This window comes from Physcomitrium patens, chromosome 2, assembly GCF_059467195.1.
Source record: "Physcomitrium patens ecotype Gransden chromosome 2, ASM5946719v1, whole genome shotgun sequence".
Classification (NCBI taxonomy): domain Eukaryota; kingdom Viridiplantae; phylum Streptophyta; class Bryopsida; order Funariales; family Funariaceae; genus Physcomitrium; species Physcomitrium patens.
The window spans coordinates 18,260,909-18,332,997 of NC_143411.1; the positions used below are offsets into that span (position 1 = coordinate 18,260,909).

Consider the following 72,089-nt stretch of genomic DNA (forward strand, 5'->3'; position numbering starts at 1 on the left):
AAGGTATGAAGAAAAAATCAACTTTATGATATGAATATTTACTTGGTAGTATACTAATAAGTTGGAGATTGATGATATAAGCAATGACAATTCAGTCTATAATAGAACCAAAGTATATGGTTGCTATAGAAGCTGCAAAGAAGGCTATGTAGTTTAAGAATCATGTTTGTGAGCTTGAATTAGTTTAGGAGAACACTCAATTTTTTTATGAGAGCCAAACTACAATTTATCTTACAAAGAATTAGAAGTTCTATGCTAGGACAAAAAATATTGATGTGACATATCATTATATTTAAGAGCTTATTACTAATGGTAAAATTTTATTATAGAAGATTGGTACCTAGAAGAATCTTAAAAGTCAATGTACATGATAAATTTTTGTTATGCATGAGTGAGCTCAAAGGAAGTATATTATATCTTAGGCATAGCATTAGTGAAGCTATGAATTAAAGATTTTTTCCATAGACATAGTTTCAAAAAAAATGAACTATGTACATATTATCTTTATATACATTTGATTTTTTTCCTCTCTTTGTAAATGTGTAATTTTCTTTTGAAAACAGAATAATAAAGTCTCCAATTGAGACAAGAAAAAAACAAATGTAAGAAAATAGGAGCCATTTAAATAAATCAAAGAAACTAAATTATATAAAATCTATTATAATATATAAAAAATATGATAATTCTACAATTAATAATAAATCATGCCAATCTGAAGTAATAATAAATTTATCCAATTTACAAAAAATAAGAATTAATTCAATCTATAGAGAATTAAAAACCAAATTAATCAATAGTAAGTAATAATACAATTAATAAAAGACATAGTACTATCTAAAAAACTATTGTATAGAATATAAGAAATAACAAAAAAAATATCAAATACCAAATAATAATCTAATAAAACTTAATATAGATATATTTATAAGATCTTTTATTAAAGCAATTAAAATTATTTACAAAGAAAAAATACATTATATATGAATATTTTAAATATATATATATATATATATATATATATATATATATATATATATATAGCTATGAGACTTAAAATTAAAAGAAAAATAAATTATAAAAAAATTGGAACTATTTCTTATTTATAATATAATTTAATAGGAAAAAAAATATAATGTCAAGGTAGAAAAAGGGTTCAACAAATAACATTCTCAAGCTTAGACTAAAAACCTTATTTTTTTTTCTAAAGACAACAAGTAGAGAAATATTTCCATAAAAGTAAAAATAAAAATAAAAAATAATAATAAATGGTAGTATATAAAGAAGCAATAAGAAACTAATATAACAAGTTGTGGTATTGTATTATGTGAAAAGAATTCTAGAAATACATTGGAAATTTGGGTGTAGAAGGAAGTGAACTTACCTTGAAGTTGGATTTATTATTAAAAAAAATAATACATAAGCTATTTAGAAACACCTTGGGAATTTTAAAAAAACATGAAAAATCTTATTAAAATACATTTAATTATAAATAAAAATTTAAAAATCGTTAAAAATTTCTAATTAAAAATTTTAGAATAAAAAAAAATAAAATTACAGAAATTACAATAAATCTTAAAGAAATACTTAAGAGATTTTAAAGAAATTATAGAAAAATTCTAAATAAATCCTTTTTGAATCTAAACCAAATTTTAATAGAATATTATTCAAATATTAACTAAATCCTAATAGAATATTAAGATAATCCTAAAAATCTTAATCAAACCTCAAATAAATCCTATTAAATCTTAATCAAATCTTATATAAATACTATATCAAATTTCAAATCCCAATAATTATTACATTAATTATTGATATTTATTTAAATATTTTACATAATTTAATTTATTAATTAAAAATATGCACATAATTTTTTTAAGATGATCTAAATTAAAATTAAAAGATAGTGCTTCCAATTTGCTTAGATGTTGGCTGTCTTTCTTCTCCAAACTTGAAGAAAACCTTCTAGATTTAATATCTTATTATTAAAGTATTAACTTTGACTCAAAACTTGTAAGAATTTAAAATAAATAATCAACTATGAGCACATAAAGATATTATTCTAATCTAACTTAGAAATTACTTCAAATCTAAAAGCCCTTATTGACCTTCAAAATCTAATTTTCAAGTCCTTGGATTATTCGAACATCACTTATATTTGATTTGACCATCTAATCAAGCTCAAATCAACAAAAAAAATAACACAAGTATATTTAAAAATCCACCAAATTTCATAAATAGATCTACTACAAAATCTTTAAAATTTACCAAAATTATTTGTTTTTATTTATTCAATACAAAAAATAGTCACCAAAAACAATCCTAGCCTTGCAAAGCTCTTAAAAAATCAATATGCACTCAAATCTCTCAAAACTAATTTTTACATGAACATAATCAAGTTTTCCTTCAAAATTTATACTCTAATTAACAAAAGAAAGCCCCATCTACCATAAGTGCATAGTTTTGTGCCTCAAGGTCTAGTTTTGAGCCTAAATCATAATCAACCTTCTATGGATATTAATCTAAATTTATTTAAGTATTTTTTTTATTTCTACTCTTTGCTTTTATTTAAAGATACTTATAATATTATTTTTGCTAATCTACCTTATTTTTTCTTATTTATGAATCTTTATAATAAATAAAATATTTTTTTATAAAAATATTAATACTTATTAATTTTATTAACTCCTTAATTATTATCTATGATTCTAAGAAGATTTTCTACTACATTTTAAAATAATTTCTTCTCTAATACTTATTTATTTATTGACCTAATACTATATAATAATACAAAAATAATAGGTTAAAAGGGAGAATAGACTCATGTTAAAATAACTTCAATATTGTAGTTCTGTTACTCAACAACTTGTTATAACAACTTAATTCAGCTTCAACAAAAATCTAAGAAAGTAATATTTCTAATTACATAATAAAGAAAAAAAATAATATGGGATAGGCCAAAAGTATGGTTTAGTATAGCTAAATTAAAACAACAAGTGATCTTGTTGAATAGCTTGCTTAAGCCATACAATGAAGCCAAGTCAAATTTATTGTAGAAATATTCAATTAGCTTATTACTAAAGAAGATTCAATAGAAATAAATCTATAAGAATAAGTTGAGCAATTCTAAGAAAATAAAATAAAAAATAAAAAAATAAAATAAATCTAACATACATAATTTAGTTATAAAAAAATCTATCATACATAATTTAGTTATAAAAAAAAGATACAATACATGAATTTAAAGTTGGGTCATAAGTTAGAATTAAATATATATACATAAATATATATATATATATATATATATGAAGATGCATAAAAAAAAGATGATCAAGTATGATCCACTCACATAATCTAACTAAAATAGATGAGATGATTAAATAACTTTAAAACATAAATCAATAAGGTTAGTTGACCTTATTTCTTTTTTAACAATTAATTTGAATTTCACTCATTAACAAACTCAAAGAAGAAGATGCATATATAGCAATACAGAGAAAGATATGCGATTTCTAAAAAAATCAGTCTTATATATTTTTGAAAAAATAAATAAGACTATGGAGATTAACAGTCAATTCTTGAAACCATAAAGAAGAACAAACAAACTGGCACAGGGATTCTCAAACATCTAAATCTTTTCTATAAACTCAAATCTCATCTCATGTAATATAAAATGATTAAAAAATTCGACTAAGATTTTAAAGCTTGGAGGCTATATTTATAGCTTATAATTTAAATATAATATTATGTTTATCTAACAACAGAACAATTCTAATAAATAAATATAAGACTTAAAAAGTTTTTTATAATCCAAATTAAAATTTTATATTCTTTAGGCTACACCAAAATATTGTATGAATCATGATAAAATAAGAATAAGTTTGATTTTCACTCTTATTATTCTTTATAAAATACATAATATAAAATAAAATTTCTTTCTTTTTATAATTATATTTTGCAATCATGTTCAAAGTGGTATATGAAAAAATCCAAGGAACTTCTAATATCTTTATCTTAAATAATTACATAGGACATAATTAATTATAATTCAACATGATTGATCACTTCTAAGGTGATATTTTATTAATTATTAAAGATAACCAAAATATGACAAAAAAATATATAAAATTAAATTACAAATAAATACTAGAAAAAAAAGAAATTATTATTTAAATTTTAATAAAAGAAAATATATAATTAGAAGATTAATCTATAGTAAGACAACACCTCAAATGTATATGGGACAACAAAAGAAATGAGATGAGAGACTTCGCAAGATCAATTAGATTCTACATTAGAAAAGAAATTACTTTGATTTTCATAAAATTATTTCATGCAATATTAGAAGAGATATGATTTTTTTAAACCACATTCAAATAGAAACCACAATACATTAAAAAAAAACAAATATACCAAGAAAATTGGCCTATTAGATAAATTCAAGATATTTTAATAATTATAAAGTTAAATCCCATATCCACAAGATATAGGTCTATGCTCTAAAAGATTAAGAAAATCCAACAAAATAAGATAATTTTTTAGATTATACATTATACATAATCGGATATTAAGTCAAAAAGTACAAATAAACTTTTTTCCTATCTAAAATATATTATATTAAAGCATATAACAAAGTATTATAGAACTTTTTATTTTAAACTATAAAAAATATTTTTTCAATACTATTATATTTCAATAATAAAAAATATATTTTAAAAAACAAGAATATTAATTTATGTCAATAGAATCCAAATTAAAAACTTTCATACATAAAAAAAGACACAACAAGGATGTTTGTTGAGAATATCTCTCTTTTTTAGTAGGAGATGTACTACATCTAGAAATCTATAAAAATATCAAAACCAAAAGATTAAAGAGGTCATCTTACAAAAGAAAAAAGATTTGCAAATATTAATTTAATACACAGATGAATTTTCTTTAATATACATAAAAAAATATAAATTCAGTAATTAACTAAGAAGGAATTTTATACAAGTTTTTATAAACATCCAGCTTAAAATCAACTAGTCTAAATCCACTCCTTATTGGCAATATAAGAAAGATCTAAGATCCTACCAAGCTATTTAATTTGGTTGCACCTAAGCAAACAATCAATGATTAAATATATAGCTTGCCATGTCTTTTATCCTTTTTTTTTCTTCTAAAATTAAGTTAAGTAAAAATAAAAAGACCTTAGTAAATAGATCACTAAATTTTCCAAAGTATTAAAAAATTTCAAACATATCAAAATCAAAATAAGAAAAGAAAAGAAAAAAGACAAAATAGTAAATATAGTCAAGTAGCCAAACTATTCTTTGACATGTTATCATATTGTTAGGACATAAGCTCATAATTAATGATATTTTTAGCCAAATTTGACAAATAACTATTAAAGAAGGTTCAACCTCAAATAAATTCCTTTCCATACAAGTATCAAAATTAGAAGTCAATTGCATGGCAATAAGTAAATGTAGATTCTAAGATTATTCCTAAATTCAAAAGGTTTAGAGCCAAGTGAAATATTTTGCAAAGAATTTGAATAAGGATAATCCAAATCTAAAGAAACATCTTAATATGTGAAAGACATATGAAGTGACAACAAGGTAAGACAAATTATTTGGTCCAACTTTTAAGAATATAGATGTATTGTGTAGAAAATTACACATAAAATCATTTTTAAGCTATCTATTGAGACACAAATGCTATGAAAAAAGATAGAATAGGACTTGACTAGCAAAACGAGTATGAAGATTTAGAGAAGAAATACAATTTTTTTGGAGCATGAGATATCTACCCAATGAATCCATCAACCATACAATTGATGAAAACTATATACACAGTATTAGGTATCATAACACCATTTATTTTATTCATATACTTGCCACCAAAAGTATTATGGCCTATATAATTTTGTTTTAGTTTCATCTCTCAATTGATGCAACAGGTGTATCCAAGTTGGGTAAAACAAAGAAAAACAAAACAAAACAAAACAATAAAACTATTATATAGCTATTCCAACACCATTGGTTGCAAATCTCAAAGATTTATGTTTCAATAAGAAAAATGAAATCAATGAACGCACTAAAAATACCTTGTAAGCACAAGTACCTTACACTGTTGTTCAACACTGGTTTAGTAACCCACATCTATATAAATCCTCACAACCCAAGAGCACAATCACCTCATTAAAAAATAATTGTGGAGCAACAAATCCAATTTAGGTTGAACTAGATGTCACCCTAATAATAGATAAAATGACTAAACAAGCAAACAGTCCTCTATAACTTAAAACAGATTCTTATCATTTATTGTAAGAATGTTTTCAATTATTATTACTATCAGCAAAATTAACGCTGTATTTGTTTTTCTCCTTGTTTTCCTTACATCTAAATTTGCATTGTCTTTTTCTTTGTCCCCTCAATCCTCAATCCAAATCATGCTGAATTTTTGTTTGTAAGTGGGACTTAGATTGAGGGACCTCTCATAACTGGAACAGACTTGGAACAACATGAAATTTCTTCAACCCATATTAAAATTGTGTGTGGGGGGGGGGGGGGGGGGTATTTATTTATAGTTTTAATAGTTTACCACACATCCAAGTTAGATTGTGAATTGATCCCCCATTATTTTATTCCAACAATACTTTGTGCATATGTGGACTGTAGACTTTTACCTTCGTAGAAATCAAAGCAAAAAGGAAACAAGTTTTCATGATTCTGTGGTCAACATTTTTTATATGATTTAAAAAATATACCAATGCAAATGGTAGAATTATCATGCTACAACTAATACCTACTAACAACAAGAGTGCAAAAAAAAGAAAAAAGAAAAACAGAAAAGCTCATGGTTATGTCTTCAATTTTTGAAAAACATCATTCTGATTATTTTCTTTCTTTTCATTTTCAGGTATGGCAAATGATACCAATTGAAAATTCACAAAAAGTTTGTAAGCATCTAGAATCATTTTTTCTCAACAATGATGGTAATAGCATAGAAATTGAAACTGGGCCCCATGTGGAGTGCAAGTGTGCATCCTACACAGAATCCTCAACCTAAAAAATTCCAGGAACATATCTAAATATATATATATATATATATATGTATATATATATATGGAAAGTATGAGTGTAGAGCTTTCAAGAGGGACCTATTTAGGATGCTTATCCATGAGATATAAAGCAGTGTTGGAAGAGCATTATGGGTCCCATTTGACACTGTCCTACTTCTGAATAAAATGGTACCATTTTTCATACCTGAAATATAAAAATATAACAAAAATTTAAAATCTTTAGTATTGTATGTAAGTTAAGTACGAGAGAAAATTAAAACAAACTGAATGGATGAGAAAAAAACAAAAAAACAAACAAACAATCAATCAATCAACATTTTACATTGATAAAAATTTAACAACAGTTGTAGGGAGGATTCACTGCTCTTGCGGGTTGATTTGGGATAGAGTTGCTACACACTTGAAAAACCAACGCTTTAATTATTTTATATTTTAAAAAATTAAAACCACAAAAATTAAAGAATTGGAAATATATAACAAAATAAGGATGAGAAGTGTGCTTGGTGTGTGGATTGGTCATGGAAGTGCTCACTGACTTATTGTAAATGATTTCATTCTTACATTTTAAAATGCTTCTTTGGAGGAGGTTGTTAATGCCACCACAATATTTTGCTATTGCCACCACGATTTGATCCCATTCAATATTTTTTTTTAGGTTTTTTATTTCAATAAATAAATATATATATATATATATATATATATATATATTTATATATGATTTATTTAAAAGATATTGAACAAAGGTGGCTTATGGTGGATAGAAGAATGTGCTGGCAATAGCAAAAACAATGGTAGTATTAACAATATCCTATTCTTTATAATTTATTTATTTATTATTTTGTGTATATATATATATATATATATATATGCAATTAATTATTTATTTTTTAATAGACTTCTTTAAAAAAAATACTCAAAGTTTATACATTTGAAATTTATTCAATTTATTTAATCTAAGAAGATAATGCATTACTTGGATTTCAAATTACTTACCTATTTTCTACCAATTTTAGCACTATTATTTTAAATTTGTAATATATAATTAAGAATTAAATTATGATTAAAAAATTATTATTTATTTAAATTTAATTAAATATGATATGATTGAAAATTAGATTTTAAAGTAAGTTTAGGAAATATTTTATTGTAAAATTTATTAAATACTTTCAAAACATCTAAAACGTGCAAAACACTTTGATTATTTTATGGTTTTAAACATTATTTTATATTTTCAATTATAAATTTATTAATTTCTTTTTTATGGGTCTTTTTTTTTACATGTTTTCTTAAGACATGGTAGTATTTTTATGCAGATTATATTTTTTTATTACCATTTAATCAAGAAAATTTCAAAAAATATTATTAAACCTACATATGATTATGACTGTAGTTATATTACTGTTTTTTCATAATTTATTAAAATTATTTACCATTTTTACACTTGTTACTAATTAATTTATACACCAATAGTTGGTTATTAAAATCACATGGTTTAGGTATTAAATATTTTAATTATTCTTTACATCTAACATAAATCTAATGATCATAATACCTAAAAATAAATATAAAGAAGTAAAAAAACGTAGTACCGAAATTTTTTGATATAAAAGTAGATCATTTTTTGGTTTTAGACTTTACATATTTTTACATGAACAAATACATATTTTTATTTTTACTTTTTTTGAAGGACCAAAATACTCAAATATTTTCAAAATTGGAGTTGAGGTGTAATATTATTTTTATATACACCTCTATTTATGTATTTATGTATTTAAAATATTTATATACACCTCTATTTATGTATTTAAAATATTTAAAATATTTAATAAATATATCAGTTTCAAAAATATTTAGAAATAATAATAAATTAATTTATAATAAATAAATTATAAAATATAATAAGTTTAATTCTAAATATTTTATGTATTAATATCATTAGATAAAATATTTTGTTTAGTAAAGCCGTACAGCCATAAAATTGGTAGACACCTTTCTTTATTCCAAAGAAAACTTTATGCAATAAATATCTTTTATAATAAAGAAGGTTGTTTCTAAAATAAATAAAAAAATTTATAGTCATTATAAAAATAATTTATAATATCAAGAATAAGAAGGTCTATTAACATTTTTGAACAAGCTTGATTCAAAAAAGTAGTATTAACTAAAAGTGTTGATTTAATGGCTTAAAGTTGCTATTACATTAGTTTCTAAAAATAGTATTTTTATAATCATATGCAAAATTTCCTTCTTTTGGTAAAAAATAAGAACCTCTAAACAAGAACTCTTTCAATACAATTTTTCAAAGAAGACAATTTGCTTTTCAAAAAGAATTGTTACATGCAATTGCTTGCATGATAAATTATTCTAATAAATCTACTTTTTACATTGTCAACAATAGATCTTTAGTGTTATTTTTTAAGACATAGTAAAAGTAATAGATAAGACCTTCTTTTTTTTAATCCACATTACAAGAAAGTTGTTGGAAATATCTAACATTAATAGCAACTAAGTATGATCTTTATTTCAAAGACCAATTTTTTATTAGAGTACTCTTTTGTGGTTATTTTTTTAATTTATTTTTTCTTTTAAAAGTAGCCATAAATACGTCCAAAAATGAGTTAAAATCATACAAAACATGTTTGCTATTATACTCCTTATCCGCTATCATAAACTAATGTATTTATTTTATTTTTGGTTGAAAAGAACTATAATAATCTTCCACATTTGCAGCAAACTTTATGATTCCTAATTTTATTTCTTTAATATCCATGTTTTTGTGATTTGTATCACTATAACCACATCCATATTTAATCTTCTATCTCAGCTTATTTGGCATATTCTTGTAATGATTTACATTCCGCATTGTTTTTCTTATTCAATTTATTTGTATTAATTGACAAAATTCTAAAACTTGCGATTTTTCATTAATTTGTAAAGGTTAAATCACTTCAATAATTTTTATTTTTAAATCTCTTTTATCTTATTTTCTTGTGTTAAAACCTCCTTTTGGTTGAATGGTTGACACAATGGTTTCAAACTTAACTTATGTGGAACTATGAGTGTCCTCTATCTTTGGTGTATTAGTTTTTGTTGGTTCAATCTAATGTTCTTGACTACAAAGTTTTGATAATTGATTTTCAACTATTTTATCTTTCATCAATATTTCTTTTTTATCAAGTTTTACTTATGTCAAAATATTTTTGTTTGATATGGCATTCTATTGTAATCCATGTCCTCAAAAGTGACTTATTAAGGCCTCTTTGTAAGTTAGAAGTTGTCTATGGGAAGAAAAACTATTGCCTAACCTTCTATTTTTTACTTTTCCTAATTTGTCTCTATGTCCATTATTATTTTTCTAACCATTAAATTTTTCTATTGCTATAGTTGCAATAATAGGGATTTATAGAATCAACTCTATTTCACTCCTTCTTTGTATTATTTCCATTGTTATTTTATTTTTTTTGGCCTTCTCTAAAATGTATATATTGTTTATTCTTTTGAATTTGCAAAATCAACAAACTAATATATGTTGTAGCTACAATTTTTATGATGCTACAATGGATCTTTCTTTGCTTTGAATAATTCTTTGTAACTCCAACTTCAAGTTATCCTTCAAAATAGAATGCCAGTCAACTTGTTCTCTATTAAGTATTCTTTGCATTAATCAATCAATAGTATAGGAGCATCCATTTTCTTGCTTTGGAAATTAAGAGTGGTACATAAAAATCTAATAACCTTCCTAGCAACTTATATGTAGAAATATTCAAACTTGTGGTCTTGATTTATTTTTATTTTTATTTTTATTTTTTTTACAAATGGATAAAGGGCTATTTATTGCTTGATATAAAAAATTGTATTTTTAACCTTCTAAAAATGAAAATTGATTTTAGAAAATGGATTATATTGTAAAGGTAAAAGTTATAATATTTTTCTTCTACAAAACTTATGTAGTTATCATCTCTGATATGTAGAAATATTTTTTATATTACATTTATTTGTATTTATTTCAATTCACATCTTGTACAAAGTTGTTTAATTCCAATCTATCAAATAATTCTTCCTCTTCACTATTCCAATTATTTTGTTACATTGTTCCAAACTAAAATTGGGTGTTGTTTGTCCTCATTATTTTTTCTTCTTTTACATTCAATAAATCTTCTTTATTAATCTTTCTATCTATAAGATTATTAATCCAAGATTTTTCCATAATTAATAAAATTAAATTATTTAAAAAACTCCACTCAATTAAAAAGATAATGATATTTGAAGAAAATATTTCTTATTTGATGTATTTATTGATAATTACCAATACTACCAAAGTAAGTGGTTATGGTTGATATGTCCTATTTCTTAATAATCATTTTTGTAACCAAATATTTATTCTTTGTTTAATTTTAAACAAATCAATTTTACTTTCTAATAATTTTATTTAATTTTTTTATTTAATTTTTTTACTTCATAAATTATCAAAATTTACTTTTATTTATTATACAAAATTAATTTATTGATTTCATGTATCTTAATTCATTATTTTTATATTTTTATAATAAAATAAAGTGAATTATATTATAGTTCATATACGTTGTTTATGAAGTAGACTCAAAAACTTTTTTTCATGAACCATAATACATAAATGATTCTTATGTACAATGGCCTAAAAATTACTTCTACTTCTAAACCTTGTTTCTTTGTAAGAAATTTCTTAAATAAATCTTTCTTCTTCTAAATTTTTTTTGGTATTCATTTTTATATTTCTACCTTGTACTAGAAAAATGCTTAAAAAAATAGATGTATTGATAGTTCTTCTTTTATATTCTTGTATGGTTTTAATTTAATAAAATTAGCTCTTATAGTTATGTCATTTAGTAACATAAAATCTATTGGTCCATTTGAATGAAATAAAGCTTTGACTTAAGCTTCTATCTATTTATTATAGAATTTTCTTTTTTTTCTTATAGATGTTGTTCTTAATTATAAATCTAGTTGTTCCTTTATATACTTATTTATTTTCATATTATTATCTTAAATCTTTTATTGTATAATAGTCCACCTTGTTTGATGTTTATATGGCTTATGTTTCAAAATGTGGTTATTCGATTTATCTAAGAATAAAATAAATGTTGATTAATAAAGTTCATAATGTCTATATTGATTTACATTTTCATGTCAAAATTTCCTTTGTAATTGTGCTTTAACTATATTTTCCTTAGCCTCTACTTCTCTTACATTTATTTCACTAACTTGAAAAAACATATATATCATGATAACTTGTATATTTATAAATTAATTTTTTGTCTTTTTTAAGTATTTAATTATAAAAAGAGCTTTAATACTATAAACTAAAAAAATATATTTTTAGATATTACTTTATATGCTATGTAATATATTCATAATACTAAATATAATTTAGTATCTCACTTTGTTTGATTTACATTCATTGTCTTAGTCAATATAGCTTTAAGTACTTTGTTGATTGATACTACTTCACCATTGCCTTGAAGATAATAAATTGTGGATTTTCTATGTTTTATTATAAATTCTATAGTTAATAATTAAATAGCCTCATTAATAAAGTGTAGTCCTTGATTACTAATTAATTCTATCAGACATCCATAACAAGTTATAATTTCTTCATATACTTTTTTTTATTATAGATTTAGCAATATTATCTCTTAATGATCTTGCTTCTACCTACTTTGTAATGTAATCTCTTGTTGCAATGATGTATCTATTTCTTATAAAGGTAGCTAATAAATTAATAGGATCCACAAAATCTATACTCCATTCTTGAAACAGCTCAAATGATAATACTAGATATAAAATATTTTTGTATTTGTTTGGTTTGGAAATAATTTATTGACATACATCAAATTGCCTACAATAATTATGTACATCTTCATCATCATTGGCTACCAAAATAAAGCTATTAAAATTTTATATAAAGTGATATTAGGTAAAAAATGTCCTCTAGTACAACCTTCATGAGCTTCAATTACCATAGCTTTAGTAATGGGACGTGCCAAACAAACACATTTGCTTCCATCACATCAAGTTTAATTCAATTTTTTTCTTTGTTTAAGTAAAAAGATTAGCTTCTAATAATAATCTATCTTTTGATATTAACAAAGATAATAGCTATAAGCTTAATATTTTAAAAAAATTAATGTACACCAATCAATAAAAGATATGGTTTCTTATAAATTCATTGGATTAATTTGCACCATAAATAAGTTTTTGTCTAGAAAGTTACCTACTATATCATTTGGTGCTTCTCATATAGTTATCTTTGATAAGTGATTTGCTATTACATATTATTTTCTAAATTTATATATAATCTTAAAATTATATATTTATAATAATAATATTTATCTAACAACTCTTTTAAAAATTATTGGTCTATTAATTAAGTATAATAATACTTAGTAGTAAATAAATAAATAAATACATAAAACTTCCAATAAATAATGTTAAAACGTTTGAACTAAATAAACAATTGCTATAACTTCTTCTTTTTTTGTAATATTGTAGTTCTTCTCTATTTAATTAAGAAATTGACTTATATAATACATTAAAGAGTCTAAATTTCTTATGATTTTTTGGACTAATATACTTTCTATTGCCTCATTTGAAGCATTACAATGCATATAGAAAGGTTGATCTTAATGTGGTATAATTAATATAGGTGTGGTTATAAACTTTTCTTTTAAAAAATTAAAAGCTTGTTGACAAGCATTGATCTATACATACTTTACACTGAATTTAGTTAAATTTGTTAATGATTGTGAAATGTTTGCAAAATTCTATACAAATCTTTGATGATAATTAATAGGCTCCATAAATTCATGCATCCTTTTAAGGTTCTTTAAAAGTAGTAAAGAAACTATAGCTTGGATTTTTTTGGATTTACTAACAAACCTTCTTTATGGAGAATATGACCTAATAATAAGCTTAAGATAATTACAAAGATGTATTTATTTAGATTAAGACTAATTCTATAATCTCTACAACTTTAGAGACACTTCTTTAAGTATTCTAAGTATTGAACTTGAATTCCAATTATACTAAAATCATGAAAAAAACTTAAATAAATTCATTTAGATATTTTATAAAGGCATACATAATTATTCTTTGAAATATAGAAGGTGCATTTTTTAATCCAAATGGCATTACTCAATATGTAAATGATCTCTATTTAGTAATGAAATAAAGTTTTAGCTAATCCTATATATCCATTGGAATTTGATTCTAGCCATTGAATCCATCTAATATAGAATAAAGTTCATGTATTTCCACCGTTTCAAAGATTGCATCAATGAAGGATAATAAAAAAATATTATTTTTTAAAAAATCCATTTGATTTTTTATAATCAATACAAATACATCATTTTTCATTCTTCTTAGGTATAATTACTATTAGAAACAATTACTTTGTTTAAATGATAAGATAAATAAAACTTATTTTAAATAATTTATCTATTTCTTCTTTTCTTTTAGTAGCAAAAGGTGGTTTCATCTTATATCTTGCTTATTTAATTGGTCATACATTTTAATCAAGTTCTATCTAGTATTCAAAAATAATATACTGGAATACTTTTTAAGTCTTCATAACTCTGTACAAAAGCATTTTTATATTCTTGTAATAATTTTGTCAACTTTTCCTTGAACTCTACATTATTTTGTCTTCATATTTTGACTTTTTTGGATTGATCTTAAGTTCCCAAATTTACTTTTTCTACTTGTTTTCTTTCATTAATATTCCATTTAATAATAGACTCTCTTTTAACTTCCTCTGTAACTAAGATTGTATCTAATTTTCTTATCTCTTTTCTTATTTTATAGAAATGATTTGGACACTTTATCAACTTTTCTTCTGATTTGTTTGTTGTTTTATTTTTATTTTTTTGTTATTATTTTCTTTTGAAGTTTTGTATTTTCTTATTGCATTGGTTCAACCATATTGTAATTATAACTAAATATTTTCTTCAATCCCAATAATTCAATATCAGCTACCGGATACATTGAAGATACTCTTTAATAATCAACTTATTCTTTTGCATTAGTCAAACCTCCTTCTCAATTATAAAATTATAAATGTATAGGTTGTTTTGATAATAGATGACATAGATATTTTTATGCACTGATTTTTTTTTCTATTCTTTGAAAAAAATAGTTAAAATATTATGAATCTAAACATATTTAGATTTGCTTATTTAAGCCATGGTTGACCTAATAGCATAGAGTAACTTTGAGACATTGGCTCTATTTTTGTCTTTGTTTATCTAAGTACACCTCCTACATTTTTTTCAATTCTTCTATTTTTTTGGTATTTCTTTATTTTTAATACTTTTCTTTTCTTTGGTCCTTATTGACCTTTTACTTCCATCATCCATCTCTATTATTCTTGTCCTCAATATTGGAGCTTCTCCTAATTCTTCTTATATTTTTTTACTTCTTGATTTATATTTTTATTTATCCTTTGTTCATTTTCACATTCTTAGAATGTTTTTTCTTTTAACTCTTTTAATTCAATCATTTTAGGTTGCTCTTTACTTCCATCTTCATCTTCTTTATTACTACTCTTATTACTTGATTTGGCTTTTTTTATAACAATCTTCTTTTTTTGAACCTTGTTTATCATACAAATCTCTAGTATTACTACATTTGTTGATATATCAAGTTTTTACTCCAGCTCTAAATTGCTAACCGTATAATCTTTTTTTTAAGTTCTTTTAATCCTTTTCTAGTTTTTTTTTTTTTTTTTTTTTTTTTTGCCTTTGTCATCAGAGTCATTACTTGTGTTTTTGGAGTCTAAGTTATATGATTTTTCTTTCCTTTGTATACTTAGTTTGATCTTTCTTATTGATTGTAAAGTTTTTCTAATGAATTAGTCAATAACAAAGCTATGTATTTACTTACTTCTTTCTTTAATCCATTTAGAAACCATGTCTTTTAAAAAAAATCATGGAATTGAAGAATAAATTTAATAGCTACCCATATTACTCTCTTAAAGAATTCTTCTATATTTTCTTTCTTTTGTTGGAGATGTGAGAGATTGTTGATGACTTTTCCAATACATTATCTTTTTTTAAAACAATTAATGAATGCATCTTGAAGTTCTTTCCAAGTGATAAAATATCTTAGATAATGCCATGCATACGATTCAAGTGCTTGCTTTGTAAGTGTAACTAAAAAAATTACTAACTTGCCTTCATTTGTTGTTTCTCTATTGGTTTCACAAACATTATTGAATTTCGTTATGTAAATGTCCAAATCACCCTTGCCTTCAAACTTAGGTAACTCAGCTTTTGTGTGTTTGATTACAAATACTATATTTATTGATGGTCTCTATTGTAATAGTGTAAGTAAACTAAAAAGTTGTATTAGTTTTTCTTTTCAAATCTTCCACTTGTAATTAGGTGTATTTGAATTGGTGTATATTCATTAATAAACTATTTTATGATGAAAGAAATTTCTATTTTTTTCATTAATATTCTTAATATTTTTGAAATTTTATTCTTCTTTAATACTAAAATCTATATATATTGAAGAATATTTTAGTTGAAAACTTATAGATAAACCTTCTCTTCTATTGTATCTTTTCTTTCTTTCAAAATTCTATTAGTCAATACTTTCTTTCTTTATTTCTTCTTCTTTTTATTTTTATAATCTATATATATGATCTTCCTCAAAAATTTATTTATTAAAAGTTCATGACTTCTAGGATATTCAATTTCTTCGCTCATTATATAATATAGTACTTAATATCAATAGTTATTAATTTTATTTTTGACATTAAATAGTGGTTTTATTTTCAACTTTTGTTGAATGCTTGCCTTATTTTGATTTTTGTATTTACCAAGTCTAGATGGCCTCAAAGGCTCTTACATTAGAAAAGTTTTTTACTTATCAAAATTGACTTTATTCATTATTCATTGAAGAAGATCATTTTTTAAAGTTCATTTTTTTTTTCTTCTTTTAATTAAAATTAGATATTATTCTATTTTCTTCTTTACTATTTTATTCAATCTTCATAGCTTGATAGACTATATAAAATTTTTATATACCATCATTGTTTAAAGTTTTCACCACTCTTTGTAAACTTGGTAAATTCCATTCATGAACATCACCCATCTTTAATGAGTATACCAACCTTTATTCATAATTTTCCATATTAATGACTTGAGATTATAAATCCATGGATTTTGATTACTAAAAATAAAGATGTGTCTTCAACATGGTTACTAAATGAATATTGAAATTTTCACATCTTTAAAATAGTAGGATATTCCTTCTATGCTTCTACATAAAAACTATCTTTGAATACACAATAGCACTTTTTACACTAACTTTTCTTCTTTTTAATCATATTTATATCAGTCTATTTATTTTTTATAATTTTTTTTACAAAAAATATTTTATTTATTTATTTTTATGATAAATATAGATTTTTTGATAAATTTTTCAATTTAGATTTTTAAAATATGATAATTTTAGGTTAAAAATAATTAATTTAAAATTTACCATGATATAGCCAAATATTTGATATCCTTGGATTTTAAAACATTAAAAGCAGAAAATATTAGAATACACCTGAAATAAAAATAAAATAAATAAATATAGTTTGTATTTGAATAGATCATGTTATATATATATATATGTATAGATATATATGAGTTTTAAAATATTTAATAATAAATTTTTAATAAATCAAAATATGATATTTTACTACAAAATTTTTAATTTCATATGAATTGTCTCTATTGATACAAAATTAAGAGTAACATCACAATTATTTGGCTAAAAAAAAAAAAAAAAAAAAAAAAAAAAAATGAAACTTTTAACAATTGCACACTTCATGGTCAATCATCCATCCCTTAATGAACAAACATTCATAGTGACATATTAGAAGGATTTGCACACCATCCATGATATTATTATTTCAAAATACTATCAATAGGGGTTTCAAAAATGGCACTTTTGCAAAACCAAAGGTTTGAATGATATTTTAGGATCATTCAAAATATCACTATTCAAACTTTATTGTGCCTTTGATATGGAGTCAAAGAAGAATGAAATTTGAGGCAAGCAATGCGGTTCTTGATATTTGATCCACTTCTCTTTTGATATTTTGATTTCTAAATAACATACCGACCAAATGAGGTGGGTGATTTGGTAAAGTATCAAGTGATATTTCTAAAACATCATGGGATACTTTGAGCAAATATCATGGGTGAAATATCACCCTAAAAGGCCATGTTTGAAACCCACTAATAGGTAAACCATACCAATAATCGTTTAGAGGAGATCAACCCACATGGTGCTCAACATGTGGGTTCCTCTATGTGACCACCATGGAGCTGATGTCAAAGACAACCAAAGGAGACATCATCCGCTTACTATTATCCAACAGCAAAGCTCAAGAGCAATGCCAAAACATGAAGTCCACAGTGAAGAAAGCTTATTCAGTGGCAGTGCGATGGCGTTTTTTTACGGTCGCAGAAACCAGAAGATGTAGACGCAGGTCGCTGAGCAATGCCTTTCAAATGAGGAACGAGTTGGGCAGGCGGACAAGCACCGAGTGAGGATGCAGCAGTGGATGGACAGGAGGAAAAGCATGAGCATGTCAGTGATGAAGCCTGAGCTCAGGGTCTTCAACCTTTCACTGTCTCTTTTGAGATCATATTGGAGAAGGCGTCGGCTAGTTCAAAACCATCAATCATATATATAGTGTATATAGATATATAGATATACAGTGTATTTTTTTCTCCTTCTGGTACAATGCTGTTTTATTGCAAAACCTGTGAACGTGGTGTTGAACAACCAGTCGCTTGGTTGACTTCGCCGAACTCCCAAGAGAATAGTCCTGGTTAAATTTTCCTATTCGCCTCAATAATGGAGTCATCGGTAAGATTTGAGTGGCTTCCTTGCTGGCATTATAATATAATATTGTGGAATAGTTTTCTCCGGGTGAGGACAACGTTTGCACAAAAAGTCAAATAGCTTCTAAGAATCGAAGCGTGTTAAGGATCTACTCTGTTGTACGAGTCCAGAGTGGTTCCATCGACTATGATGGTCTCTGGCCTCAACTCTCGACAGGCCGGCCTTCTGTAGGGCTCCGGAGCTTAGATGCTAGCTCAGTTTCATGCTTTCTGTAGTTCTTTCCAACAGGATTTGATTCCATGCAATGGAGAAGAAGATGAATCTGAATCTCTTGACACTGGTGGTACTGGTGACTCTTCCAACGTGTTTCGCGTACAATGCTACAATCGGATGGCAGACATTTAACAGTAAGTGATTGCAGTAGAGCTGTGATCTAAGGAGGCGGTGTGGCTTGTAATTTGGGGAATACTAGAACGGTGGCCGTTTGGAGGTTTCTGATGAGGCAATAGAGATGATTGTAATGTGGCTTGAGGTGGGGTGATCGACCTCTAGTGCATGGGAATGGCAAGACCGAGAGTTTGAGTGAGATTCGGATGTTCGACAAGACTAGCTTGCGATGTGCGAGGCAGACTCCGCCAGTGAAGGCAGGAGGAGACGGAGTCCACTAGCGCGCGTCTCCGCGGTGGACTGTGAGGTTGTGATGCTATGGTGTTCGATTGAGTGTAGAGTAACTTTGGGTTAGAATGAAGATGTGTTCGATGCTTAATTGTACCACACCGAGATCTGTCCACTTCCAGTTTCCTCCTGAGTTGGATCCACTCACTGTTCGTATCGGTGTTTTAGATGTAGTTTCCGATACCGTTCTGAGCGTGACCCAGAAGTCTTCAACTGAGTCGTGTTACTTGCTAGTTTGTTCCTTTCAGCTCCTCATGCAGAAGCTGTTGACTAGCATGTGCGTTTGAGGTTTTGGGCTTATCGATTTCGTACCCGAATATGCAGGGCTTAAGAACTGAACGGTCATTTGGCAGTTCGAATGATGAAGAATTCTGTCTAAATCTGCATGTGTCGCTTATCCCACATTTTCTGGGTAGTTTTCTTATGACCTCTTTTTAGGTTGTGGACGTTTACCGGAGATGTAAGCTACGACAAGTGGGTTGATTATTACATTTAAGAGCTGGTATCACAAGGCAGTTCATTTACTTAATAGGTACTCTGCTTTTGCTCTATTAACGGAATCCATCTTGTGTTGTGGTGCAGAGGGTCCTCCCTTGGTTATAGCGAACGGTGGAACTTCAGGCCTGTATCCAGATCAAACGTTAAGAGCCTATAGAGACGCTGCCAACAGCACCAGTTCTCCTTTAGCTTTGCTATGTGACCTGATGATATCTAAGGACAATTTTGGAATTTGTCGCCCCGGTTTCTTTTTGGAAATGTCAACCAATACAACAAGTTACCCAGCTACTGCGAAGAGGAGCACATACTCGGGCTATGGTCAGAATTTGACTGGCTATTTCGCAAATGATTTTACTTTGGCAGAACTCCTCACAGTTACAGGTAAAGCCTTCGCTTTGAAACTTGATTTCCTGGATTCTTTATGTTGGTAATATTTACATTCTGTTACTGTGGCACAATTCGAGCTCTTAATCTTCCAGAGCTGTTTTCTCACAGGTGGTTGGTAAAGGTTTCAGAGGCATCCTGTTTCGTTAGTGATATAGATGTTGAGAACTAATGCTGCAAGATTTTGAGGTGGAGGTTGATCACAGTTTTAAACCTCATGCATTGTGTATGCCACTGCACCGTTGTAATCCTTGGTGCTCATTATTAGTGTAGCAACGAGGCCTTGGCAGAATTGCTGTTTCTAGTTGCGTGGTACGCACATGTTTGAGACTACTTTTTTCATTGTTTCCCCCCTTCCCTGCTTTTTCTCTTCATGTTTCTACTTAATGATTACGTTTAAAGCATCGGTGTGGCTGGTGCCAAGATCCAACTCGTGTTCTCACCTACCATTCGACCGAGCAGGAATGCGGACTAGCAATGCGCGACCTCCGATATTCACTCAAGAAACACTTGCGGCACCCGAAAATGTCTCGCAAATAGCTGCAGAATTTGGAGTTGCGACCTGGATAAATGTAGAGGTATAGCTTTGTCAAAAATACAATCATCTTGTATTTTGCGTCATGAAATTAAACATTTTCCTGTGATTTTGATGCATCAGAGAATGTGGTAGTGATGTATCGTGCAAGTTAGAGACCGATGTTTCACTGTGAGGACTTTAATCACTCGTGCACTGTTTGCAGTTTCCTGAATTCTTCCAGGAATATCCTGCACCGAACAGCCTTCTTAGTTATCTTACCTCGTTTTTGAAGACAAACAAAGTACAATATTTGTCGGTCACTAACAGTTCAATTTTGAAATTGATTGCACCCACGAATGGTACGCGACTTGTCTTGAAATTGTTGGACTACGATGGCTTGGTCGATCCTCTATTTCAAAATCTCACTGACATCGCCACTTATGCTCAAGGTGTTCTAGTTCCTAATAGCTACGTCATTCCGAAGAATTTTACGGGCTATGGTGTCTATGAGGGACAAGCAACCACCGCTGTCCAGGATGCGCACAAGGCCGGCTTGGAAATTTTTGTGTACGGATTTGCTAACGACCGTCAGCCCTATATCTACAACTACAGTAAAGATCCTGTTCTCGAAGTTTTGAGCTACGTGGGGGACTCTTTCACTGCGGATGGGATCGTCACAGATTTCCCGAACACTGCTGCGACGGCAATACGTAAGTGCATGCTCCTGCAGACATAAGTGTCGAAATGTATCGTGTACCGACTTGTCTGCACTTCTGAGTGTTGTCATCACTTGGATGAACCTTCGCAGGAAATTGTGACTGGGATGTGTTGATTTTGAATGTGCACACCGGATTTTTGTGTTCGTTGAAGCATTTTTCCTGCCAGATGAAAACTGTAAATGCTCCTAAGATTGTCTGATTGATGTGGTGTACTCACGCTGTACTATTGGCGCAGATTGCTACCCAGATGGATTTGATAAACCTTCAACTATCCAAGGTATGCATTTTTCTCTGCTGTTTGCCATCTTGACAAGACTATTGATGATAGATACGTTTGAGCATGTGTTTCTCAAGTGCTGGTTCTGTATAGGCGCTTCAATGTAATTGTTTGGCAGTCTAAAGCTGTTTCTTCCCTAGCCTTCGCGTTTTGAACGAATGGTTGAAAGCGGGGCAAGTCACTGCTAACGTTTGAATAATCGTGGGTAGTTCCATGCTGTTGGTAAGAATCGAAACATGCTCATCCTGAATTAGCATGTTTCGATGTCTGGACTAGATTTCTCGCTGAATTGAGAATGGCCGGTCCGTTCTGCAGATTTGTGATGATCTAAGGGTGAAATGTCTTTGGAAATGTTACTTTGTGCAGCTAGTACGCCAAAATTGACGAATCCAATTATCATAGCAGAGGACGGTGCAAGTGGAGACCTCCCCGGTAGTACTATGGCAGCATATTTGAAAGCCATTGACGACGGTGCTGATTACATCGAGTGTAAAGTACAGATTACAAGTGATGGTGTACCTATATGTCGTGATGGAGAGAACCTCTTGAACAATACCAACATTGGCTCCTCTCAAGCTAAGCTTGAAAAGTATTATACAGCTTATCCTGACTTCGGATACGGAGTTTTCTCCTTCGATGTTCCTTCAACAGAAATCCAGAATTTGAGAGGTATTTTGAATTTCAGTCATTTGTGCGTTTCCATCGTGATTCTTAAGCTGATTTTTGGTTGAGTAACATAATTAGTTACTTTAAATATCTATTGTTTCTATTTAGCAGTTTCCAGGATCACATCATTCCTATGAATCCTTTTGCAGCCAATGATCTTGACAAGCTATAGTATGTTATGTTACACTTTCCAAGGAAGTAATACATCCCTATTCAAGTTACTTATATTTTTTGCACTGCAATTTTCTTTAGGTATAATTAGCAGACCAAATAATAGTACTTCTCGCGACCCTGCAAACGATGGGAAGGAAAGCATATTAACATTGAAGGAGTTTCTGAATCTTTCGAAGATCTATACAAACACTGGTCTCTACGTAAATGTTCAGGTAGTATTTTTCTCGATCAAATGCTTGGTTGCAAAAGATCCTCAGTGATTGGGAATTTTCTATGATTTGCTATTGTTCAGCGTTCTCATATATACAGCTGTCCCGAAGGCTCCATCGTCCTAGGTTATTGGTTGTTGGACTAAGTTGAGTTTCTTCTTAACAAATCTCTTTGACAACTGGTTTGTTCTTCAGAATGCCTACAAAGTGTACCGTTTAAAAAATCTGGACATGGTGAGTGCGGTTGCGACTGCCCTAGCTGTCGCAGATCTCACAAATGCGGGCGACAAGGTATTGCTAGCTTCAGAAGACACTTCCGCTTTGAATGCATTCCAAGAGGTGATACCCAACGTGCGGCTCGTGTATGTGATCGCTAATAATGAAATGGATTACTCAGTGCCGAGAGAGGTGCTCAAGGTATGCTACTCTGCTTGACTGTCAAGATCTCCTTGGTTGACGTTGTTTCAATTCAGTAGTCTTTTGAATCTAAAGCAGCTTGTCTTTGGCAGTGATGTTGCACCATACCATTATGAGTTAGTGCACTTTGTATTGCTTTTTCTTTTCTCTTCTCTTCTTTTAAAGTATATATGTATATACATATGTGATCTATTCCCTTTTTCATTTCGGTAACTGTAAATTCCTAGGGAGTGCGAAGAAATTTTGAAATTGTGTAATCTGAAAATGTTCTAGCCTTTCCGGAGAAGTGCCAAGTCTGCACATTATCAACATTGCTTATGAAACATACATACTTAATGTTGGGATTGTCGGTTCGTCCTGCAGGAAATCAAGAAGTATGCAGATACCGTTCATATATATCGCAGTTTTATTGATCGTATCGATCCCTATACATATTTTGTGAATAAAATGACATCCGTGGTTCAGGAGGCGAAGGCCCTCAACATGACAGTGTTCTATGCCAGTATCAGTAATGAATATCTAAATCTCGCATTCGACTATAGAGCCGATCCGCATCTGAAGATGTACTATCTTCTCCAAGAGTTACAATCGAATGGAAAGTCACTGTTGGATGGTTTCCTCACGGTTTATCCTGCGACAGTGTACAACTTCCTGAACAGTGAGTCTTGTGCATGACTTTCTTTGCAGTTCAAGGAGGAACACAAACCTCCATTTTCTCCCCCAGTGAGGGGGATTCAGTACTTTCCAGCTTCTGATAAGTGATGGATTCAATTGGGTTTCTTAGTTCTTACGACTACTGTGGTTGTTTTATGGCAGACAACTACTGCTACAGAACCTTGGGAGGTGCAACGAACCGCAGCATGTCAGGCAGGAATGATCCTATATACCGAGTGTATCCTGACGCCACTGCAATTTGGTACATACCACCGGCATTTCCAGTATTAAATGTAACTCAAGGCCCAGTGTCGTACGGTAACGTGGTGAATGCAACTCCACCTGCTCCGCCGCCGAAGCCATCGTCCAGCCCCAGTTTGGGATCCAATCTCCCCTTCACTCTTCTCGCTTCCGCAGTTCTCATCTTCATTCTAAATTTTACACTGCAGCAGGTAATCATCGATGGTTAGCAACATCGAAGTTTTGGACTGGGTAATGAAATCAAGTTTGGATTGTTTGGCTTGAGTGATCTTTATATTTTTTTTAGCTTTGCAGGAGCCCCCACAAGGTGAAATTGGCCATGTGGGTAGAAATAGTTGTCTCCACGATATCACGCAGTTGTTGCCAGTTTTGGAGATGAATAATTTGGAACCCATTTGTAGAAAATGAAATGTAACGAAGCATACATGCTCTTGGAGTTTGTTCATTGTGCATCTAGAGTGTCCATAGCTGATTTGGTTGTGGATCATAGGGCAAAAAATTCGTTGTGTAGTTCTTTCTTTTCATCACACTTTGTTTAGTATGTTCCAGTCAAATTTTGGATGGAGAGCAGCCAATGGGTATAGTTGCCAATAACAATTTTGTCAGATTTATTCATGAAATATGTTATTGTTGCAAGAGCCGTGTAAATGTTTCTATTTGGCGATTGTAAAAGAATTTATCTATTTTCATGTAATGCATATAGAGATGATATAAATGTATACCATTTTGTTTAATTGTTATTAATGAATATTGGTTTATAATATTACATGCTTTTATAAGTATAAATGTATATGTTAGAGTTTGTGATGAAGATTATTAATTTTTGGTAAGAATTAGATTAGCATCTAAAAAGCTTTGACAATATCTCACAGAATATTTTTATTTCTCTAACCTTTTTTTATAATTCTACTCAATTCTATTTATTTAGACCATATAAGTTTTTATGACAAGAGTTGGATATATCTTTTTACAAGTTACAAAAATATTAAATTAAAATTATGTACTAATCTTACACATTTTTTATGACACAAATATTTAAAAAATATATATACTATAGAACTAGTTGTATGGTTTCTTGAACTATGATCCTAATATACCCCTAAAACTTACGAGTAACAAATAAATCGTAATTATTTATTACTCGTATATCGTTTTGTCACCCAATTGTCGTTCCTGTTGTAAAATTTCTATTTTCTATACTAAAAAGTAAAATTTACATTTCATGTAATTAGTTCCGATGCACTTGCATGTTTTTTGTCAATAATAACATCATGTCCAAAGCTATAACCTTGACATTGGTTAATTTTTTTTTCTCTTTACATTAATAAGTTCATATTTTCAGGTTATACAAACCAAATTTTCTTTTAAAAAATAATAATGAATAAAAACTTATTTACAACATCAAATAAAAATAAGAGAAAAATGTCAAAATTTAGACCGCAGCAATGGGGTCAAGCTTCTGGGAATCGTCAACGAACGAATGGAACGATCGTTCGGGCGTAGAAATGGACTCCTGTCCCGAATGGTGGACGTGAAGTTGTTTCTGCGTCGACGAAGTTTTTCCGTCCTTCGACAGGAGGTGGGTCAAGTGATGCAGTACGATCCGATGAAGAGGTTCATTCTCCAGCGTGAACAGCTCCCCGTCCAGCAGCTGCATGTTTCTAGAGCTTCTCAGCGGAGAGTTTTTCACTCCGCGAGCATTGATTGCAATGACGCTGTCGTTCTGAAACAGAGTCTTCCACACGAATGTATGGAGCAGCGTTGTGATGAACAGGGTGAAGACAGTTGCGGAGGACACCGAGGAGAGGACGATGGCGAGTATTTTTGTAATCCATGAGGAAGCCGCGTGGGAGTATTCGATTGACGCTATTGCTGCCCCTGTCATTGGAAACGTGTACGCCCACCACGATAATGTAAATCTGCCAACGCCACGTTGAGATTGGTGAGAAATGGATGCGACACCCGCACATTGTGTTTTAATAGCAAGAAACATACAGATGGATTGATATTGGATTATGGAGTGGAAGATAGGGTTTAGCCTTACCGAATCCCGCGGAAGAAATTGATGCGGACGACGAGCGAAGTGTACAGGAATAGAGCGATGGAGAAAACGATACGGGAGATGTAATCGAAGTCACCCGTGATGTACAACCACGCCACGCTCGCCGTGCTTGGAGCAGCCACGAAGAGGAAGAACACTGGGTGGAGGTCTTTCGGGAGCTTCTCATTGGTAGGTAATCTTTGGTAGAGTGTGACAAAGAGCACTATGTAATGAGCGAGGCCGACTGACCAGAAAAATATGGCAGGCTCATTCCACTTCACAATGGCAGCGAGAAGAGACCCTACGAAGTTTCCGACAATCGACAAGTGCGTTGATGGATTCGCGACTTTTGAGAGCCTCCTCTTTCCGCCGGATAACCATTGGCCATAGAGCTTAAGCTCGAGAATAAAAATTGGTGTCATAAAACAGCAGAAAACGGCTGGATGAACAGATTGAGCGATAGAAGGGGGTACTCCAATCGCTAAAAACATTCCTGCGATCCAAGGCGCGAAGAAGAAATTGACACGCACAGGGTGAAAGTATTCCCGCCTCACAGCTTCGAAATAGAACAAAACCTTCAAGAGATAAGTCATAGAGATGACTAGCAGAGCCAAGAGGGCTATGCTCCACAAGAAGATATTAATCTCTTTCGGAATGTGTAGAAACTCAAGCTCGGGGGAGAGGTGAAGATTTTTCCACAGTATGGCCTGGCTGCCCAAGCCAAGACAAACTCCGAAACAATTCAGTGGAAACCGAAGTAAGAACGGCCACAGCTCACCTTTGGGTAATATTAAAACCTCGTGATCCTGCACATCAAATTAACATTTTACACGAGATATCACGCAGTGAAAGTGATCACTTATGTTCCACTTGATCCAATGATTTAACCAGATTGCTTGAACGGAAAGACCATTCGAAAGCGGTTGATGAGAAGAAACTTACCTTCAGTTCTTCTAATTCTGCTCCCTCTAATGCATCGAAGTAGCGACTAGGCTTGACCGATGGAAGATCACTTTCTTTGTCTTCATCAGACCCCAAATCTGGAGCCTCTGCAATGCTTTCCTGCCCTTCAACCCTTGCGGAGGAACCTTGCCTGCACTCAGAAATTGCTAGACAGAGCAATCACTTTCTTTAGAAGGATTTTTCGTTCCTCATCATTAGATCCTTCATTAGTAGCGTCAAGCTATCTTGAAGTACAAATTATTCTTTTTTGTTTGGTTTGCTCGTTAATTTCAGGAAGCAACTTATATCTCAAAGCAGCAAATACGACCTAGTCTTGTAAATTGGAGGAGGATTCACCTGTCATATCGAGTGGAACGCGTTCGGAACTTGTCGTAGGGTGCTTGATTGTTTACCGTCTTCGCCTGAGCTTTTAATTCTGGGTGCGATCTGGTCCCAAAGAACTCTGCAAAATTTTGGGAGCTGAACCTGCGGAACTTGCGGTCAGCATTTGACGGTCCACCTTCATTATGTAGTGTCGGCCTCAAATCGGGTGATTCGGTCGGATTGTAGACCGGCTTGCGTTCAGATTTTGACATTGCCACGCTCGAATTTAAATGCTTAATTTGAATAGGTACTTCCGGTGCAGAGTTTTGGCCTTCTAATTTTCTCCCTACTGAAATTTGATGCATTCCAAAGGACGTCGTTCGAAGGGAATTGATCTGACTATCATGCGGGCTACATTCACCATTGTCTAAATTGAAATTGGTATCAAACTGAGTCGCTACCATAGCAGCGGCCATGACTTCCGACAGAATTAAAATTTCGTTGACTGCAGAATTTGGAACACAGGTTAGAAATAAGAAATTCAAATTAAAGGAGTAAAAACTTCAATCAGTTTCTAGTGAAGAAGCACATGTTCTGCATCTGATTCTACAAACAAGCCAAATATATAAATTGAAAGCAAATACTGGTTAAGCTTTAACTAACATTATGCCATATATTACGCTTCACGTCACCAACTACAATACTAACGCTTACCACGCAACCAGTTTCCATGTATTTAAAATCAGTTCGCCAATCTTGCGAACTCCAAACGCCCTACAGCTTGCACTCTACTCCTAAAACTTTTGACGGTGGAAGCGGTGCAAAGACAATATTTCGACAACACAAAATCAAGATGCCCGGTACAAAGAAATCCTTTCGGAATTGTTCCGGCATGGTTGTTGAGGGACCCGACTGTAACAAGTCCACCACTACACACAGGATGCACACGTCGAGAAAAGAATATGAACTGAACTCACTGGTTGAAATTCGCAACATACCTGGCGTGGTATCAGCTCTGGTGTGTATTCAGGCTGTTCTCCGAATACCAACAGAAGACTTCAAGGTTCAACTCCTCCATTGCTGGTAACTGAATCTATTACACCTTCTCTAGGACACCCACAGAACATCAACAATGGCCTGTTGATGTCTCAAATCGGCATTTCGAGATCTCTTGCTTCTCGTCCACGACGATCAAACCTCACAAAGAATAATTGTCCCTCCATATCGTATATATCACTTCGACAGTGAGTACCAGTTTCTGCAACGCGTGCAAAGGGCTGAAATCGATTTCTGACCAAAAGTCTGGCAGTTTTATCGTACTGCATGCATTTCGGTATCCTGATTAGTTGGCTGCGCTAACAACTAACTTGTTTCTACATTCCATGGTAATAACGAATAATTTCTCCCATGATCGCGATCCAAAACAATTCTGCCAGTCGGTCACTAATCAATTCAAGCACCTCCAAATGCAACGTCTGTCAGTGATAAACGAAAACCATTCTCGTGTACAACCACCGGATCAACCGGCAGCTGTGGCAAAAACCAGCAAGTGAAAATCTTTACAATTGAGGGTCAGACACGGATTGCAGTCGAGTGCCTTCGACGTCACCATTCTAACCTCGATCGATCTTGCTGTTACATTTCACCCACACGGACACTCCAACAACCCCTGAAGTGAAAAGAGAAAAGAAAAGAAAAGAAAACAACAACAACAACAACAACTCTAGTCCGTGATGCGAAAGCCAGCAAGCGCCGAAAAAGCTCCGAAATCCCACACAAGAAATATTCTCCTCCCTCACGAGCACCCGAAATCCGAACGTTCCATCACGGGACACACCAAACAATCCGTGACAGAGGACTTCGGAGATAATAAAGCAACCAAAATACACCCATCTGTGACTTGTCCGTGAACATCAATCTCAAAATGGTGACGTGGACTGGCAACTGTACACTCTATATTCTTGTGGAGCTAGATTTTAGGAATACGTGGCAGAATTCAGGCAGAATACGTGGCAAGGAAGTCCCCAGGAATGGCAACTTTCGTGAGGCCTTTCTTGCCACGTTTCGGAGTTCTATAATCAAATTCCAGGTCAGCAGCCCTAACCAGATTGCTTCAATGCAACGTTTACCTGATTATACTTTAAGTGGCTATACTTGATCACATTAACTTGTCTATGTGGTATCAAAATTAAAAGGTGTTTCACTTTGTGCAACGACCAAATGTAAATTTTACTATTAAGGAATATTTATCCAAGTATTCGTTTATAAGTTGCAACTGTGATTGTACATAAACATGTTTAAATCTTTGTTCAAAGATTACAACAAAAGTAAACAGGTATTTGAGCATTATAAATAGGGGAATGTTAAATAGACCGGGGTTTTTATTAAATTGACTTACTCATGATGAAGAATATGGTAATTGTGGTGAATGTGGTTGGCTTTCATTGGTTTTGGATCTCGAAGTGGAGAAATGCATCTAGAGGTCATTTTTCTTTTTTCATGATGGTTAGAATGGGTGGGTCAATTTAGTAAAAGCCTATGCCTATTTAACATTCCCCTACAAATATATCACTATATATAACTATTCACACTAATATTTAAGATTTTCAACTTTTAATTGTTAGGTAAATTTTTATATTACAAAATAATTCTGATATTGGAATATAAATGATCTTTTAATTTTTAAAGCTATAAAATTTAATCCAATAATTTTTCACGGGATGTTTTTAGTTATTTCTGAAGTTTTTAGAACAATAGGAACACAAACTAGTCATTAAAGTATCAAACTTTAATGTTGAAAAGCATACAATTAAAAAATAACAATCACAGGATGAAAAGTTCAGAATTTTTTCTATACAACAATTTGAGTAATTAGGTGAATGATTATACAAAGTCAGTTTCTAGAATATAAAATATTTAAGGAATCATTGAATTGAAGAACAGAAACTTTTGTTGTGTGCTGGCACAACAGAAATTAAATCTTTCATGAGAAAATGATCACATGATGTGCATACATATGTATGTTTATTTAAACCTTTTATTTGTGTTTTAAAGGCATATGGATATGGATATATATATATATATATATATAAAATTAAATGATTGATTTAATACATTAATTTATTTATTTATTAAGAGCATATGAATATTTTAGTTCTAATAACATAATTTTTTTTATTTATATACATATAATCTTTTGATAAGAGAATTAAATTAATTTTATATTACAAGCTTATATAAAATCTTTGGATTATATTGATATTTAAGTATGTATTATATACCACTTATATACTTAGTAATAAAAATAATTTTTATCAAAAAATAAATTAGAATCTTATTAAATAATAATACTATATTTTAGAAAACTTCAAAATTAAGCCTAATATAAAAAAATCTAATATATTGTGATGATATTGGTTTTTTTAGTTTTTTTTTGAAATTAAATTTATTAATATTATTATTATTATTGGTTGGAAGTGTGATAGTATATGGAGTGCCGACTAAAGAGAATAGGATTTTGTGTGGGGGTTATTTATATTGTGTTCTTGGCAAGGCTAAGGTTGCATAACTTAACAATAGTTTGTCAAAAATGATACATAGTAGTTAGATAGAATAAGCTTGTTATTGCCACTTAAATTTTATTTTTTTAAAGATGTCTTATCCAAAATGTATTAGAAAAGAAGACGGTTCTAGTAGTGGTTGCACAATATTGCTTAACAATCTTAACATGTAGTTGAACATAGAAAAGACAAAAGATACATTATTGCAACTTATAATCTACACCAACAATTTGGTCACGTGCATCAAACTCAAGACTCTTTATGTGAGTCCTTATCCTTTGATTTTTCTCATAGTTATGTTAGGTTATTTTTTAAATAAGGTGGTTAGATTATGTTGCAATGCCACCATTGTCTACTTCATGGGTGGCAAGTTAGCCACTAACAACCTATCATCTTGGATAAAGAGGCCTAAAATCCTCATGAGTGGTTCTATTAACCTTGAGAAGAATTTAAGGTGAGTTTATATTTATATAAATTTCTCTTCCAAAGAAATATTGTGCCACGTTTTAATTCTTTTATTATATTAATTAGCTTTTTAATTATGCACATTTCAAGCAAGCAATCTTAAATTTGACTTTTGTGTAAGATGGCATTTGGATGGTATGAATTCTAGTTCTTTCAAAAAAAAAAAAAAATAAATAAATAAATCACTTGAATTGCTTTAAAAGAGCTCTAAGTAGAATCTATTCTAATGGTTGTTGAGATATCTTTCAAAAAAAGCCAACTCTTACTATAACCTCAACTTCTACTAACTTTGTCTCTACAACGGTTTTAAATCAGATTATAAGTAATCAAGATATATTGGCATCTGAGGCAATTTAAAAAGGAGAAGTTATTCATTCTATCATTTTGATCAGCACACAAATTGAAACATCTCAATTAGGGTTGAAAACGGACTAGACTGAGATCAAAATCACACCGTATTCTAGTGGTGAAAACGAGGGCTTTCAAGTTGATCGGGAGAACCAAGACATGGTACCTATAAGGAAACCTCGAGACTGATGTTATTGTGGGCCTAGAGCAAGCAGTTACTCTAAGCTAGATACATGATACTCCAGCTACAAAAGCTCCAGGGGATGCAGTGGTGTGTACTCCTCCACTCCAAATCCAGCAATCAGATTTGTCCCTTGGGGTGAACTTTGCAGATACAATCCTGATTGGTGATGCAAGTAATTTTGCGAGTGCTGCAGACAAACCAAACAATGATCAGATCCAACATGCAACTTCGCGACAGCTATGGAAAGACTGGAACTCATGGACAGGGCAAACAACTCTGAGAATGTAACGGCAGATCTAGTATCAGTGAGTACAGCTATTTCAAGTCAATTGGAGCTGATACCTCATGTGACAAACGCACAAACTACGAGCCGAATTGCGGCAGAGCTAAATGATACAGGGACTGTCTTTAGTAAGAAACAAAATCAGTGCCAGATTACACAGGACGGGAGTGCAACCTTCTCACCAAGGCAGCAAGGAAATGATGTGTATAATACAAAAAAAAAAAAAAAAAAAAAAAAAAAAAAGGCGAGACAATACGGCAAAATAACATAATAAAGAAAATCAATATTCATAGAACAACAGTGAATCACGTAAACTAAAATTTTGGTGTTCTATTAAATTCAATATAGTAGGATGTGTGGTGACTATGAATATTTTTTTTTTCTTCTATTGATTTATTTTTAGCTATTTGGACTAGATTAATTATTGATATTCAATATAAAAAATAAAAAATAAATCTTTAGTTAAGAATTTCTAATAAAAAAATAAAATAAACTTAAATTGATCTTAATTTTTTTAGAATATGTATTATGAGAATAGAGAAGAAAGGAGTCTTGGTATGATTGACCTTGAAGAAGTCTCTAAAACATTTTTAATTGAATGGATTGTAGGTATCTTACAACTTGGTTACTTTAATATCCAACAATTCTTACAATTTAAAATGATAAATATAAGACTTATTGCAATTTGATGTTGGCTTTCATATTGTGCTGTGGCTTTCATTCTTAAATATAAATAGAGCACTAAATTCAAGAGATGGAGTAAAAATTTGTAAAGTTCAGGCTAAAATGTACCATTATTTTTTACCTAATTTTCCAAAAAAAATTCATTGAGTATGGAATAGATTCTTATGGTAGAATTGAATGTTTTCACCTATAAACTTTCATCTTGATTTATTTAAAGCAGCTTTTTTACACTCAAACACATTATAAAGAATAAAACATCTATTCAAAGAATATTCAAAAATCCTTTCTTTTGAAGAAACTTTGATAAACTATAAAATATCTTATGGTAATAGAAATAGTTATCTTTAGGAGGTTGTATACTCTTTTATTCTTAAATCCTAGAAATCCCTTCTTTAATAGGATTGAATTGGATTATATTAATTAGTAGACAATCAATAACTATTTGTGGTTTTCTAATTCTCTAGCTAACATAAAAGAAGTCTAAAAGGACAATTGATTTACCTAATATTAAAGTAATAAAATATTTTACTAATTACAAAAAAAAATTACAAAAGAACTATCTCATTTCAAATGTAACATCAAAAAAATATAATATAATACTAGACTAAATTTTAAAATTTAATTAGAGTGAGGTCTATTATGAAGAAGCTATGTTAGTTTGGCTCATATTGTATAAATATATTGCATTCAATATATAGAGAAGAAAAAATGATCTACTTATTAATATGAACTTTATCATGTGCTTGTTACATAAACCTAAATCTATTAGATACTAATTTTAAAAGTTGTTGTAAGCTCAAAAAACTTAGAATTGGTCTATTTTTTTTTCTTATATAAATTGACTTTTAATCCTTGAAAATGGAGACTGTAGAATACATTCTTTTAGAAACATGTTAACTATGCACATAAAATTTCTTCTAACTTTAACTGTATGCAAAAACATTGGTTGCTAATTCAAAGACTTTGCTTATAGACAATCAACTTACCATAAGTCTTACTCTTATCTTTGCCTATTTAGATATTAGAGGTTAAGTTTATTTCTCTAACTATTCACCTCATCAATGCATTGAGTATATCTTGTTTTTGTATCAATTTTTTTTTCAATTAATATTATCATTTTATTTATACAAAGTAATAAAAAAATTATTTATTAATTATATTCTTTATACATATTATCTATTGTATACAAATTAATAAGTATTAAATATTTTATGTGGTGATATTTTTATTTTTTAATGCATCCAAAAATAATACAAAAAAAAAAAATATGATCATTGTATTATCAAACTTATATCAAACATAACACTTTTTTATTATTAGTATGTACATCATAACATAATAACATTTAAAAAACCAGAATAACAACAAACTCTTTTATGGGTATAATTGACTTTTTGAATATTTATTCAATAATAAATGATTATGGAAAAAATTAAATTTATTATGTAAATAAAATTTTCTTTATGATTAAATAAGTGCAGTCTTTTTATTTTTTATTTTTTATTTTTTAAAATAATAAAAAAATGAATGTAGAAGTCATTGCACATGTTCAAAATTATTTTTATTTATAGTCTGAAAATTTGTGTCGTTTTTGATAACATATATTTTATAACACATCCTTTTACAACACGTATGTACTCATTTAAAAAAGAATTGAAAGAAACAGTTACAATGTTAACAAAACGAATTTTTTCTTGTTTGTATTTGTATAAATTAAGTGTATTTAGTTTTTTTTGGAATATGATTTCAAATCGAATCTTCACTTTAATAAGATAGATTTCTGATTCTGATTTTCATTATTATGATTTTTTTTTAATATGTATTTAAGATCAGTTTTTTAATATACAATTTTTAAGTATACTAAATACTATTAAAATGATTAAATTCAAATACGAAAAATTACATCAAAAAATTTCGATTTGAAATATATATGTATATAAATTTTGAAACTTTCAGAAAAATTAACTACATAAATATTAACTGAAATAGCTCATTTTATGTTTATGAATTACTTACTTAGATTATTTTCATAATGTAGCAAAATACCAAAATATTCATTTTAATTAACATTCAACCTAATTTTAAAATTAAAGTTGGATTTATTTACATTTACATAGTAATATTCTATGTATGTAACTAGATCATAGATTAGATATTAAATTTCTAAATTAAAGAATCTATATTTATTAATATATAATGAATATTTTAGTGGAAATTTTAATTTAAATTTTACATGCACTTGAGACAATGTTATAAGAGTTTATTGAAATCAAATCAAATTATTTGTAGAAGTTCAATATTAAAGAAAATTAAAAACATAAAACTAGTATTATCTTTAGATAGATAGTATAGGATCAAACTATGTTTATTACATAGAATTATACCATTTTATCACATTACATAAAAATCGTAATACAAAATAGTATCAAAATTTAATATTAGTTCTTATAATAGTAAAATTTATCTTTAAAAAAATATTTTTTAAAAAATTAAATTTTAGAATAACTATGTACAATCTAATATTTTTTAAATTTGACAAAAAATCAAAAGTCCTCAGGTGCAAAAAATTATCTAAAATTTTTATTAGTAATGGCGATAAACAAAGAGATTTATCTTTTACAACAATAAAATTATCTTGCAGCCATATAAAAGAGTAACAAAAAGGAGTAGATTATGCAGTTGCCATAAAAACTATCATAAATATGGATGTATCAACAACTAGGATGAAGGACAACAGAAACCTTCACCCTCATCCATCCAAACGGTGAAGAATCATCCACATGCCACCAACTAACTGACATGGCAAGGCCTGGGGTTCTCCACCAATAAGCTCCGTCTCCAAGTCCTTATTTTAAAATTCCTCGGTTCCCGCTCCAGCTCGCAGGTTCTTGAAGCGCGCTCTCCCGAGCTTTCCCATTCTTTCCGTCGTCTTTGTTTCTTTGAGGGACTTTATAAGCTTGTTGAGCTTCGAGACCGCAGTCAAATTGAAGGCTCCGCGGGAGATTGTAGCCTCGAACGCCCTCTTCGCCGTCTTGACCGCCTTAGGTAGAGAGACTAGGCCGCTGCCTCAGAGCTTATGGAGGCTTGATTGCAGATTTCCTTGTCTGATATTTTTTCGAGCTCTGACCAATTCTTGGTGATGGTATTCTCTTGCGTCGCAGTGTGGAGCTTTGTGTGTAGGTGTTTTTGGTAACGAGATTGATGCGGTGGTTGAGTTTACAAGAGTAGGGGAATTGAGATGAGTAGCGAACACTTTTAACAGTTCTCTTTTTTGACACTGTGATTGATGTGTGGTGTACTTGTGTGAATTTTGGGAGTGCGATCAGGGGTGGTTTCGTGTTGCATTAATTCGTTTGATCGGGGTTGAATGAGCTGTGTGTTCTCAACGTGGTTTCGTGTTAGCTAGTTTCCGAAATTCGGCGTTCTTTACTGTACTTGTGAATTAGTTTCGACACTAGTTTAGAAAAGGTATTGTTTTTCTATTTCAAAGTGATTCGGAAGTAACCTCGCAGATGAGGAGCCTTTTCTTGCGACTCAAACTCTGTTGTGGCAAGAGAACATTCGAGCGGCGCGGTGATGTATTTCTTTATAACCGTGACGTCTTGTTCGTGGCGATTACTCATGATTACTTCACTATTCTGTGCGTCGTTCATACAGTATTGTTTGAGATTTGCGATCGCATTTCTTTGCTGCAGGAGGAAAAATGAGAGAAATTTTGCATATTCAAGCCGGTCAGTGTGGCAACCAAATTGGTGCCAAGTTTTGGGAAGTCATCTGCGATGAGCACGGTATCCACCCGACTGGAACTTATCATGGCGACTCCGACCTGCAGCTGGAGCGCATCAACGTTTACTACAATGAAGCCAGTGGTGGCCGATACGTGCCGAGAGCTGTGTTGATGGATTTGGAGCCGGGCACAATGGACAGCGTACGGTCGGGTCCTTTTGGCCAAATCTTCCGACCCGACAACTTCGTTTTCGGACAGACTGGAGCTGGTAATAATTGGGCTAAAGGTCACTACACAGAGGGAGCTGAGCTTATTGATTCTGTGCTGGACGTTGTTAGGAAGGAGGCGGAGAGCTGCGATTGCTTGCAAGGTATGATCAAATCCAAACGGTTTCCATCTTTCTTTGAAGACTATTGAAACACTTTGACTATCTGTCTTTTTGTCTCCAATCGTGCCTTTTTTTGTATTATCACTGTATTCTGATCTAACTTTGGTTTCTGTTTACTTCCGAAGCTATACTATCTATAAGAGTTTCTTTCATGCCTGCACAATGCTTGTCTTTTCTTCCAGCTTAAAATTTTGAAGCTCTTTCTTCGAATGCATATACTGTGCATTCGTTCACCAGTATACAAGTCCTGACATATGTTAAAGGAAATATGTGCCCATCTTGGTCTCGTCTATTGATGATTATTCTGTGCCTTCGCTTATGTACTCGAAAGGGACTGTACCTTCCGTTTTTGCTTTCCTTCCCATCTGTACTGCTGGTTGAGTTTGGGTTCAGGACATATTACTGTTTCCCTCAGACCGATACTCTTACGCAATGAACACCACGAGTAACAGTGTGTGGCTGTTGCATCCGCAGCACTAAGATAAAATTGGGTTCTTGATACCATTTTAGTGACTTCGCCTCTTTTCTATGTCGCAGGTTTTCAGGTATGCCATTCTCTTGGAGGAGGAACTGGTTCAGGAATGGGAACACTCTTGATTTCAAAAATCAGGGAAGAGTATCCAGATAGAATGATGCTTACATTCTCTGTCTTTCCTTCCCCCAAGGTTTCAGATACCGTGGTTGAGCCATATAATGCCACATTGTCCGTCCATCAACTTGTTGAAAATGCAGATCAATGTATGGTGCTCGACAACGAGGCTCTTTATGACATCTGCTTCCGGACTTTAAAGCTAACAACTCCAACTTGTAAGAACTCTTTGCGAAGTCCATCACATCTTGTGTGAAATGAATGTGAACTTGCAAGCATATACACTCATGTTTCAAATCGGACAGTTCCTCACCCCGAGGAGTTGGAAGCGTTTCCTGGAGGTGAAAATCTGGTTTTGTAGTTACTCATGGTCAATCTGTTGGTTGGGTAAACGAACTGATTTGGTGGTGGGTTCTGTTCTACAGTTGGAGATTTGAACCACCTGATTTCTGCAACTATGAGCGGTGTGACTTGTTGTCTACGATTTCCTGGGCAGTTGAATTCTGATTTGCGCAAACTCGCCGTCAATCTTATTCCCTTCCCAAGGCTGCACTTCTTTATGGTTGGATTCGCTCCCCTAACATCTAGAGGATCACAACAATACAGATCTTTGACAGTCCCGGAACTTACACAACAGATGTGGGACGCCAAGAACATGATGTGTGCTGCGGATCCCCGTCACGGACGCTACTTGACAGCCTCAGCTATGTTCAGAGGTCGGATGAGCACAAAGGAAGTTGACGAGCAGATGTTAAACGTCCAGAATAAGAACTCTTCTTATTTTGTTGAGTGGATTCCAAACAACGTGAAGTCCAGTGTCTGTGACATTCCTCCGAAAGGTCTCAAGATGGCATCCACGTTCATTGGTAACTCCACCTCGATCCAGGAGATGTTCAAGCGCGTAAGTGAACAGTTTACTGCCATGTTTAGGAGAAAGGCCTTCCTACACTGGTACACTGGGGAAGGCATGGACGAGATGGAATTTACTGAGGCTGAAAGCAACATGAACGATCTTGTTTCTGAGTATCAGCAATACCAGGATGCGTCAGCTGAAGATGAAGGCGAGTACGATATTGAAGAGGATGGAGTTTGAGCGAATATGGGCGTTTATAACTTTTTGATTATGTTCGAATTGCTGTCTGCCAAGCAGTAGTGGGTACAGTTAAATTTGGTAGATGTGGTATTCGAATCAGCCAGTACCGGAGCATATAAACGCAGTGAGGCTCAAACTGTTCTTTGAAACATGTTTCCACACTTCTGACCTTCTCAGGACAACATTACAACGCTATGAACGGAAGGTACATCTCTTGATAGGTATTTCTCCAAGATGACTTTATCTTGTACTGCTGTATTCACAAGCTCTTACCTTTCTATGACCTGCTGTAATTATCCGTCTGAAATTATTGGTTGTTTTCGTCGTTATTTCCTTGGCCACTGTTATCAGCAAATCGCTTACTGGCCATGAGAATGAGATTAAGTATTGGCAGTTGCCGCAAGTATTTCAGATTGAAAATGAAATATAAAACCTAACTTGAAACTAATGAATGTAATAAATTGTATCAAGCAAGGAATATAATGTTGAAATGCATCAAATTAATTCAAACTAATGCCTTCCATCAGTAAGAAAAAAAAAAAAAATTGAATGTTGAAGGGAGAACTACAATGTTCACGACGTGGAACTTTCTTCGTGGGTTACTGGGAGAAAAGTAGCAACTTTCGTTACCATATCGTAGAAAGTATCAATACTTCCAACCTTAATGGTACAAAATATATATACTTCGACATTCACTATCTCATTTACATAAACGTCCCTTTAATCTTTCACATCCACATCCCCAACATCATTCATATTGACATCCCATATACCGATCACATGAACATTCTGTAAACGAATGTTGCACTACCCAACTGGAACAGAAGCTGTGAACGTTGGTTGATGGAAACCGATAATGGCCGACCGCCACAGTTTCAAGTGAATGAATGTTCTGAACTTTGCAAAACAGCATGTTGCTGAAGTACTTAAGTTGCAATCAGGTTGTTTCTAGACATCCGATTTGCACAATGAAATTATGAACAATTTGATTCTTCCCCAAAGGCCACTTCACCAGGTTTTGTACATCCTCACCGGCACTCTGCGGTATTCACAACTAGCTTCTCAATAGCGGTCTTGCAGTTGACAATACAGCCAACTAATTTGGAGAGACCACCAGGAGAATGTGCATCAAGGTTGCAGAAATCCGGAGCCAATCCAGAATGATCCAATCCGATCAATCTACGCTCAGTGTACTTTACATAAACTGGGTTGGCAAAATGAGCTGTGCACAATCCTTGAAGTATTTCATTTGCCTCGAGGATATTTCATTATGCAGTTGATTGCTCTTGAACTTACGCGTAAGATTTGCGATAGCCAACCCTTTCTGGGTTCCTATACGCGCAACATCCGCAGGAATAAACGAAGATGAGAATAACTAGCACAATGATGTTGACGATGGCAACTCTCCGCCAGTTCGACTTAACATTTTGCAACACCCCGGCCTTGCATGCGTTACACTTCAGACACAAATCTTGACTGTTCCAACTGCGACAGTCAGTGTCTGGGGCCGCGGAACCAGTTCCCACCCAATCTGTTGCATTCTTGCCGAAGATGAAGTTGCAGTCCGAGGGTGGCTTGCAGCACCCAGACTTGAGAAGAGAAAGTGTTAATAAATTCGAGTTAGAAAACTTCAGTTTTGACGTAGGGTGACTGAATTCAACTAAGTGTACAACGCGACAAGCATGCTAATGCATTATTCTACTATTAGACAGAATAGTATGTAATTAGACATAAGCCCGAAGGTTCTGGACAGCGCGTTTTCCGAAGGGAAAAATACATGAATAAAAACTTTACTTCATACTTTAGGATGCTGATAAAAGAACATACCTCGAGAGGGGTGAGAGCTGCTTTGTTGAAAGCATCCACGGAAGTGTACTTGGTAGCCAAATTATTACACACCTTAGAATCGGCTATACAGCTTTCAATCTTACTCCAATACGCAGTATCGTTCACCTTTCTTTGTAACCAATTGGAATAATCACCGAGTCGGTATTCCTTGTAGCCTTTACCGGAGACCACATTTCCAGCCCCAGAATGGGTTACCACGAATGCGAAGACAGTGAAACAGAAGAGAAGGACAATTAGGAGGAACATAACGATGAGGTAGAGCAACAGGAGAATTTTCTTGTCACAAAAGGCGCCTATCATTCCAGCCAGCGACATCAGCAGTATAAACACTCCGATGGCTATGATTGGATACTGCAAGAAGCGCACACAAACTGTATCTTGTGTCTTCGAGAGCCATACTCCAAAGACGATAATCGGTATAGACAAAACGAGCGTTGCAAGATTCAGAAACCCGGTGAGATAATTACTACACCCCATTCTGCTCCACTACACCCTGATTACACTTTCTTGAGTCAGATTCTGACATAACGAGAGCACCACAGTATAAGTACAAGATTCTCATACATCTACTTGAAAACATCCTACCACGATTACAGAAAATTCGCATTTTTCGACACATACAACGGAATTAAACGCGGTTTCTGACAGACCGACACTAAGACTGACTTTCAAACTCTCCACCTACTCCACCACAGAGACAATCGCGCAGACTCCACATCAATCTATACCAAATCACAAAATACGAAACGAAGCACAAAAAACAACTGCACACCACCAACTTTCCCTCACGAAAAGCCAACACCTGCATCAAAAATCTCGAGAGCTGTTCCACTAGGTAACCACATCAACGAAGACTCACACATACCTCCAGCAAACCAAGCTTCGATCACCACCAATTCCTCCAAACCTACCGACCCAGTGCACTTGAGGCGAAGACAAAAGCCGCCAGCGGAACACGAAACCTTGCAAATTCACGCCTCCAAATGCATATCAATACGCTCTTAGCATCGCTGACTAAACATCGCGCCGTAGCCTTCGCTTCGCAATCGCTTCAGCCGTCTCGTCCAACGAGAGCCAATTTGCCCGTAAGCTACCGCGTTCACGGGGCTTCGCCTCAATGCACTTCGGACTATCTCCTCCCTCACCGAATCTGCGTCCACTGCCTGCGACCACGTCCTCAAACCATATTCAAACTATGTTTTAATCCACATCCCCAAAACAAAGTACCGTCGATTCGATTCTTATTTCTTACAAGACCGTCCGATGAGGATCACTAGTCAGTTTACCAATTAACCCAGGTCCTCATTCGGGATGCGAATAAGGATCTGGGTTTGGATCTAGATCTGGACCCCATGCAATGAGGATAGATTTGCGTGGACGGATTGGCTGGGCCGTTCGATTGCTTGTAGATTCGTAGATTACCGGCGGGGTCGGAGCCAACTTGTTAAATCTGACCATTTAACCGGTGATTGCGGATGGCCCAGAGGAGTGACCTCACACTGCAGACATTTTTATGCTCTATTATTAAGGGGATTCAGACAAGGTTTTTGGGTGATATTTCACGGTGAAGTATCCCATGATATTTTGAAGTATCATTTGTTACCACCAAATCACCCACCTCATTAGCTGGGTGATTTTGAAATCCAAATATCAAAAGAGGGGCAAGTGAAATATCAAAAATAGTGTTGCTTGTTTTAACTCTCTTTTCTCTTTCACTCCATACCACACTCCTCGTTGACTTCTCCAAATCATCATTATATGAAGTGATACTTCAGAAACTTGAAATTGGTAATAAAGTTTGAATGGTGATATTTTGAATTTGATATATCAAGTAATCCTGGAAATTTTCCTGCTAAACCCATATTATTTGGTTTTCCAAAAACCTTAAGTTTGAATCCCCTTATTTTACCAATTTTGTATGTGCTCCCAATATTGACATCATGATTTAACATAAATCTTGAAGTCTGTTTGAAAGTGCAGACCTTATAGACAACCTAAAATTTATGTTTGTGTGTATAAAAAAATAAGAATATATACATATATATATATATATATATATATATAATACAAAACTTATATATATATATATATATATATATAGTAGTTTTATAATATACACTGAAGAAATAAAGAATAAAAATGTAGTTCATAAAATTTATAGAAATTGATAGTATTTTATGAACTTTTAAAATTTTATATTTTTAATGTAAATTTTATGTTTTCATATTTATATTTCTAGAACCAATATATATATATAAGAAAATTTAATAATAAACTAGATTTTTTTATTAAAAAGACACTTAATAGAAAGAATGAAAATAAATCATTGTATGCTATATTGCTATTGTAGTTATATATTAGAAAAATCCATGAAAATAATTTTTAAATATCATTTTGCAATAAAATAAAAATTTATACTTTAATAATTTAGCAAAAAATGATAATCTGTACATTTTTTATTTACGAAAAATCGGTATAACTTTTAATATAAATCCAATGGCAATTCTATGATTTATAATGTTCATGATTTTTATAAGGTTCAATCTACACACTTTAAAGTTTTTAAATTTTTATTATTTATTACAACAATATAGTTTTACCAATATTTGTTTTTAAAGAATTATATGTTTTATAATATTATAAATTATATTACATTTTTATATCATTATTTTAGAATAAAATAGTTTAAATTATATAATTAAAAATTATATTAAATAATATAATTTAATGACATAATTAAATGCTATACTAAAATAATATAATTAAATAATATAAGTAAATACTGTACTTAAATGGCTTTTTTCATACATATCATGTATTTAAAAATTCGAGTTTATTATAAAATAATTTAAATTTTATTAAAAATTATACATTTTTTTAATAAAAAATATTATGTATATTATGTATATTATAATTTAAATACTTTACATGAATTTAATCAAAGATTTAGCATTTATTATTTAAAGAATAAAATATAATTAGATTTTTAAATCAATGATATAAATTAGTGTTATTTTTTATTTTTTTAAACGTAGTTTTATTTACTAATCTTTACATCTCTTTTGTATATAGAAAAATCATACTTAATATATATAATATACATAATATATACATAATTATAACCTCGATCAATTTTATATACATTAGGTGAGATTAATTATAACCTTGATCAATAAAAAAAATTATACATTAGGTGAGATTTTATAATTTATTTGGCTCATGCAATTTTGTAGTTTCCATTTAAAAACTTCTACTAGTGAATTCTATCATATTATACAAACATCAACATATTTAGAAGTGCTAAATGTATTCATGCATTGATTAAGAACCAAGTCAGATTTTCAATGGAACAATGTAAATAGAAGAATCACAAAAAAATCCATATCCAAATTAAGCCATTGAAGTTCATTACAACGATGGATAGAGAATATAAGAGAAAGTCATGCAATAAATACATGAAACATAACAACTAGTGCCACATAACAAAAAATCAAAAATTTAATGTTGAACCTTGTTGCCTTGTAATATGGCTATTAAGTGAAAGAAAGAAATAAATAAAGATATTATATTATATTATAAAAAATTAATTAAAAATATATAAAAAATAATAAAGATGTATTAAAATATTTAGTATTAATACTATTTATTTTTATAAAAATGACTTCTATTTCTTTTGTAGAACCTTAAAAAAGATAAAATAAAGTAGATTAATAAAGATAATATTATATTCATCTTTAGATAAAAGTAAAGAATAAATTTCATAAAAAGAAATTCTAGAAAATATATAGATTGTTATCTAAAGATGACCACTTATGAACTAAGGTTGAAACCAAATTCCAAGGCACAAAACTGCATGCCTAAGGCAAAGATGGACTTCTTTTGTTGATTGGAGAGCAAGTTTGTAGAGCAATCATTCATGTCATTCATGTCATATGGATTAACAAAATAATAGCCTATTGCATACTTAATGTGAATAATGCTAAAATGTAATCTTGTATTTGCTTACACAAGATCCTTCTAAAAAGATTTATTCTCTTGGTATTTTTTTAAAGTCAATATAAAACTTTTATAAGCAATGTAAAAAACCAATAAAAATCTATGCATAAAAAACTCCATATTTCCAAAGTATCCTTCAAAAGAACCTCATTTTACAATAATCATTTAAGCATCTCTATAAAATATATCATACATATAACAACTAGTAGCAATGTAATGACCATCACTACTAATGTAATATTCAAGCTTGTCAAATATTTAATAATTCTTGTATAACTCACAATACACATAAAAAACTCCACTAAGTTAATATTTTCTTACAAAGAAGTAACAACTAAATCATTTTATATAAATATTATTAAATTCAAGTGATGAAAGCAAACAAAATCTACATACCTAATATATAGAGTATTTTTTGTATATGCTAAGAATATAACAAGCATAAATATAGAGGCATTGAATAACATATCTTTTATATTGATAGCTTGAATTCTCCTCTTTGCAATAGAACAATCATTTTTTCATTGATTTAAAGCATCCTTTTATTATTGAATAAAATAAATTATATCTAAAATCTACTTAGAGAGGTTTTGTATTCACCAACTAATATTATATTTTATTTTAAAGGTATACTAGTAAAGTTTGAAAATCATTATAAATATTTGATAGATTTTGAAAAGGAAATTTGATTAACAATAGATCTAATAAGTCATGAGCTGAAAGAAGTTGTAATAATAGATGACCTAATAGATCTTAAGATTTTCAAAAGAAAAAGACTGTTCAATTAAATGACTAAAAGATTGTCTAATTTATACAACCATGCTAATGCAATATTTTTGATTTGCCATTTGTGCTCACATACACATCAAATCAATCTCCCTTATTGCATTGCTACTAAAGCTTCAATCTTTTATTTTCTTGTTGCCCACAAGTTGAAGTCTTTGCTACATCGATTGTGTACAAATTTATTTCCTCTTTGAAATCCACTTGTTTTTCTTCTCTTGCATCTATGTCATTTCCTTCTCTTTTTGTTTTAGCTCTTTTTTTAGCACTTCTACATAGTTTCATATAAGTACTTCATTAAAAAAAATATATATATATATATATATATATATATCACAACTTTATTAAATTATTACATATGAACTCATTTAAACTCATCTTAAAAATTACAAAATTATAAATATAAAACCATAGTCAAATTGTTGTTGCAATAAGGTATGTATGAATGTCCATTGGCCATAGCTTTTATAACTCTCTTTAAAGCACCATTTTCTTAATTTGTCTTCTTTGTCTAAATTATACAAAATCACATAAAATCATAATTTTTAATTTAAATTCTACTTCAATTAATGCAATTTAAAAATATATCTTAACAACTTATCCCTTCCGTACACACTGCCTACACAAATCTCTAAAACAAGTCAAATATACAACAATATCTTCATAAGAATTCACTATGAATTTGCCAATATCATCACTTTTTTACCAAAAAATCTCATTTAACTAATACACATTCAATAATACATCAATAAGCAAAATTATTTGTTGAAATCAAAGTTGCAAATTGTCACTTCAAACTTTAAATCCTTATTTATACCTACATGATTAATATTTTTTGAACCTATCATATTCACTTAGATTAATTTGCTACCTACTTTGAGGACATTAATTGTAATCTACATCTATATACCATGCCACTTAATAGAATTTATAATGAACCCTAATCAAATCCTAAAGAAATCCTAATTAACTACCACCACAAAAGCCATACATTCAACATGTTTTATTTATATTTTAATCAAAAAAATTGTTAATATTTTTAGTATATATATTTGTAATAATAATTTATATAGAAAGTAAATTTAATTCTAATAATATATATTTATAAGAATAAATTGTAGTGGCAACAACCCTTAAAAAAAACCTCTATTTTTAAAAGGTTTATTTTTGGGAATAAATCCTATAAACGAACAACCATAGAATTTTTTTTCTAATTGAAGTTTTTAATAAAAAATCATTCTCATAGAACAAAATCTTTCTTGTTGTGTATGAATTTTCTAGGATTTTTTTTTCCCTCATCAGCCCCCTTCCTCTCAAGTTTTTTGTTAAAATAACATTAAAGAAAATACACCATTAACTATCATCATCAGAAACAACTTTTATTTTTGTGATTCCACCAAACAATGTGACATTGTCGTTTCCTCAAACATCATAACCAAGGCCAAGTGGGCCATTAACAACATTAATATCACCCAACAGCCACTCGCCCCAACACCACCTCCATCAACAACATCAACAGTTGCTCTGGGGTCAGTGATCCTGTGAGTTCCTTAGAGCATAGCCACTGGTGGTGCCAACGCTCGGGCCATCGGGCAGCCACGCTCTCCCGCCCTCAAAAACTTCTCCACCAAGGCCCCCTCGAGGGTGGGGGTGAGGGCGGGCACGGCGGATTTTGGCGTTTGGCTGCCGTGAAAACGACTTAGTGAGGCCGGGCCTGTCCTTTCATGGGGCCCATTCAAAAGCCAATATTATACCGCCACGTGTCACAGAGCCTGGCAGATACTGACCACCCTGCCATACGGTCGACGCCACCTGGCTGTCTCACACGGGCTCTGAGTGGGCCCACACCCTCTCTTTTGCTGTCCATATTGGCGGGGAGGGGTGGGGACCGTGCCGGGGCCGTCCCGGCACGTGCGCCATGCCACCACGCCATCCACCGAGATGTTGCGAGAGTTGGCGCCAACCGGTGGCGATGCTCTTACTTCACTGCATCTCCAGATTCCACATTCAAGATTCTAAGCAAATGCATCAAACCTAGAATGTTCCATTTGGATTCGAGCCATCCTCGTCTTCGGGGCTGACTCGTGACATCCTTACAGCTTTGCTCCAATTCAACCTGCGAAGCCACGATGAGCTTCACCTCGTCAAAGTTGTGGGCGACGACAACGGAACAAAAAACAGAACAAAAGAAAAGAAAAGTAAAGAAAAGTAGACCTCCAATGCGCATCTTCAGACGATGCACAGAATTCCTTGTTGCGCAATATTGATTGTGTTTCTTTTCTCGAGCTCACATTCGACTTGAGCTGAATTTATCAGTTCTGTGCATTTCGTGTTCCTGCTCAACACTCTTGGGGCAGTGACAACCACTTCGCTAAGTGTTCACGAGAAAATAATATAATAATAAGAAAAACGAAAAAAAGAACGAGCAAGAGAAGTGGAACGTGCGCTGCGAGCTTTCAGTGAAAGCACAGAAGATTTCGATGCAGTGGTCATCGAGGAAAGGAGCGTTTGTACGGTAGGGCAGAGGTTTGATCCTCCAAAACAACGTCCCACGTTTGTGATCAGATGTGCCATACGTCTGTGGCACGACTAGCCTGTATGGTCGCGTTCGTGATCGGTGGACCTTTAGGTGAGCAGGTGCTAGAACAGGTCTCTTGCACATGTTCAAGTAGTAAACACTGGCGGCGTTTGCCAGCATTACAGGAAACCTATCCACGTTCCACACCTGTAAGTAAATAATAATCAACAGCTTGTAGGTGGTCATGATGCCTCGGTGGGTGTGGGTGTGTGTGCATGGGCTTCTGCTTAAATTTGACAAGTTCGTGATACTCAGTGACCTCAACTGCCGCAATGTCAATGAACTGTGGCAACTGTTACACAAGCTCGCCAGCTAGGAAATGTGAACGATGGAAGTGCCCTTTTGGTGTCGCATCGGTTATGCTGCAAACATCATCGAGGAACAATAAACTCTAAAATTCAAATGTAACTCCTCGACACTCACCAGATGTATTTCAGGTAGACTCTCCTCAGTTTGAACCAACCAAGCCGGCATTCAAACAATGTACTCCCGCTGGAAAGATGATGAATCCTATTTCATTGTAAATGTTTTTGCGCAGGTCTTATGCAGAGCCTTCAAAACATAAACAGATCAGCAATAAGAGAGTTGTCAATTCTTGTATGTGGACCTACAACAAAGAAAAGAATTGGAAAGTTTCGCCTTCTCATACGGATTGCAGAAATGAACTCCGGAGAGCCATAACATTCACGAATCCATAATTTACCATCGAACGAATTCTGTTTCAATACACGTATTCGCTACTATAACTCGAACATTCTTTCAAATTTACAGCGTTTTCCTGTTGGAATCTGTTGAAAAACAGTTCTGCAATAAAAATTACCTCAAAACTTTGAATATTTCTATAAAATGAACGTAATTCATACGTGCAGAGGAGCCTGCTTCGAGATGCCGTCAAATTAGATTTGATTAAATGCACTGACAATGGTTGTCTTTTACTTTACGTTTAACTTGCACGTCACAACAAGGTCAGATTGCACCACTTCGAAATGCTGACCTTTTCCTGAACTTTTTTCGCATTCTGAACTAGGTTTACTTGTGTCATGTGCCCTCCTCTGAGGACGTCTGGTTTCATCATCCATGCATTAACTGCTTCCAAGCTTCATTCATAGAAGTTAAAATGAATATACTAAGGAGTACCTCTCTGCCGGGATTTCCTGCAGAAAATATTACACACAAATGACTCGCGTAAAGAATGCAATAACTTGGACAAGCAAAATGACTTCGATCACAACGTCTCTGGCGCCTCAGAAGAACACAATGGTAGAACCTGTTGTTAACACAGGTCTGGGGACTCTAGACTTCTACCTTCCGAAACGTGATTCAAACCCTTCAGAATATGAGCGAATATTGCGCATCGATCTTTTGTCAGATTCAGCTGGGAATGATTACCTGTAACTGATTTCTTTTTATAAAAAAAAACCTGTCCGTTGGATGCGAATTACAGGCAGGACACTCATTTTCTTTATCGAGCTAGAAAATATCCGAGTCAGAGATTTGAAACCTCACATGAATTATGGACATGCGTCATAGTAGCACAAAGTGCCTGGTAACTACGCTTATTCAGATATCGTGGTCATTATGTTTTATCACCTCCGACCCTCAAATCTAAAATTATAACCTAAACTTGTTGAAGAAGATCTAGCATAGAATCTAAATCAGTATCCAAGCTTAGCTATGTGGGATGTAGAAGATGACAAAAATACGATTATACCAGAGATCATAAAACTCAATGAATGGAGTCGTGGAAAACCTGTCCTGCTCTTGGCAAATCCATATCAGATGTGCGACGAGATCGTCTGGTGAAGAAATCAGAAGTTCATGACAAAACAGGCACATCGAACCCCAAATCTTATGTCTAAATTTATTCGCAAGGAATGAAGAGCGTGACATCAGAATGTAGATTGGCACAGAAAACCCTTGATCGTTAAGGGTTCCACTCATTAACCTTAATGACCGTCGATCAATCGGTGCTTGTAATATTTCAATATTCCAAGATCGGTACCAGACAGCCTGATCACTCATGACGTATCATCGACTCAATGTACGTTAATAAGGGCATGTCTTCAGGTGGAATATTCAACCCCATATCAATCAGTGCGACAGGTCTACCAGTATATGTCGGATAATAATAATAATAATAATCATAAGTACGAGATCAAGCAGGATGCCGGTTCATGACAAATACTCGATTAACACAGATGCACGACAAAACTGTGAGCACGGAAACCAATACTCTTACCCCGAAGCAGAACTTTCCAAGTATAACTGTCACCTCTCCCGACTTTTGGGTAGCTTTTGAGGAATTTATCAGCAAGTAGTAGTACCATATTAGTCCAATCGAAATCATTGATTGCAATTGCTAGCTGAAGTTTCCAAGAAGCCGTCATTATCTTATATTGCGGTCCGAGATTTGAATAAGCGTGGAGTAGTGTATAATTGGCTCGCGCAGCTCGTGCATCGACGAGTTAATCTAAAATATTGTATAAGGTTTCCACGCACTGCCAAAAACCTGGCGATTCGTAATCGGGCAATCTTGTGTTCGCGAAATTCTATTAAATACTCAAACACTTAGGATCATGGGACACCTGTCCCCTCAGTTTCTTGCAATATATTTAGTAGGAGCAATCTTTGATAGAAACCCAACACATCTATCCATTGAGCTCTGCAATGACAAGCCGTCAGGTCCAGCTACCACCCTGTTCAGCCTCCAGAACGTGCCCTTGTCCATGATCTAACAGCAGTGACAGAGAAGTTCCAACAATCCATGGCGACCACAATTGAGAGCTGCAATCGTGGAGTACGACCCGACGCATTCTACTCCATCATATTAAAATACCATGAAACCTAAACCGATAATTGCAGTGACAGGATGGGGCACTCTGCATCGCTGCCAATCCTCTGACTACCAACGGACATGAAGGCAGCTTTGTCAGCCATGATCGAGAAGTTGTCATGGTTCATAGTATTCATTGTCGCAATCAAAACCATAGCAAATCTGAACTCACTCCTCCGGATGAAATTCAACAGACCTTTATTATATTCATCGAGATCGACGGACACGAATAGCAAGGTCGACGCGGAGAAAGGCAACCACTCTATATTACAAATGCCATCCAATTCACTGCCAACGATCTCAGCTTAGGGTTATGGTCCAAAGCCGACTGTTCTCTTTACAACAAGAATGGAAACTCAGGGATTCCGAATTGTTCCCAACCTAATCCTGCGCAACGTGAACAGAACCAGCCACATCCTCTGCCTCTACCTCCAACGCCGGACTTCATCCCTCGCGAACATGCTTCGACCAGAGTGAGGCTTCGATGACGAAAAAACCAAGCCTCCGCAGCTGAAATCTGTGCGGCGATTTCATGCGCGTGCGGAATTGAGGAAAGTGCTACAGATCTCGCAGCGGCGAAGCTCCATCAGAGCAGAAGACGATGCGCGTTTTAGCGAGCTGGAGCTTGGAAAACGGAAACACGAACTTCCAGGATGTGCTGGGGATTCCAAAGCGCGATGGTTCACGTGGGCGTCTTCTTCCATGCCGCGGACAAATTTAAATTTGAATTCGAATTTCGGAAATTTGAAATTTGGACTACGGAGACGACGTTTCCAATCCACGCTCTGAAATGCACCGAGTATTGCGAATAAATGTATCGAGAGAGAGAGAGTTGTTCAAGCAACATTTAGAATTAGAATTGAGAGTTATAAAATTTTTAATGCAATCAAATTGATATAAAAAAATAAAAAATGAGTTGGTGATTATAAGACAATATCCTAATTTCCAATTCCAAAAAGTCTTTAAAATAAAAAATTAAGATAGTGTTGGAATTTAAGGTAGTTGGCAATTCTTTGGATTTTGATACTTTGTAGGAGTGGTTTGTATTTCAAAATAGAATGTGATTATATCTAAAAGCAAGAGTGAAACATGAATACTATTTTGAGGTACTTTGTAATCATTTAATGAGTTCCTACATAATGTTGCCACGTAGCTCCTAATTAGATAGTATATATAGAAGAAATGGCTTTTAATCATGGCTTCTAATCGTAGACCAAGCAATTCCAATATTAAATCTAAAACAATTGTGAAGCAATTGTTGCTACAATTATTGAGATTCACTACTATCTATTCTAAGTTTTTCTTCATTAAAACATTTTGTAGCTCATTATGAGGTTTTTTTCTCTATGGTTTTTTATTTTGATTGATACTATACTAGCCAATTTTGATATAATTGGACTTTCTATTTTATCACCACTACCATCTAGATTCAATGTTAGTAATCCTTTGGTAGATTCTTCATTCTTATTGTGAATATGATTGTGAGAGATTTTTGTGAGATCCATTGTGTTGCAATAAAGTGCATATGAAGTCATTGTATTATTTGTATTTGTAGGTCTTTTGTTAAGAAGAAAGGAGAGAACTAGAAAAATATGGATCTCATTGTTGTTAATGGCATTGGCATGTGTACAGTAGTAGATCTTTTATGCAGCTTAAAAGCTTTGTTTTTTTGTTAATTCAACATCAATCAATTTATAAGAGTGGTCATTATAAATTGATGAAGATATTTATCTATGTGCAATTTGTAGGCTTCATTATGTTGATTAGAGCATTATTGAACTTGTCATTTTATTGCTATATTATCCAAACTTAATAACTCAACTCCACCATTAGTGATTTTTTTTTGTATTGTTTATAGAATTCAATATAATTGAAATCATGTTGGAAATCCTTTCAATATTAATACATTAGAGATCCAAATTGTATAAGTTGTTGTGGTATATTACAGATGTATCTTGAAATTTGATAATTCATGAATTAAATATGATATAATATATAAAACTTAGCCTCTTTTAGCTATGTAAATATATTAATTGTCTTCTTTTGAGGTTTCATCTTCTTATATCTCATAAGAATAAAGTTATTGCATCACTTAATGTGCACATTCTTTAATGCAATTGTCTATAGCTAAATAGAATTAGTCAATAAATGATATCAATTTTAGATTTTTTTTAGGTAATGTTTGCTAGAAGATATTTTTTAATTTCATCTATAAATACTTGTAATAGTATTATTTCAAATATACATTTTTTTTTTGTTTATAACTCTACAAAGTAAGTAAAATTATTTTATTTGCAAAAAATGAAATATTAAAAATAAAATATTTTTTTACTACTTCCTTAATTTTTATAGATATATTTTAAAGTAATTTGCTATCATATTAATACTTAAGTTCTTCAATAATATAATTCTTCTTTTTACCTTCATTTAATAGCTATACGACAATACAATATCAAATAAGAACTTGTCACATAATTTTGGTTTAAAATATTTTAATATATAAATATCTATAGAAAAAACAAATTCCTATAGATATTTAGCTTTTCTCAAGTTCTTCTAGAGTAGTCTTTTAAATATTAATTATAGTGTCATTTGACTTATTGCCAATCAAACATATTATAATAGTCATTTTCCACAATTGGTGCAACAACTTGATGTATATATTCTTAGTTAACTGTAACATCTCTTGATTTAATGCAAAGTAGTAAATCCATGTAACTTCTTGCAAATCTATTTTATAAAAATCCACCTAACAAATATCAAGTCAAGAAAAGATGATATAAGTTTTTTTGTAGGTTGTATTAAACCAATACCTCTTGTTTTTTGTACAATTCCTTTCAGTGGGTTTTGCACTCTAAATATTAAAAAAAAAAAAAAAAAAAAAAAAACTCTTGATTTAACAATTACACCTCTTTGATACACTTAACATTGATTGTCATGAAATATTTTTATTTTAGAATATAATTATTGAATTAAAAAAATATTTTATTATAAATATACTTAATTTAAAATATAATAAAAATTACTTTAGAAAGAATAGGTAATAGATAGGAAAGTATTAAAACATTTAGTATTATGCTATATTATTATAAAAAAATATTTACGTATTTTTTTGAACCATAAATAAGATGAAACAAAGTTAATTAGCATAAATAATATTACAAGAATCTTAAGGTAAAAATAAAGAATAAATTAAAAAAAAATATATATATATATATCTAAAAAAACTTAGATTTATATTCAAAGAAGACTGATTGTGAATTAAGGTTGAATTTAAATCCCAAGGAATAAAACCACATATCAATAGGAAAAGTAGACTTCTTTTAATGACCAGAGTGTGTAATTAGAGAAAAAACCTGCTAAGATTTCTATGAGAATTAAATTTCACTTATTTGAATAAATATTTATTTTATGAAAGTTTTGCAAAATCAAGGTTTTTTTAAAAGACTTTATTTATTGTAGAATAAAATAATAATTTCATTTTAGGAAAAAAAATCAAGAAGTTGATAAGGTTAAGTTTTTAGATTTAGAAATAAATTTGTGTTGAATTTATGATACAACTTTGACCTAAATTAGAAGGTTTAATCTAAAGTTAGTGAATTTTAAGTTTCATTGTGTCTTAAAAATTAGATATTAAAGTTCAATTAAGATTTCTATATTTTTGATTATTTTTCCAATTCGATAGATAATTTATGTAAGCTAATGTTTAATTAAATTTTTAATATTTTTTAATTTAAAAAGAATATAAACAACACAAAAATTGACCATAGACAATAACAGATTAACATTAAGATTCAAGGATGATGATAGCCAACATCCAAGCATACTAAGTAGTTTTTCTTTCAATTAATAATTTTAATTATTTTTGAATTTTGTATACTTATTGTCAATAAGAAGATTTATATGGTACTATTTTTTTTAAAAATATTTTAAATCAGTATATATATATATATATATATATATATATATATCAATGATTTATATTTGTATTTATAGTTATTTATTATAAATTTGATAAATATAGATCATAACTAATTTTTTGCAAGTCAAATATAAATTATATGTATATCTAATAATATATAATAATATGATTGTCTTTATTGCATTATGGTTTTAATTTCATGAAAAAAGTAATAAAATACTTTGAATATTTTGTTTTATTAAAAAAATCTCAAAAATCGTCTAAAATATATTAAGATATTTATATATACGTATATAAAATTATTAAAATTGTATGAAAAACTTCAAAGCAGTCTAAGAATTTTCCAATAAATGGTTTTGGACATCACTTAGGATTATATAATCTCTTTCAAAGAATAAAAAAAGACTTCTACAACCAAGTTTCTACATCAACTCAAGATATGTTTTAAGGCATACATCTTCTAAATCTTAAAAAGATTGTTCAAAAATCTAAAACTTAGCTAAAAAAAATTAAATCAAGTACTTTAAATATATATATATATATATATATATATATAATGTATAATTTTCTCTTCAAAAGACATTTAAAACTTGTAATAAAAGTATAATTGTTCTAACTTTAGTCAAAATGTCTTTCAAGAGTTTTTAATGGTGCCATTGTAATATTGAAAGCCATTATTTATTTTCAATTTTTTTCCAAAGTACCAAGGAAGATTGAAAAAAATGAATAAAAAATCTTAAATTATTTTTAATCTTATACATTTTGATATTTATATTATTATAAATTATTTTAGAAATAAAGAAAATGAATCTTTAAAAATATGATAAATTTTAGAACCGTATAATTACAATGGTACAACCTACTCAACTATGTATTTTGTAATATTTAATTTACTAAAATTATGGTTATTATTCTAAAACTTATATCTTTTAAGTTTATATCAAAGATTTTTTTTCTGAATAGATTATTGATTTTTTCTAACTTTCATATTGTATTTTAGTATTTTAAAGCAATGTCAAAATAAATTCTCAAATTCTAAATCTAAATCCTATTACAAATTTTAATTTAATAAATTCTAAAACTTCTTTAAATGCCTCAACTACAAATTTTATTATTTTATTTTCTATACTAGTTTTTGAACTTAAATTTTAAAATTTAAAGTTTTATTATTAATTATTATATAATATTATTATTTTTTGCAACAAGTTTTATATTTTGAGATATATATATTATTGTGCAAGCATAATTAATAGGTCATTATTTGATTCAATAATAAAAATTATTTATTATTTTTTAAAAAATAGTATTTATTTTTAGTATGATTATATTAATAAATAGTCATAAATAATTCAAAAATAATTTAAAAATATTGTGGGAATAAATTAAACTCAATTTAATTTTTCAAACTTTTAATCTTTGTATGAACTACAAATTCATTTGAATTACTTAACATGTATTTTAAAAACAATGTTGAAATTAGTTTGGTCAAAAAATAATTATTGTGGCTTATAATGTGGCCATGAGATTTAATCTTGGATTTTAAGTATGAAATTTATAAAAGCCATTGATCTTAATTTGGATTCATTGAGGTTTAAGAGTAATTTTTTTGTGACACAATCTATGTGTCAAAGAGAGAAAAAAAATAATACATTATAGAAAATCATATTTCAAATATAGTAGCAAATTATCTTAGAAATTTAGATAATAATTAAAGAGGTAGTAAAATTAATAAATACCAATGTTTTCTTTTTTAATATAGGCTTCTATTTATTTTTTTGGACCATAAATAAGAAATATTAAGATAGATGAGAAAATTTTGTTTTATAGGCATCTTAAAGTAGAAGCAAATAGTATGTCACAGCAAAAATTATCTGAAAAATTTAAAAGTTGATATCCAAAGAAAATCAATTATAAACAAAGGTCGAAATTAAACTTTAAGACACAAAATACGCACCTAATTCTTTTGTTAATTACAAAGCAAGGTTAAAGCAAAAACATGCTAGGATTTGGTTGACCACTGATTTTGATGCTTTAAGTTAGTATTAAATTTCTAAGAGCTTTTGAAAATTAAAGACGTCTTAAGTGGTTTAGACTTTTGTAAAATAAAATAGAATTTATATGTTTAAAATTGCATTCTAAACCAAGTATGGACATTTCAAATACAACATCATACTTTTTGCATTCATGAATGCATCAGTTGCTTTTCAACATCTAAAAACTAATATTTTTATGAATTTCTTAATGATTTTATTTTTTGTTATGTAAACAACTGTTTAATCTATTCTAAAAAATTAAAAGATCATAAACTTCATGTTTGTTGTGTAATACAAAACTTTAGAGATACAAGATTATATATCAAGATAAAAAAATAAAAAATAAAAAATATATATTTTATATTACTCAAGTTGACTTCTTACAATATATCATTTCAAATCATAGCCTTATAAAGGAACTTAAAAAATCTAAACTATCATAAATTAGAAGGTCCCAAAAATAATAATAAATATTTAATGTTATTTTAGATTTGTCATTTACTATTTGATGTTTATTGAGATTTTTTTTTAAAATTATAGCTCTTCTTGCATGTTTCATATATAAAGACAAATTTAAGTAGAGCAAAGAAATTGAAGTATCTTTTGAAGCTTCAAAGATAATATTTATTTTAATATTAATTAACTATTGCATCAACTTCTCTACAAAATTTTTTATGGAAATAAATGTATTGAACTTTGTTTTAGAATCAATATTGTTACAATTAGAAGTTGATGATAAATTCCATTAAATATTTTTTTATTCTAAAAACTTTTTAGCTGAGATCAACTACAAAATCTATAACAAAGAACTTCTAATAATTATTGATTTATTTCAAGAATAGTATTATTATTTAAAAGATATTTTTAAACCAATTATCATAAATATGAATCACAAGAATCTCAAGTATTTTATATTGAAAAGTATTTTGAATTATTGCTAAGTTCATTAGGGCATGTCTTTATAAAGATTTTAATTTCAAAATCACATATCAATTGAAAAAACAACAAGGTTTGTCAATTGTCCTTTCTAAATACTTTCATTTTGTTCCAAAAGAAAGAAATATAGCTTTTGATCAACAATGAATGATCTTTTTGAAGCTCCAGCAACTTGATCTTTGAGCAATAAAATCAACATTTGTTGTTGATTTAATTTTTTTAAACAAATTCAATTGAGTATATTTTTTTATTTTCTTTTTTATGATATTAAGAATAATTTTTTTAAGTCTTATAATACTTTCAAGTTTAAATTCAAAAATAAATTACTTTATTTTGAAATTCAATTATATGTTCTAGAAGGTGAAGCATAATTACGTACTTTTCAAGCTTGTCATGACTTTCTTAAAATAAAACATTTTGGATACAACAAGAATTTGAAGTTAATATCCAGAGATTTTTGGTGGCTTGAAGTATAGAAGATAGTCAAAAAAATTATACAATCATGTGATGTATATTCAAGATAAATTTAAAAAAATAAATAAATAAAAAAAATAAAAAAAATCTCTTCATTATGATTGTTGTGGACTTCTTCAACCATTACCTATTCCAAAATGATCAATCTTTTTTTTGTTTCTATGGATTTTATTATGGATCTTTCAATCTCAATTTTTTATAACAATATATTTGTAATAATAGATTGTTTTATGAAGTTGGTATATTTTTTACTATATATATATAAAATCAATTATAAGTAAAAAAATAGCTAATTTTTTTTAATAATATTTATTATAATTATGGATTATAAAAGAATATTATATTAAATAAGAAGATTCACTTAATATAAAAAATTTAAAGAATAATTTTTAAGATTTTAAATTTAGATATAATACTATCTTTGATTTTTTATCTTCAAACTAATAGACAAACTAAGGGAATAAATTAAGTTTTGAAATAGTATTTAAAACAGTACCATCAACTACCAACAAGATGATTGCACAAAATTTTTTGCCATTTGAAGTGTTTGCTTATAATAATACAAAATAATTTTCTATTCATTAAATACCTTTCTTTGTTAATTATGGTTATTATCTGTAACTTAACATTTTTGACTTCTCAAAAGTTGATAATTCTATAATGGAATATTTAACAAGTTCTTCATCAAAATTATATATAACAATGAAGATACAGCTAAAAGAAGCTCAGGAGCAACAAAAGACCAATATGGATGCTTATTGCAAAGCACAACCACAATTCCATGTTGGTAATAAGATATAGTTACTTGGATGCAATATCAATATTAGTTCTTTTTGTGCCAAGTTGAATTACCATAGGTTTAAATCATTTTCTATTTATAAATAGATTAATTTAATTTCTTATTAATTATATCTATTTGAATCTATAAAAATCTATTTTGTATTTCATATGTCCTTTTATAAACCATATAAGATAATAAATATCTCAAGAAGAAGACAAATGTCATTGCATCCTATAAAAGTGGATTATAATCAAGAGTTGGAGATAGAAGGAGTCTTAAATTCAACGCGGCACCAAAATAGGCTGAAATATCTTCTTCATTGGTATGGATATAATATTAGAAAACACATATAGAAGCCAAAAAAAGATCACATTATATGGCAAATACAATTTGATGCATCTTGGACTTTGTCAATATATAATTGTTATTCATCATAGAACTTGTCTTTAGAAAAAGAAATAATGTTACAAACATATAATATTATTTTTATAAAAAATATTGAATAGAAAATAAATTTAAATTGATTTGATAATATCTTATGTCAAAGCTTTTTAAAAACTTAATAAATACAAATTTGACTTTATATAAGATTGTAATTAATTAATAGATTTGAAACTTGGCCAACACATTAACCACATATTGCATATGTTGATAGCTTGTAGAACAAGATAATTATGTAGCACACACACACACACATATATATACATATATATATATATATATATATATATATATATATATATATATATATAACTTATCTTATAAGTTAGACATGTAACTTATCTTATAAGTTAGACATGTAACTTATCTTATAAGTTAGACATGTGTCTTAGAAGTTAAACAAGTATTAGAGGTTCTATAAAAAGTTGCCAAGTAGCTCCTAATTAGATTATATATATATATATATATATATATATAAAAGCAAGAGTGAAGCATTCTTCATTCTTGTCAATGCCTTTCATGTTCTTAATCTTGTTTCAGCAGACTCTAGTTTTCTTATCTTTGGCAATAACTATTCTAGTTAAATATTATATCATGTTCAAGTGATTATCTAGTCTTTTCAAGTAATACAAGAATGTATTGATATATTGCATGTCCTTGATCCAAGGTTGGAGAAAGCTCACAACTTACATTTTCATAATTAAGAAGTTTTTTCTTCTAATTGATTAGTTGAATTCTTATTTAAACTTTTGTGTTTGTTATTAATAATAAAATTAAAATATATAATATATTTTAAGAAAAATTGATATTTTTATCATTAATTATTGATATTATTAAATTATTCTAGATTTAATCTAAATCAATCAATTTTTTTTAAAACATTTTATTGAGATTTATATAGAATATGATTAGAATTTACTTAAGAATTATTTAAATTTTTATTACTTCTTTAAAATTTTATTAAGGTTCAATTAAGGTTTTTTTTGAAATTTATTAAAAAAATTTGAATCTTGATTTTTTGCAAATACAATTTATTTTCTACATTCAAATGCCTAATGCATCTTTAAGTTAATTTTCATGTAACATAATAATGTGGAGATATGGCCATCATTCTTATGTCTTAAGATAAGAATATAAGTTCCATGGGATCATTTGGTCAAGACCTCTTTTTATTTGTTGATGGCTGAAATCATGCCAATTTAATTGTAGGTTTTGTAAGCAACTTTAGTCTTATTTAATTTCTTATTTAATTAATTAATTTATTTTATGAAAATTTAGTTGCAATTAGGAAATTTAGTTGATATTTTGTAGAGATAAAAATCTTATAATTTTAAATTAAACAAAAAATAATATTTTAATTTAGTAAAGCTTAAGATATTACTTCTATAATTTAGTGGCTTTATTTTGGAAAACTATTTGTAATTGTTCATAAGTAAGAAAGTAAAAATTATTATTTTTTAAGAAAATTAATAAGATTTAATTTTAATAAAGCTAATAATTAATCATATTGAAGCAAAAATATTATAGGAATGCTGATTTTTGTAAAAAGGATCTCCAATCTCCAAATTTAGGCGGCCTTATAAAAGCACAACTTTAGAAGTCAATAGCTTTTCCAAAGGCTCAAACTTTAGAAAAAGGTACCATTTGAAGCAAAATTCTACTAAAAACATAAAAGCTAAAAGAAAACCAAGGCTTAAGTCATGGCATTCAAAATTATAGATAAAGATATGTTTCCTTATTGAATTAAAGAATCAACTTTAAAGAATAATGTTGGGAACATACAACCAATTCTAAAGGCAAAAATTATATGGTAGATGCATTTTTAATTCTTATTTTTAAACTAGACTAAACATATTTAATTTTAAGCTTTAGATCAATTGTGGTACATTAATTTGTAGAAGTAGATGTAATAATAGATTTAGAAGTGCCAAGCTGCTTTGGTTCTTACTTCAATGATGTTGCAAGCCCATTAGTTAATTTGTATAGATGAATTTTTAATCAAAGAATAGAAAGGATGTAGAAGTCAAAATAGATTATAAACTAAATTAATAGATAAAGTAATTAGATGAATATAATACTTGAATGAAGTCATTAATTTTAAAGTAATGTATTCTATAGATAAAAAATTGGAATGACATCCATTGAATAGATTAGATGAATGTTGATTGATTGGATGGTGATTTGATGGATGTATGAATCTCCATTAATTAAGATATAAATAAATTAAATTAGACTACTACACATAATAATTAATTTAGGCTAATAAATTGATATTAATTTATATCAAGTTAAGAAATATCTAATTAAGTATACTTAATGCTTCACACATATTTCTAATGTCATTACAATTTTGCTACTACCACTATATCTTATTCTTCTTAACTTTTTAGCTATTATAATAGAAATTAAATTTATTTTTATTATAATTTTAAAAAATATGTATATATATATATATATATATATTTTTAAAATAAGAAACCAATATTTTTATGTATATATATATATATATATATATATATAAAATATAGAGATGTTATATAAAGATATCATTCACACTTTATCAAAATAAATTGTATGAAACAAAAATAGATATAACATCAAAAAAATTGTTTATTAGAAATTTGAACATATAATTTGAAACCTTTGAAGTTAAAATTAAAGGATAATATTGCGGGTAAGAATTTGGATTTTGAGATTAAATATAAAAAATCATAAGCTTCAATTATCATTGCAAATATTATGTAATTTTGTATTATACCAAATTTTATTTTAGATGGCATTAAAAGCATCAAATGATAACTTATGAAAGTAAAAATAAGTCTCTGAAAAGGTTAAAATAAATTTAACACAATGAAAATGAAGGTCATATTTTAATTTTAACAAAAAATTGATTAATTACAAATTTTTTTGGAAATTAAATGTTTTATTGAGTTATTGATTTTATTTTATATTTCTAATATATAAATAGAAATTACTAAATTTTATCATGTAGATAAAATTTATTTCTTTAAAAGTAATTTTAATAGGTATTAATTAGAAAATTTTAAAAAATCCTAATAATTATACATAAATAAGATAAGATCAAAATAATTAGTTTGTTAAAAGAAAAATAAAATAAAATAAAATAAATAGCCAAAACTTGCAAAAGTGTATATAGAAAGGTCAAGGATTTGGATTTGTCAAGGTCATAAAATTCAATTTTTAGAATTCTATGGTAAGAAATAGGTGAAAATGTTATTTAAGAACTTACAAAATATATGATTATAAGAATGAAATTTAAATTGCAATAATGAAATAAATTCATGGTATTAAATTATGAATCTATATAGTGACTATTCAATAGAATTAATTTTAAATCATATGATTAACTTTGTTTAAAAAAAAAATTAATTTATTCTTCAAAAAAATAGAATCTTCAATTTTGAGACTATAATTTTGAGTTTAGTGAGTAAATATGTCAAAAAATTATCAAAATAAGCCTTAAGTGATATTTTCTTAATAAATTTTTGATAAATTCAATCTTAAATCTGTTTTTATTTTTTCATACTGTTAGTAAATATATGTTGAATAAATTAATTTTTTAAATTTTAAATCTGAATTCGAATATAAATCATTGGTCAACATGAAATTGTTAGCCCAACTCTAACAAAACAATTTTTAATTTGTTTTATAATATTGAATTTGAAAATTTGTGAATCATAGAGCATAAACTGATAGGGAGTTGGCTTTTAGACATATTTATTTTTTACACAAAAATGAAGAAAGAGATAAAAATAAAAATTTAAAATTGAGGTTTAAGTGAATGATTCAAAGAATGATAATCCTCAAAATAACAATAAATAAACTAAGTTAATTTATTTATTTTTAAATATGATTTTCTCAGTTCAATTATAAACTTTGTTTTATATAAAGCTGTTCATGACATTTTTTATTTTTAAAAGAAAAAGATTAAAGTAGTCAATTATTCAAACAGATTTAATGTACATTTAATACCAAAGTATGCAATTACAATTACAATTACATACTTAGGTATTAACTGTACATTAAATCTGTTTGAATAATGAACCGGAAAATACTTCTTAAATAAGACAATCAAATATTTTGATTGAAAGGTTAAAATTTGACAGACATTGATTTGATATCATGAAACAAGTCAGAAAATCCAAACATGGATAACACTAATACACAATAGTACGTACTTCAATAATCACAGCCAGTGACGAAATCATAAACAAACAATAATTACAGCAATAATAATCTTAAGAAGTAATAGAAGCAAAATGTGTCACGAACCAACTTTGTCATGAGTGGAGGCATGGATTACCTGTTTTAAACAAATATTGCATTAAAAATGAAAATTATCTCTTCTTTTTTTAGTGTTACAAAACAGAAATTGGCATTCTACCTGGTCATCACACTGCAACATTTCTTCTCCTAAACCCTAAACTGGCAACAAATTGTTTTGATTCAGAAGTGAGGTAATAATAAACTTGGTATTGCATTGCTATGAGAGGAGAGGCCTGTAGAGGTAGCTTACATATTATCACCATTGAAGGAGAAAATTATCTACAAGTTCAGCAATTCTTGTTTTTATGCAGATACATGAATAAATAAATAAAACATTGGCACAAACATGGGTCCTTTCAATTTCAAACAAAAATGAAATCTCCTTATTTAGAGCAATTTTAAAGGTAAAATTGAATTTTCATGGCACTTTATACATAAAAATTTCCTTTAATTGGACTTCATTCAAAGCATTTTGTAAAGGTTTTCTATTATTGTATTAAAATGAAACTATTTTGTGAAAGGATTGTTGTAAATTTTAGACATGTAGAAATACTAAAAGTTTATTTTTTAATAAATATTTTTTTGGACCTTAATAGCTAATCAATCAAATTTAGCTACAAAATCTAATTTAAGTTATATTTTGTACTATAAAGGCTTCTACCACTTTGAAGGATTATAAATGGGTCAAGAGAAGGTGGATTAAGTAGAAAAATAATATATTTATCTCTATTAAAAATCAAATAATAATAATAATAATATAAATAATATAAATAATATCTATAAAAATCATTTGTAAAAAATAATTAAAATAAGATTCTATAATAAAAAAAGAAAGGCCTTCAAGAAGCATAGATTTTAATTTAAAAATTAAGACATATAGATAAAGAAAAAGCCCCTAGACTAATATTATTATTTTTTTAATATTCTTTTGGTTTCTTTTCTTTATATCATAGATTAGGTTTTTTTTCTTTCGAAGGCATGTATTTCTTTGATTTTCTATGGCAAAAGTGAAAAAGTCAATATGACAGATTTTAAAGAAATCAAATTAGATTCTATTATTAATACTCTTGAAGCATTGAGGATTAAGACAAAGACTTTGTCAAAGCAGAATGAAGAACTATATATAACCATATATAATGGTCAAGGAGCTGGAGTATCTCAACTATTACATCAAATTGCAACAAAAGTTGAAAATTCTCAAACGACTATGTCTATTCAAACATAGGAGGTGCATCCACACAAGGCAATGATCTGACAACCATAATAACAAAAGAAGCAAGAAACAGCCTTTTGAAAAAGTTTGATGGCACCAGATAAAATTTTATCGCTTTGTAAATCAAGTACGGCTAATCACCTTGCTTCAACCTCAATGATATTTCACTAAAACATCTTGTATTAGTTTGGTTGGAACTTGGTCTTGGGTCAAGTTTTATCCTGGTTTGCTTCATTATTTGAAAAGAATTCTCCTATATTGTACGATTTTGAAGCATTTTTGGTAGCATTTGTAGAAGTATTTGGTGATCATGATAAAGTTTGTTCTTCAACAACTAAAATTTGAAGCCTTTGATAAAGAATACACTCTGCATCAAGGCATGCCTCAAGTTTTTTATAATTAACATGTGATATAAATTGGAGAGAAGACGCTATCTTATTTTGTATTATTTTACTTAAGCATGCATCGGACACTTAGTTGTTGAAGGTAGGATTGTGTTTCACAAGTAGCCAAGAAATCCGAATAGGTTTCATCCATGCAAGAAGAATATAATCAGAATTTCAATTCAAAAGTGCTTAAAACACTCTTCTTAGTAGTCTGAACCATATATGAATCCCAATTACCTTGTTACTTTCATATTTAAGCAATTTAGATTTTTCTTGTAAATCCCAATCCTCATCAATGAGCTTTAATAAGCTATAACATCCAATCCGACTGTCCACTTGATGTAGAATTTTGCATGCAATTGTCAATGCAAGTCTTCTATATGCTCAAGAATATTTAGCCCAATCTAACTTCCAGATTGTGAGAAAATCTCCAAAATTTGCACCAATGTCACTCGGCCGCCAACTTGAAAAGTGAAGCAGAAATCTTAGCAATAATTTCTCTCTTTTCAACCGTTAACTTTGACTCAAAATTGGTGTGTAGCTTGATCTTTAAGTCTTCCAACACCATGCCAATTTTCACCTTAATCCAATTGATAAAACTTCAGATATCATAGAAACCCTACCCAATCTCAAACTACCACCTTCTAAAACCTTCTTATGCTAAAAACTAGATATCTCTAAACCACATCATTAAATTATCACAAAATCCTGTATACACTTAGCACACCTAATAATCCAAACAATATCAAATTTTCAACTGTAGATGTCATACCAATTGCACGAACTAGCCAAAATTGCTAGTCTTAATTATATTATATAAAATCCAAATCACTGATACAAACCTTGATTTTGAACAACAATTGGTAAGTTATCCAAATTCCTCTCAAAACATTCTTATGTCTTTAGAAAGAACTTCAAGCTAGCTCTTAAACCTTAACCTCCGATCTTCGAATGACCCCTTAACTTACCCTCGGTGGTCGTTTTAATCACCAAAGGTCTGATTTCGATCCTATCTCACAAACGGTCAACCCCCAAGTACGAATTTATCATATCCTAAGGATTTTTTAGCCCAAATCTATCCTTAACTTGATCCTAGTATCAATTATACCAATCATTTACCTCTTCTACCCTGATTTCATCAATTTATGGTCTTTCTAAGATATTAGAAGAGTGTCTACAACCTAGAAGGTAAAATTACTAACTAACCTTCAACCTACTAACTATTAAGATAAGAAAATAACCTAAGAGGCTTTTATAAAAGCCATGTTTAGATACCTCAAATTATAATTAAATTAAATTAATTAGCTATTAATTAAAAATTCAATTTTGATTATAATTTCACTATATAGTCGTATTATATTACGACAACGCATTGATCAATCAATTTCATTGGAGATTAAGAGACGATGTTAAGAACTTATTATTGTATATGCTAGATTGTCTAACAATCAATGAAACCATTAGTCAAGCTGAGAAGTTCAATAATCAGTTATTTCAACAATAAGAAGATAAATGTTCTTCAATTATGTTACATGTATACACCAATTATTCTGCAGCTTCTTCACCATCCACTTCTAATGAATAGTTGGAAGTGGAAGATATACAGATTGATGCAATTTGCTTCAAACCTCTTTCCAATCAAGAAAATAAGTATCAAAGACAACTTGGCCTATGCTTATATTACAAAAAACGTGGCTATAAGGTTAATAATTGTTCAAAGAAATGCCAGCATACATATTGAATGACGAGTGTGACTACAACATCAAAAGCATTGTAGAGAAATGAGGGCGTCTAGCTAGACTATAGCTAGACTATAGCTAGACTATAGCTAGACTATAGCTAGACTATAGCTAGACTATAGCTAGACTATAGCTAGACTATAGCTTGATCTTTTTTAAGAATTTAGAAGATCACAAAAAACATATCTGTCTTATGCTGAAAAAACTACAAAGTGTTAGGCTATATGTAAAATTAGAGAAGTATGTATTTCATGTACCTTCAGTCAAATTTATTAGATATATTACTTCCAAAAAAGGCCTTTTTATGGATCCAAAAAAGGTACAAGTAACCATGAATTGAGCAAAGCCAAAAATTGTACATGATGTCTAATACTTTCTTAGAATTACAAACTTCTATATGATTTTTGTTAAAAATTACTCCAAGATTTCTACTCCACTCATACAATTAACATTTTAGGACAAACTAGATTGGGGCTCCAAAGTACAGAAAGCTTTTCAAAGATTAAAAGATGCTTTCACAATAGCTCCAATTTTTATACATCCAGATTTCAACAAATCCTATTTTATAGAGACCAATGCCTCAAACTTTGCATCGAGAGCAGTTTTCTTACAAAATAGAAAAGATGGAAAACTTCATCTAATTGCATTCCATTCTAAAAAATTCTCAGCAATAAAAATTAACTACAAAATCTACAATAAAAAGCTATTTATTATTGTAGATTCTTTCTAAGAATGGCGCCATATTCTTGAAGGGACTTCTCACTAAGTGATTGTATATACAAATTACAAGAATCTTGAATACTTCATGTTAGTCTGAGGATTGAACTGTCACTAAGCACGTTGGAGTATATCTTTATCATAATTTGACTTTTGCATCATCCAAGAGCTAATAAAGATTATCAGATGCGCTATCAAGATGTTCATACTTTGAACCAAAAAAAGGCAATGCAAAAAATGATCAACAACAAGCAACCTTATTAAAACTTGAGTCATTTCATCTTCAAGCAACCAATGTATCAATGCTTGTGGATTTGTCATTTCTTTGTCAAGTTTGTAAAGCCCTAGATATGAACCTTCTTGTTCTTAATATCAATTATCTTGCCAACAATCTTTTTGAAGAGTCTTCTAAATTCAAGTATGAAGATAACACCTTTTTTTTGAAGAACATTTGTTGATTCTTGAATGACTAACTTGCTTGAACATTCTTCAAATATACCATGACTTCCCTGTAGTCAAAAATTTTAGATTCAACAAGACCTTAGAAATTCTGTCTAAAGACTTTTGGTGGCCTAAAATGTGGAAGGACATTAAGAAATTTGCACTATCATGTGATACTTGTTTAAGGTCAAAGAACCTTCAACATTGACAATATCGACTTCTTCAATCCCTTCCTATTCCAAGACAACCATGGTTATTTATCTCTAGGGATTTCATTACAAATTATCCACCATCAAAATCATTTGATACTATCTTCGTAGTTATTGATCGATTGACCAAGATGGCACATTTTATACCTTGCAAGAAATCAATTACTGGTAAAGAGATAGCAAGATTCTTTATTGACTATGCCTTTTGTTACTACAGTGTCTTATTACGTGGCATTTGGCTTAAGAATGTACCAAGTACCTCATTGTGGAAGATAAAAGGAAATTATAACAATAATTTCTAATAACTTTAATAGATTTTTAAACAAATTAAAATTAAATATTAAAAAGTATAATCAAACATCAATCAAATTCAATCAAAATAGCAAAAAAATTATGTAAAAAATACAAAATATTCTTAAAGATCCATTAAAAAAATCATAAAGAAATAATATAGGAATTCAAAAATATACTAAAATAAAAATTTGATAAAATATTAAAATAAAAACCTAAATTAAATCCTAGTCAAATTCTAATCAAATCTTAAATAAATTTTAATCAAATCCTAACTAAATCCTAATCAATCCTAAATAAATCCTAATCAAATTCTAAACAAATCTTAATAAAATCCTAATCAAATTCTAACAAATCATAACCAAATCTTAATCAAATCCTAAACAAATCTTAATCAAATCTTAATCAATACCTAAACAAATTCTAACCAAATTTTAATCAAATCCTAAACAAAATCTAATCAAATCCTAACAAAATCCTTACCAAATCCTTATCAAATCTTAAAAAAAACTTAATCAAATCCTAACCAAATTTTTACCAAACCCAAGTCAAATCCTAACCAAATCCTAACCAAATCCTAATCAAATCTTAACCAAATCCTAGTCAAATCCTAAAAAATCTTAACCAAATTCTTAATAAATATAAACAAATCTTAACCAAATCCTAATCAAATCCTAAACATATCCTAACCAAATCCCAAATACTCTCAATAATTTCTATAGTAGATTAAAACCTCAATAATCAATGAATGAATTATTGATTTTAACTCAAATTTTGGACACTTCTTCAAAATTAAGTTGACAACAAGTACAAAATTCTTCAAGAAGATCAAATCCAACAAAATGAAGAACAACTCTAATAATTGCATGGATGTTGGCCAGACTCCTTCTTCAATCTAAATATTGAAATTCCAATTCCAATATCTCTTTATTGAACTATTTAATTGATTTTAAATTTTTTACATACATAGAAAAACAAGTCTACTATCTATACACATGATTTTTATTCTAATCCAAATAATATATTATAAGAAATCTTAGAAAATCTCACTAGACCTAAAACTCTACTTTTTGAGATACTGATTCACTTTAACTTCAATAACCCTTGATCCATCCCTTTAATCCAGCTCAAATTTATAGCATATACTGAATACATCTAAATCCATAAATCCTAAAATTTTTACTTGTAGATCTTTTGTCAAACTTTGGTACAAATTTAAAAATTTCATGTCAATTCAAATCTTATGCACATTTTATACTTTAATGTTGTTATAGTTATTTGTGCAAAACTTTCATACCCTTTTATTTAAAAAATATTTTTTTTATAATTAACTATATACAAATATTATTTAATGTTTACCAATACTCTCTAGTTTTTGTAGCAGCAATAACTATATTAAAAATTTAGCAAATAAAAGAGACTTTATACATACAAGCTCACTTTCAAAGGCCATGGTTCAAAAGCCTTACCAAGATCTCGTACTTTGTAAACTATTGAAAGCATTAAATGTGATCATTGCTCTCCATACTACTTACTATAGTCTAAAGTATTTATTGTAGCTAGAGTGTTTGTAATGTAGTAGGGAAGACACTGTTTATCTTTTCCTCTTCTCTTTGTTTTATGGATATAACTCTATCAATATACTCACTTCTTGTGTGTGTGTGTGCGTTTACATATGTGTGTAAATTATTTCTAGCTATTATTGCCTCTTTTTTTCAAAAACATTCTCAGCATGAAAAAAATCTTCTTTTCAAAGCCTTAGCTTTAAGATGTAATATAAAATCAAAAAAAAAAAAAAAAAAAAAAAAAAAAAAAACTATAAATGGATCGATTATTATTTTTATTATCATAAATCTATGTATCTCAAGTCATATCTTCATTCAAATAATTATAATAAGTATAAAACTTTAATTTTAATAGTTATTTTAAGAATTTAAATATATAACTTCTCAATTTCTTCTAAAAATAATTCTTCAAATAGGTCTATTTGAAATTATATTGGATAACACTACATCATGGACATACTGTCAAGGACAAGAACTTGATAAAAAGAAATTTAGAGAAATGAGCCTTCTCTCAAAGAAAGGTAACAAAATATAAATAAACAAGTATGTATATTGAAATAGAAACTGGAATGGCTATTGCCAAAAGACAAGAAAACTAGAGACCCTTGAAACTATACTAGAAACAAGAAAGGAGTTGACAAGAGTGAAGAAGGCTTCACTCTTGTCTCTATATATACTATCTAACTAGGGGCTACATGGCGACGTTCTATAGGACCTCCAATATGTGTTGACTTTGTAGGATACATGCCTTGACTTACAAGGCAAGTTTTTCTATGTGTGGGCCACATAGTTAGCTTGATCTTCAAGCTAACAATATGTGTGGCACATGGCCAACTTGTTGACCACGTTTCTAATCCAGAAAATCAATTAAAGACACCTATGAAGTCAAAGCAGTGTCTATAAAGCTTCTAAGAAGCTTCTATATTAAATACTATAGAATTAAGTTACTTTAACCTACTTTTACTTACTTCCACCTATTTGTATATGTAATTACTAGCTTACATGAGTATGTCCGTGACATTATCCCTCCTTCTAGAGATGAGTTCCACGAGTAGCAATCATCATATGTTGAGAAAATCTATGATGCGACATATTATATTCGCCACATACTCTGATCTTTGTTCTCTTCGAAGATGATTGATAGGGCCTCTCAACCATCGGTAGTGTCCTATACTAGGGCGGGAAGACCACTTAGTTATTTGATCATTGTTGAGGCCTTCATAACTTCCTTTGAATAAAACATTTGGAATACCATCAGGAGTTGTTCCTACCTCTAATAAAATCACCAACAATCAAAAGTCCCTTCTCAAATCGTGATACCAAACAAGTTGTATCTTGCCATCTATTCGAGGAAGAATATGTCGTTCTTGAAGATCTTCATCTTGATTGCATCGTCTTGAAGGTTGTGACAATCTTAATGTCTCATTCGATAGGTCAGCAAATGAAGGCTCTGAAGTCGAATCTGCTGGTTGTTGGTTCTCCATCTCTTGAGCATCACAACTACAAAGAAGCTACAAACAAGGATTGAAAGTACAATGTTATCTTGCCTAGATGTTGTTTCTTTTATAAAGAAGGTTTTCATCATAATTTT

General features: G+C 29.9%; 5 protein-coding genes and 1 pseudogene across 12 annotated transcripts; 2 read left to right on the plus strand and 4 right to left on the minus strand.

Moving 5' to 3' along the window:
* The first annotated feature begins 19,064 nt into the window (after positions 1 to 19,064).
* LOC112276983 (glycerophosphodiester phosphodiesterase GDPDL7) lies at positions 19,065 to 24,847 on the plus strand. Of its 4 annotated transcripts, XM_024508865.3 has the most exons (11): positions 19,503 to 19,640; positions 19,946 to 20,033; positions 20,204 to 20,500; positions 20,966 to 21,081; positions 21,244 to 21,730; positions 21,975 to 22,016; positions 22,383 to 22,685; positions 22,935 to 23,068; positions 23,261 to 23,482; positions 23,846 to 24,140; positions 24,299 to 24,847. In XM_024508865.3, exons 1-11 carry the CDS (start codon positions 19,563 to 19,565, stop codon positions 24,604 to 24,606), a joined length of 2,370 nt encoding a protein of 789 aa, XP_024364633.1. In that variant the 5' UTR covers positions 19,503 to 19,562; the 3' UTR covers positions 24,607 to 24,847. The 4 variants fall into 4 exon arrangements, with proteins under 4 accessions (XP_024364642.1, XP_024364652.1, XP_024364660.1 ...); XM_024508874.3 differs by lacking the exons at positions 19,503 to 19,640; positions 19,946 to 20,033 and adding an exon at positions 19,065 to 19,353; XM_024508884.3 differs by lacking the exons at positions 19,503 to 19,640; positions 19,946 to 20,033 and adding an exon at positions 19,366 to 19,478.
* An 844-nt stretch (positions 24,848 to 25,691) lies between these two features.
* Positions 25,692 to 29,620, minus strand: LOC112276997 (guard cell S-type anion channel SLAC1). Of its 3 annotated transcripts, XM_090248215.1 has the most exons (6): positions 29,268 to 29,408; positions 28,703 to 29,023; positions 27,738 to 28,209; positions 27,381 to 27,531; positions 26,442 to 27,244; positions 25,692 to 26,316 (listed from the first exon to the last, which is right to left on the minus strand). In XM_090248215.1, the coding sequence occupies exons 3-6, from the start codon at positions 28,178 to 28,180 to the stop codon at positions 25,830 to 25,832; spliced, it is 1,884 nt and encodes a 627-aa protein (XP_090104341.1). In that variant the 5' UTR covers positions 28,181 to 28,209; positions 28,703 to 29,023; positions 29,268 to 29,408; the 3' UTR covers positions 25,692 to 25,829. The 3 variants fall into 3 exon arrangements, with proteins under 3 accessions (XP_090104341.1, XP_024364698.1, XP_073385361.1); XM_024508930.3 differs by having other exon boundaries at positions 27,381 to 27,547; positions 28,703 to 29,620; XM_073529260.2 differs by having other exon boundaries at positions 28,703 to 29,563.
* A 7,311-nt stretch (positions 29,621 to 36,931) lies between these two features.
* On the plus strand, positions 36,932 to 38,439 carry LOC112278684 (tubulin beta-1/beta-2 chain). The gene is made up of 3 exons (XM_090248443.1): positions 36,932 to 37,325; positions 37,881 to 38,184; positions 38,358 to 38,439. The coding sequence occupies exons 1-3, from the start codon at positions 36,932 to 36,934 to the stop codon at positions 38,437 to 38,439; spliced, it is 780 nt and encodes a 259-aa protein (XP_090104569.1).
* A 153-nt stretch (positions 38,440 to 38,592) lies between these two features.
* On the minus strand, positions 38,593 to 38,976 carry LOC149989770 (uncharacterized; annotated as a pseudogene).
* A 947-nt stretch (positions 38,977 to 39,923) lies between these two features.
* On the minus strand, positions 39,924 to 41,979 carry LOC112278685 (tetraspanin-8). 3 transcript variants are annotated; one of them, XM_024512310.3, is made up of 3 exons: positions 41,739 to 41,979; positions 40,853 to 41,366; positions 39,924 to 40,614 (listed from the first exon to the last, which is right to left on the minus strand). In XM_024512310.3, the coding sequence occupies exons 2-3, from the start codon at positions 41,348 to 41,350 to the stop codon at positions 40,318 to 40,320; spliced, it is 795 nt and encodes a 264-aa protein (XP_024368078.1). In that variant the 5' UTR covers positions 41,351 to 41,366; positions 41,739 to 41,979; the 3' UTR covers positions 39,924 to 40,317. The 3 variants fall into 3 exon arrangements, with proteins under 3 accessions (XP_024368078.1, XP_024368076.1, XP_024368077.1); XM_024512308.3 differs by having other exon boundaries at positions 40,853 to 41,392; XM_024512309.3 differs by having other exon boundaries at positions 40,853 to 41,979.
* Positions 41,980 to 46,956: 4,977 nt separating this feature from the next.
* LOC112273866 (uncharacterized) lies at positions 46,957 to 50,544 on the minus strand. Its single transcript, XM_090248216.1, has 4 exons — positions 49,225 to 50,544; positions 48,654 to 48,782; positions 47,867 to 48,377; positions 46,957 to 47,768 (listed from the first exon to the last, which is right to left on the minus strand). Exons 2-3 carry the CDS (start codon positions 48,702 to 48,704, stop codon positions 48,024 to 48,026), a joined length of 405 nt encoding a protein of 134 aa, XP_090104342.1. The 5' UTR covers positions 48,705 to 48,782; positions 49,225 to 50,544; the 3' UTR covers positions 46,957 to 47,768; positions 47,867 to 48,023.
* Between the last annotated feature and the right edge of the window lie 21,545 nt (positions 50,545 to 72,089).

Bases quoted from the DNA above. Each gene is read 5' to 3' on its own strand.
- LOC112276983 (XM_024508865.3), top strand. From the start codon at position 19,563: ATGTGCGAGGCAGACTCCGCCAGTGAAGGCAGGAGGAGACGGAGTCCA. The intron at 22,017-22,382 runs GTATGCATTTTT...TACTTTGTGCAG, and splicing joins TAAACCTTCAACTATCCAAG to CTAGTACGCCAAAATTGACG. The intron at 24,141-24,298 runs GTGAGTCTTGTG...GTTTTATGGCAG, and splicing joins AGTGTACAACTTCCTGAACA to ACAACTACTGCTACAGAACC.
- LOC112276997 (XM_073529260.2), bottom strand. From the start codon at position 28,180: ATGGCCGCTGCTATGGTAGCGACTCAGTTTGATACCAATTTCAATTTA. The intron at 27,532-27,737 runs GTGAATCCTCCT...TTCTGAGTGCAG, and splicing joins CGTTCCACTCGATATGACAG to GCAAGGTTCCTCCGCAAGGG. The intron at 26,317-26,441 runs GTAAGGCTAAAC...TGGCGTTGGCAG, and splicing joins AATTTCTTCCGCGGGATTCG to ATTTACATTATCGTGGTGGG.
- LOC112278684 (XM_090248443.1), top strand. From the start codon at position 36,932: ATGAGAGAAATTTTGCATATTCAAGCCGGTCAGTGTGGCAACCAAATT. The intron at 37,326-37,880 runs GTATGATCAAAT...TCTATGTCGCAG, and splicing joins GAGCTGCGATTGCTTGCAAG to GTTTTCAGGTATGCCATTCT. The intron at 38,185-38,357 runs GTGAAATGAATG...TCTGTTCTACAG, and splicing joins CGAAGTCCATCACATCTTGT to TTGGAGATTTGAACCACCTG.
- LOC112278685 (XM_024512310.3), bottom strand. From the start codon at position 41,350: ATGGGGTGTAGTAATTATCTCACCGGGTTTCTGAATCTTGCAACGCTC. The intron at 40,615-40,852 runs GTATGTTCTTTT...TCTCTTCTCAAG, and splicing joins CAGCTCTCACCCCTCTCGAG to TCTGGGTGCTGCAAGCCACC.
- LOC112273866 (XM_090248216.1), bottom strand. From the start codon at position 48,704: ATGCCGGCTTGGTTGGTTCAAACTGAGGAGAGTCTACCTGAAATACAT. The intron at 48,378-48,653 runs GTGAGTGTCGAG...ATTTACTTACAG, and splicing joins GTCTACCTGAAATACATCTG to GTGTGGAACGTGGATAGGTT.